The sequence below is a fragment of the Hemiscyllium ocellatum genome, chromosome 29, assembly GCF_020745735.1.
Source record: "Hemiscyllium ocellatum isolate sHemOce1 chromosome 29, sHemOce1.pat.X.cur, whole genome shotgun sequence".
NCBI classification, from domain to species: domain Eukaryota; kingdom Metazoa; phylum Chordata; class Chondrichthyes; order Orectolobiformes; family Hemiscylliidae; genus Hemiscyllium; species Hemiscyllium ocellatum.
The window spans coordinates 45,983,558-46,055,646 of NC_083429.1; the positions used below are offsets into that span (position 1 = coordinate 45,983,558).

The 72,089-nt window shown below is 41.2% G+C and overlaps 1 protein-coding gene across 1 annotated transcript; it reads left to right on the forward strand.

Moving 5' to 3' along the window:
• The first annotated feature begins 292 nt into the window (after positions 1 to 292).
• pou2af2 (POU class 2 homeobox associating factor 2) lies at positions 293 to 51,350 on the forward strand. The gene is made up of 5 exons (XM_060846852.1): positions 293 to 368; positions 20,807 to 20,919; positions 36,856 to 36,901; positions 41,780 to 42,087; positions 48,379 to 51,350. Exons 1-5 carry the CDS (start codon positions 359 to 361, stop codon positions 48,802 to 48,804), a joined length of 903 nt encoding a protein of 300 aa, XP_060702835.1. The 5' UTR covers positions 293 to 358; the 3' UTR covers positions 48,805 to 51,350.
• The last annotated feature ends 20,739 nt before the right edge of the window (positions 51,351 to 72,089 follow it).

Here is a 72,089-nt window from a genome sequence, read left to right on the forward strand (position 1 = left end):
TAGAGGGAAACATATATTTCTTAAATACAGGTACATATTAGTTTTTTGAAACAGACACCAAGGCACTAATTGTACGTTTGACTACCATCCAACCAGCTATAATGTTAATGCAAATTCCAGAAAATCAACTGCTGGCAAGACTATTTGCATTTAAACAAATTGCAGAAGGTCAAACTATTCGCTGTATTGTATCGATGTATCCGAGAATAGGTTTCAGCAGATTCACAACACATTCTGCAGTGGTACAATGTTCTAATGTGTTTGCTGTAAATCTTGCTAATCAAAGTTGCTTATTTTTGAAAATATTAAAAAAAGCCCAGAAGAGCTTTTGAACTAATTCCATCAATTCTGCTGCAACATGGAAACTAGTAAGTATTACTCCTTACCAAATATTCTTTCATTTATTGAATATGGTTAGTAAGGTCTGCAAAAAAGTTTTGTGATCCAATCCCTGCTTGACATGACAACAATGGGAGTGGCTATTTTTAAATTTCTAGTGTTTAATTTTAGAATTTATTCAATTTTAATAATCGATAAGTTTTAAAAGAAAAGTTTCCCTTTTGGATTTCACTCATAGTTTGACGTATTGAGATGCTTTTCTTCCACTAATTTGGAACTAAGACAAAATGGTCATGAGTAAATCATTAAATTCTGACTCTAAACTGACAAAAGCTTCCTAGTGGACATGCAGGGACTGTGGACCCTGGAGTGACAATGAGTTGCTCTCAACAGCTGAATTGACTGCTTAAGCTGTTAAAATGATGCTCCAAAATGATGCTGACAGGCACCTAACATTCTTAGAACCTTCGGGTAAAAAATGAGGTCTGCAGATGCTGGAGATTACAGCTGAAAATGTGTTGCTGGTTAAAGCACAGCAGGTCAGGCAGCATCCAAGGAATAGGAAATTCGACGTTTCGGGCATAAGCCTGATGAAGGGCATATGCCCGAAACGTCGAATTTCCTATTCCTTGGATGCTGCCTGACCTGCTGTGCTTTAACCAGCAACACATTTTCAGCTCTTCTTAGAACCTTGTCCAGTAAGGAGTTAACAGTAGTGGGAATGGTGACGGAGCAGAAAATTGGCAAGGAAAATACTGTAAACAACCATAAAATAGCATTTCATAGAGAATAATTGAAAGTATATTAATATGTAATAAATTTCAATGACAAGAAGAAATTACATAGGGAAAGTAATTTAGTTTTGTAATTTAACTACAGCAGTCTGATTATCTCCATTAAAACCCACTGGTATACATTTAAAATAATGCTACCACAAAAAAATGTTGTTTTATTGATGAAGACAATTAAGTCAGAGGCATAGTTGATACATTAATAATTATTCGTATAAGTACAATTTCCAGTAACTGTTATGAAGAGAAAAGAAGAAACCATGTGTGTCTGGCATGGGATTTGTGTTCCATGACATGTTGAACTGGTGGATGGTCCTGCATGATTATAGTTGCAATATACAGACTGTACTTAAGTAATGTGGAAATAAACTGATTAAACTTGTCAGAAGCTAAAACAAAAATTGTGAGAAAATTTCAGCAGGCCTGGCAACATCTGTGGAGAGACATCAGAGTTAACATTTCAGGTCGAGTGACCCTACCTCAGAACTCAGTTGAGGTGTTGAGCATTTCCAGCAACTTTATGTTTTGTTTCTGATTCATAGCATGCACTGTTCTTCTGGTTTTTAAAACTTGTTGGAAAGCTGGAAGGAATGTTATGATATGGAATCTGGACAGTTTTAAAATATTCTCAAATAAGGAAAACAATGAACTGTGGATGCTGGAGATTGGAAATAAACAAAAATAGAAATTGCTGAAGAAACTCAGCAGGTCTGGCAACATCTGTGGAGGAAGAACAGAGTTAAATTTTGTGTTCAGTGACCCTTAATGAGAACCACTCACAGAATTGCTCTCAATATGCCCTGGATTTATTCAAATCATCTAATCGTTCCATTTTTAGCACCGACTTCCACGCGTCCACTTTTACAGTCCTTATTTTTTTAAATGGGAGATTCTCGTTTAAAGCACAACAGCAAAAAAAGTTAGCAACGTTTAGTAAAGAGAAGATTTTTGCTGGGGATCTTACATTCATAGTTAAATGCCATGAAGAATTATTAACCATTTATTAAAGTTTGGTTTTTTTTTGGATGTGTGAATGCCCTGTATCCAATTCAATATTTTGTAACCATTCAGTAGGAAATGCTCACTGTGTTGTAGAATTCTTTAAATATAACTTAATTCTTAAATATCGTCCCCTGCCCAGTTTCATCCCTGTCTGCAAGGTCATTCCTTATCTAGTGCATATTATTTACCCTGTTTTCATTCTGATTGTAAAAAATGAACCCGCCTTCTATCCTCATGTATTGCTAGTCTTGTAAATTTGTAAAAATGCTAAATAAACAATAACACGGATAAAGGTGTTTTTTTTTATTTCCCGACTCAGCTTCTGCAATGGACCCATTCTCAGTCCTTGTCAAGCTAAGAATTCATCTTGTTTTTTTAAAAAAAATAATTAATTTCTCTACCTGCACCTGAAAAAAAACCCTCCAGATCAGACCCACTAAATTTTCAAACAATCTAAGACGCGAGTGCACAGTTTCAACTCATACCGAGGCGTTCTACAATGTTGTTACGAAAAGGGTAGCGAGTAGTTCGCTCCCGTGGCACAAGTGAATCTTCCCTGTGGCACAAGTGACTCTGCAATTCAGATATGTGCACCGTTAAATTATCTCAACAGGAGATTATGTTGCAAAGACCTGGTCTCAGAATTCCTTTACATAATCTACCGGACAAAAAAAATCTTGCTTTTCGGTTCTTATTTATTTTTAAAGAAGTGACAGGTGATGATGCAACACTGAAGGTAAATACCTTCACTGGTTAAAAAGAAGTTAATCATAGACACAAAGAAACGAGTACGCTCCTATAAAAATAATTGCAATCGCCCCTCTCATGTTCCTTATGCTCAAAGTATTATTCCTGATGAAGGGCTTATGCCCGAAACGTCGAATTTCCTATTCCTTGGATGCTGCCTAACCTGCTGTGCTTTAACCAGCAACACATTTTCAACTGTATTATTCTTTATATCAGTCAGTGAGCAGATTGACTCTGTCTTAGTCCCTAAGAAATCCGAGTACAATGAAATAAAAGAGTTGCAGAAATGTGTATTAAAATCAATTTGCTGTGCTCATTGAAGCACAGAATTAAACACTGTGTAAAAGTTGCATTGAGTTTGTACAGACAAAAACTATCAGAAAGGAATTCTTGATGAAGGGCTCCTGCCCGAAACGTCGATTTTCCTGCTCCTCAGATGCTGCCTGACCTGCTGTGCTTTTCCAGCACCACTCTAATCTTGACTCTAATCTCCAGCAACTGCAGTCCTCACTTTCAACAAAAGTATCAGAAAGGCGACCAGATGCTCTGGTCAAATGACTTTGCAACACCCATTCCGACACCTATTTAACAGTGACAACTCTGGAAGCACAAATTCAGGAGTAATTTTTACATTTAAAAAAAGGATTTGAATTTGGAAAAGATTAGAGACATCTAGCGACTGATTTTAAGAGCTAAATATTACGGGACTCAGCTTGGCAGGAGAAATAGAATTAGAAGAGTTGAACAAACCATGGACCCACAAATTTTCTCTCAAATCTCTATTATTCTTGGACAGAATTTTAAAATAAGTTCAAATAACAGAAAATAGAAATGTTAATGACTTGTAGTTTTATAACAAAAGAGTGTTGAAATCAATAAAGTTTTTGAGGGATTTTATGGTCTCTCAGTCATTAAAATCTTCATCTAAAGTTCTGATCCCAGCTGATATAATCAAAGTCACTCATCAACCAGAAGAAGAATGCCTCATCTTCTGTCTGCGGATCTTATGACCACAGGCATTAACATTGACTTCACCAGTTTCCAAATCTCCCCCTCCCCTGCTTTATCACAGATCCAACCCTCCAACTGGACTGCCCTCTCGACCTGTCCTACCTGTCCATCTTTCTTCTCACCTATCTGCACCACCCTCCTCACTGACCTATCACAATCATCTCCCACCTGCGTCACCATTCCACCTACCTTTCCCCCCACCCCAACCATTCACGCCCCCACCCCATTTATCTCTCAGCCCCCTTCCCCCTCCATATTCCTGATGAAGGGCTTATGCCTAAATGTAGATTCTCCTGCTCCTCGGATGCTGCCTGACCTGCTGTGCTTTTCCAGCAACACACTTTTTGACTCTGACTCTCCAGCATCTACAGTCCTCACTTTCTCCTCGACATAATTACTGGACAAGTCAGATCCCAGACACAAATAAATCAAAGAACTGCAGACGCTGGAGATCTGGCACAAAATGAGAAATTACTGGAGAAACACAGCAAGTCTGTCAGCATTTGTGGAAAGAAAGCAGAGTCAATGTTTTTACAGGACTTGGGTCAGGTGACTTTTGGAATACAGCGTTCAGTTCTGGTCTCCCTGCTACAGGAACAATACTGTCAAACTTAAGAGAGTGCAGAAAAGATGTACAAGGACGTTGTCAGAATTGGAAAGGTTGAGCTGGAGACAGAGGCTGAATAGGCTGGGGTTATTTTCCATGGAGTGTAGGAGATTGAGGGGAGACCTCATAGAGATTTGCAAAATCATGGATAGGGTGAATTGCGAGGGTCTTTTTCCCAAGGTAGGGAAACTATAGAGCATAGGAGAAAGAGGAAAGATTTAAGAGGGACCTAAAGGGCAATCTTTTCACACAAAGGGTGGTGCATGTAGGGAATGAGGTTCCAGAGGAAGTAATGGAGGCTGGTACAATTACAACATTTAAAAAGCATCTGGATGGGTACATGAATAGGAAGGATTTAGAGGGATATCGACCAAATGCTGGCAAATGGGACTGGATATCTGGTCGAACATGTGTTGCTGGTTAAAGCACAGCAGGTCAGGCAGCATCCAAGGAATAGGAAATTCGACGTTTCGGGCATAAGCCCTTCATCAGGAATGAATGGGCTGATGAAGGGCTTATGCCCGAAACGTCGAATTTCCTATTCCTTGGATGCTGCCTGACCTGCTGTGCTTTAACCAGCAACACATGTTCAACTGTGATCTCCAGCATCTGCAGACCTCATTTTTTACCTGGATATCTGGTCGGCATGGACAAGTTGGACTGAAGGATCTGTTTCTGTGCCGTACAACATGATGGCTGTAAGACTCTAAATTAATGGATTATCATAATCATGAGGTATCAAGACAATGTAAGAGGAGAGAATCTGCTCCATGTATCAGAAGGGTCAAGAACTAAAGGGCACTCACCTGAGGTGATCGCAATGTGTGTTCCTACTGCAGGAGATAGGGCACCACTATTAAATATGGCTACCAGGAACCATCTGTGCACACACAATTGCATCCAGGATATCACACCATACGTGTTAAAGCTCATGATGGTCACAGCCAATGTCATAGACTCATACAGCACAGAAGATGCTCTTCAGCCCATCGAATCAGTGCTGGCCTATCTGCACTAATCCCACTTTCCAGCACTTGGCCAGTAGCTTTGATTGTTATGTCATTGGTATTTGAAACAATCCAAAGAAGTAATTGTTATGGTAATTGCAAACTCATTCAAATCGAACATTCAATGCTTTATCCTTTCCAAAGCAAATGAAGGATCTTTGCGTGTTTAAAAACAAGCATTTTGACTCCAAATTTGGATTAAACTGATTAATATTACAGAAACATCCTGTATCATCAGGTTGTAAATGCATGAAAGGAGAATTTCTGACAGAAAAATTGACTTTTGCATTAGATTTTCATTTTGGAATAATTCCTCCCAAAATGACTGAATTCCCTTATTTACATTAATTTATAAAATGTGGTGCTTTGTTGTTGAAAACGGTAACCTGATCGTACACATGGTACTGGCCGTAACTAAGGAGCAAGGAAACCATTTTTGGCCTGGGAGCAGATAGGGTCCAAAATGACTGAGTGTGACAGAGATTAATTCAATTGTAGTTTTCAAAACACAATTAGAAAATTATCTGAATAGGAAAGATTTGTAGGGTCATGGGGAAAGGTAAGTAGAAAATTTGCAGATCTGGTATGAATGTAATGGACCAAAATACATTTACTAGATTAGATTCCCTACAGTGTGGAAACAGGCCCTTCGGCCCAACCAGTCCACACCGACCCTCCAAAGAGTAACCCACCCACACCCATTTCCCCTTTGATTAATGCAGATAACTATGGGCAATTTAGCACGGCCAATTCACCTGACTTGCACATCTTTGAATTGTGGGAAGAAACCAGAGCAAACCCACGCAGACACGGGGAGAAGGTACAAACTCCACACAGATAGCTGCCCAAGGCTGGAATTGAACCTGGGACCCTGGTGCTGTGAGGCAGCAGTGCGAACCAATGAGCCGTTGTGTTGCCCTATGCTGGGACTATTCTATAATTATTGCTGCAGAAAGTTTTTTGTCTTGTACTCATCAGAACATTTTGCAGGAAGTACCAAATTTAAGTGAAATTAACATTAATACTGAAAGAAGAATTTTGATTGGTCGGCAGAGTCTTACATGCTTTACAGGCAGATCATACTACAGAAGTGTGTCAGGGTAGCAGAACAGAGTGCAGGATACATTGTTACAGCTGATGAGAAGGTGCAGAAAGAGGTCAACATTAACATTTAAAAGGTCCATTCCAAATATAAAGAATCTATTCTTGAATCTGTTCATACGTGTATTCAAATGGAAGAGGGTGGAAGAGAGTATAACCAGGGTGAAAGGGGTCTTTGATTATATTGCTTTCCCAATGCAGCTGGAAGTATAGATGTGGTCAATGAATGGCAGGTTGGTTATGTCATCATGTGGGCTGTGTTCATAACTGTCTGTAGTTTCTTGCAGTCTTGAGAAAAGCAGTTGCCATTCCACGCTGTGATGCATCCAGATAAGATGTTTTCGGTGGTGAGTCTATAAAAATTCGCAAGAGTCTTTATGGACATGCTGAATTTCCTTAGTCCCCTGATGAGGTAGGGTGTTGTTGTGCTTCCTTGATGGTAGCGTTAATGTGGATGGACCAGGGCAGATTATCGGTGATTGTCACTCCCAGGAACTTGATGCTCTCAACCAGTTCCACCTCAAATACCATTGCTGATCAAACAACTGTGTTTAGATTAGATGTGGAAGCAGGCCATTCAGCCCAACAAGTCCACACCGACCCTCCAAAGAGTAACCCACCCAGACTCATTTCCCTCTGACTAATGCACCTAACACTATGGGCAATTTAGCATGGCCAATTCACCTGATCTGCACATCTTTGTGACTGGGGGAGGAAACCAGAGTACCCAAAGGAAACCCACGCAGACACGGGGAGAATGTGCAAACTCCATATAGACAGTCGTCTGAGGTGGAATCGAACCCGGGTCCCTGGCACTGTGAGGCAGAAGTGCTAACCACCATGCCACCCCTGTGTTATTCCATGATTCTTTGAAAACCTGAACTGGTTCACCAATGTCTTTCACAGAAAACTCCATGTTTATCTGGAATGGGTCTGAACATGACATCAGTTTACTACAATATAGCTGATTCTTCATATCCCCAGACAATTGTGAGCAGGCAATAAATATGATATTGGAAGCCTACCCGTGATCTAAGAAAGGAATAAAAATGTCTTTTGATTTTCTTTGAAAAAGATATCCTCTTTCGTATTTTCTTCAAAATTTAGGAGAGATGTTTTCATGTTTTTCTTATGGACAATAGAAATCCAATGAGTTGGGCAATTTTTGTGCCATATTAGTCTACATGTAATTCACAGCTTAGTAAGGCCTTGAGCCAAGTTGACGCAGATGGCTCCAGGGTCTATCTTTGGTTCTGCACAGCTGATGGACAATAGATGGTGAGAGTAGATTTGATTGGGACTTGCAGTAGGAAGTTGGATAAATAATTGAAGATAAAATATTGTATGTGAGGAAAGATCAATAAGATCCAATAAGGGTATTAATGGATGACCGTTTGAAAGAGCTCACATAAGCAAGATGGACTCTTTGACCTCCTTCTCTGTTTTAAGATTCTTTGACGCAGGCCATTATTTTCATTGGTGTTGAAGGTAGAAATGGCAAGCATCTTTCATATTTTACACTTGGCAAAGATCAGGCAGGCTTTCACTCACTGTACCTTTGACACTCAATGTTTCAGTTCACATCAAAGGCTAGGTACTGAGGAGGCTCCTAGAGAACTTGTTATATTGATAGATTCTTATTCAAGAAAGGGTGGCGTTTCACCTGATTACAATTCCCAGAAGTGCCAGAAAACATGTACAATGAATAATTTTCAATTGCAGTTATATGTTAACATCGGCTAACAAGGTAACACTCATGTGAAGATTGGAAAGCAAAAGGAAATTTTCAGAATTTATTGACTGTAATTTCACTGAGAATCCTGGACAATAGTGGAATTCCTGATTAGAAACGGACAATGCAGGCCAATATTTTATATGGTTAGAAAATCAGGTGTTGATTTTTGGCTATTGAAGAATCTTACTGTCGATGACTTCAATGTGGACTTGGAAGGAGACAGAGAGATGCAAAAGTGATCAACATGTGCAAATAACTGATATGAAAGTGTTTTTCATTTCATTAAATTGCTGATATATCATGCATTGTGACAATTTTAGCAACTTTATGTACTCAGTGATGCAGAGGTCCCAGTAAATTGCAGGATTCAGTCCAGCTGACTATGATTTATTATAGCAAAGATTGTGATATTAGAAGAAATGTCAGACCATTTAGGCATTCATATTGAGTGTAAAGTAGTCTCATCCTCTTAAAAAGTCACAACAGGGTTTCTTCGGTCTTATGATTCAATTAAAAATTCCAGAAATTCAGGCCGTTTTGAAACTTCTTGTAATGCAATGACAGGATTTTCATTCTGAGCTGTTACTTTGCAAAGTTAATGGGGTTTTAGTGTTCATCATCTTGGCTCAATGGTGGCAATTTTGGATCAGAATTTGGTGAATAAATAACAGCATGTGATTGAAACACACATGTATTAATTTTAAAATCAGCTAACAACTTGTAGTGAGGAAGAGCTATCTCAAACGTTGTGAGTGTCTACAAGGTGCTGGCTAATTTATGCTGCTCTGCCTTTAGCTTTATGAAAATGGCACCTCATCATCAACTGACCGGTGAGTTTCATTAAGTTGCTATATTTGCAATTAATTGCTGATTAAACTTGTGACAGAATGCGGTTATGTATGCAATGATATGACATCCTTTAAATGATGTGGCAAATATTAATGATTGTTAATTCACTTCTCTTGGCCAAATAACATTTTTAATTCTCAATACTTGAGGTGATGAATTGTTTTTGAAGAAGTAAAAAATGTCAAATTTTCAGACCTTGATTTTCTTTTTATTTTCCCTATACCTTCTTTCCACCCTTTTAATCCAGCCATCATTCATTCTCTTTATTTCACTTTCTATATCTGATTTGACATTCAATAAAAGTCACGATCTCCCAATAGAGAGTCAACTGGTGTTAGTTTAACCTCAGGGTTACCATGTCTCAGATGAGAGGTGTGCTCAAGAAAGTGGGGCTTTCATGTTGACCACAACAACAATTGAACAAATGCTGTTGGCATCACTGTACATTATAAAGCAGCAATCAGTCAACTGAGCTAACCAGCTCCTAACGTTTCAGGTCTGGCAGCATCGGTGGACAGAAAACAGAGTTAATGTTTCAGGTCCAAAGATCCTTCTTCAGAACTCTCACCTGATCCATCTCTGATTCCACCCTTCACTTCCTTCACATCTCTGTTTCCATTTCTGGGGATAATGGAACCAACTAGATCCACTACAAACCCACTGTCTCCCACAGTTTTTGAGTATACATCCTCACATCTTGCATCCTGTAAAGTATCAGTTTCTCCATCACATCTATTCTGATGACACCAGTTTCTACTAGAGAGCTTCAGAAATATCCACCTTCTTCCTCAACTGAGGATTGCCAGTACAATGGGTGACAGGGCCGTCAATTGTGTGTGACCTATCTCCCTTACTTCAGCCTTAACCCTTTCTTTTCCTTCCCACAACCAACAATAGGATCCTCTGGTCCTCACTTCCTACTCTCCAGTAGCATCTACATCCAAAGGATCATTAGCCGTCATTTCTGCCATTGCTAGACATATATTCCCCTCCCCTTCCTTGTCAGCCTTCCACAGTGACCATTTCCTCTGACACCCTGTTTCACTTGTTCTTCACTCCCAACACCTCTACGGCATTTTCCCATGCAACTGCAGAAGATGTACACCTGTCTGTTTGCTTCTTCCCAATCTAAAGCTCCAGATATACCTTACAGGTGATACAGCAATTTACCAGCACTTCATTCAATCTAGTCTACTGTATTATCCAGTTCTGAAGAATGGTCGCTGGACTCAAACATTAACTCTGCTTTCTCTATATAGATGCTGTCACACTTGCTGAGTTTTCCTTCACCCACAACAGTTTAGCTAGTCATTTATGCTTTCACTCTGTGGGATCCTGCTTGGAGAGATAACAAAGTGACTTCACTTTATTAAAAAAATCAATAGTTATGAAGCGCTTTGTAATATGCTGAGGATGCAAATGACATTATATAAATGCAAACTTTGTTTTTGGTGAGTTTCATGCACTCAACAGTACAGATTATGCTCGACAGCAGAACTTTGGACTTGTTAGGGCTCAGTCTGTTAATAGCTAATTTTGTTTGTGAAAATAAGATAGAAATTAATTCCTTGAAAGTGAGCACTGTGCAAATTTTCTGTTTTCAAAAAATAAGTGAATGAAGATTAACCTTCAGAATGTAGTGCTGGAAAAGCACAGTAGGTCAGGAATGATGAAGGGCTTATGCCCGAAATGTCAATTCTCCTGCTCCTTGGATGCAGCCTGACCTGCTGTGCTTTTCCAGCACTACACTCTTGACTCTGATCTTCAGCATCTGCAGTCCGCACTTTCTCCTAACCTTCAGAATGCACAAACTATTGAATTTACTCTTTTTTGTGGAACATGAGACAATGTTAGTTCCTTTTTGTAACAAATGGCATATCAATAAAATTTGGTGATGCCACTTGATTTGGGGAAATGAAACATTTTCAGCAAATGTAATTCAATCAGCAGGTTAGAAAGGATCGAGAAAACACCCCTTGTTCTCATCACTAAAGATGTCAATGGTTCTGGAGAATGTGGCCTTATGGTAGTTGATCAACCACAATCCAGAATGATGGAGTAATCTCGAGAGGCTGAACAGCCAACACCTGCTTCTATATTCCTATAGTTCCCATTAAGAAAGAATGAAGTCTGAAATACTTCAAAATGTTGGGAATTTCAAGACTAGGAGGCACGTTTTAAAGGTGAGAGGAGAGAGATTTTAAAACAGATGTGAAGGACAGATTTTTTTTACACAGTGGGTGGTTCAATGAACTTCCAGCAGAAGAGATGGATGTGGATGTAATTACAATGTTTAAAAGACATCTGGATAAGTACATTAAAAGGAACGGTTTGGAGGGATATGGGCCAGGAGTAGGCAGCTAGGCAGCAAACTAGTTTATTTTGGGATTATGGTTGGCATGGACCAAACAGTCTGTGTTTCTGGGCTGTATGGCTCTATGATTCTATGAACTCGTTGAGTGTGATAACTGTGAAACTGTGGCTCCACAGATGGTCTGCTGAAATATAAAGATGATGGGAAAGTGAGGGCTGAGGATCTTTGATATCAAGCTCAGGATTCCCAATGAGTCCCAACTGAAAACGTAGGTTATTGTATCATCCTGTATGGCCATCAGGGAAATAATCCATGTTTGAGAAAACAAAGGAAAATTGAGTACAAAACAATAAAAGCACACACACACACGCTCATTAAGGGAACAGGGAAGGTATAGATAATGAAGCAACAAATTTGTGGTATGGCTGTATTCGGACAGAGCTTGCTTTGTATTTGCTGTTTACTTTCCTCCTACCAACACAAGCAAATCTCATTCTCGGTCAACGCGATTCCCCGGAAACACTCTTCCTTTTGTTCCTCTGATCCATTTAACAGCAGCCATCAGGTTTACCTGATATTTGAATAGAGATCTTTACAAATAACCCCCAGGTGCAGGTGGTGGTTAACTGCAACAGGTTCACTGCACACTGGCTTTAAAGGCTGCTTTGTGCAAGAGTGAGTGGTTACATTGCACAATTGGCAGATTCAAAATTCATATAATAACACTTCCAAACATATGCTTCCTTGATCTGTCCCCTCTTTGAGACTCCTTTCTTTGATATATATCAACATCACAATACAATGTTTCAGAAACCTCAGTAAAATTACGTGGTGCTATAGGCTATAACATTATTTCCAAAGCAGATGTGGAAATATATTATTTGTGTTTGATTCACTGGTGATTCCTTTAATCTTCAGGTATAATGGTTGCAGTACTTAATGACATTCAGCAGTAACTGATCATAAATTTAAACATGACTGAGTGCAATGCAGTGCTGACTACCACACTGTCATAAGCACTGTCAGAGTTGTATTTTGGATGAAATGTTAAATCAAGGTCTGATCTGCCTGCTTGGGTGAATGTATATGACCTCATGGTACAATTTGGAAGTATTGCAGGGGTGCTATTCTTGGTGTCCTGGACAATACTTATCCCTCACTCAGCAACTTCAAAATGGTTGGTTCAGTCATTAAAAAGTAAAGGCAGACGTGGATACTGCAGATGCTGGAGATTAGAGTCAAGATTAGAGTGGTGCTGGAAAAGCAGGTCAGGCAGCATCCGAGAAGCAGGGAAATCGATGTTTTGGGTCGGAGCCATTCATCAGGAATGAGGCTGGGAGCCTTGAGAGTGAAGAGATAAATTGGAGGGGGTGGGGCTGGGGAGAAGGTAGCTGAGAGTGCAATAGGTGGTTGGAGGTGGGTGTAAAGGTGATAGGTCAGAGAGGAGGATGGAGCGGATAGGTGAGAAGGAAGATTGACCTATGAGGATGGTGCTGAGCTGGGAGGTAGGAACTGGGGTAAGGTGGGGTGAGGGGAAATGAGGAAACTGGTGAAGTGCAAATTGATGCCATGGGGTTGGAGGTTCCCGAGGTGGAAGATGAGGTATTCTTTCTCCAGGCATCGGGTGGTAAAGGAGTGGCGGTGGAGGAGGCCCAGGAGCTGCATATCCTCAGCAGAGTGGGAGGGGGAGTTGAAATGTTCGGACCTTTACCCCATGTTAGAATTACATATAGGCCAGACAAGATAAGAATGACAGTTTACTTCCCTGATGGACATGAGTGGACTAAGTGGGTTTTTTCTGATAATTAACAATGGTGTCACAGTCATTATGAGACTCCTAATTCCAAATTTTTATTGAATTCAAATTCCACCATCTGGTGGGATTTGAATCTGAGCCCCACAACATTATACATGGGTCTCTAGATTAACAGCCCAGTGATAATACTATTAGGCCATTGCCTCTTCCATTGCCTGCACTACAGAGCAATTTAGCATGGCTAATCCACTTAACCTGCACATGTTTGGACTGTGGGAGGCAATTGGAGCACCTGGCAGAAACCCATGCAGACACAAGGAGAATGTGCAAACTCCACATAGACAGTCACTCAAGACTAGAATCGAACCTAGGCCCTTGGGTGCTGTGAGACACTGTGCTGTCACTAATGAATGATGAGGTATTATGAACTATGCTGAACACTGTGACATTCCTACGTGTGACCTTATGATATAGGGAAGGTTATTAATGAAGCAGCTGAAGATGGTTGGGCCTATGGCCTCATCCTGCAAAATTCTTGCAGAGATGCCCTGGAGCTGAAATGACTGACGTCTAACAATTACAGAGTGTTTCTTAGTCCTGGGAGATTCTGTTCCTCTGATTTTCAGTGACTCTAGTTTTGCTAGCACCCAAGATACCACACTTGGTCAAATGCTGCTTTGACAACAAGGGCAGTACTGTTATTATCCTTCACCTCTGGAGTTCAGTTCTTTTATTCTTGTTTGAAACAAGACTGTAATGAGGTCAGGACCTGACAGAACCCAAACTGAGCTGTAGTGAGCAGCTAATTGCTGAGCATATGCTGCCTGATAGCACTGTATTACTGATAGGGCCATTCGTGCCTTTACTATTTCCTGACTTTATCCAGTCCTATTCCAATTGGTCTCTTCCCTTTCACAGCTTACATATTCTGACCAAAGTCACAATGCTGGTATGTACGTTTGTAAAGGCAGAAGATACAGAAGCTCGATATGCATGCACCAACAGGTTCAAGAACATCTTCTTCCCTGCTGTTATTAGATTGTTGAATGGACCTCTCTAATTTCAAATCTAATGTTGACCTTGCTTTTGTGCACCTCGTGTGCAGTTGTAACCTTGTCTGCCTCACTCAGTCTAAGCACCCACTGATCTGTATGTTCTTGTTTGTTATGATCTGGCCGTACTCCTCATAAACCAAAATGTTCACCGTGCTGAGATACATGTGACAACTACAAATCAAATCAACTAAAGGGCTCTTAAAGGTCCAAGTGAATCAGTTCTACTATTTTAACTTTGTATGGATTTTCTATTTCAAAGAACTCAATAGTGTTGGCCAAACAAAACCTTTTCTTTTGAAATCCGTGATGACTTTTTTGTGACTGTTTTGTGATCTTGCTTTTCAAAAATAAGAGATACTTGCAAATATAAAGGACTACTCACAATCTCGGGATGTCCAAAAGTACTTTGTATGCAATGAAATACTTTGAATGTACAGTTTTAGAATACTTTAGGCATTAAGAAGGCAACATACTCCCACAAATAGCATTTAAATAAAAGACCAACCTCACCTGTTTTAGTGCATAAATACTGGTCAGGACATAGAGAGAACCTACTGCTGTCTGTCAAAACAGTGTCATGGACTCTTCCTTATCCACCTGGAAGACAATCAGGATCTCAGTTTGATGTCAAATCCAATGGGCAGCACTTCCAGCTGTTATGAAGTATTTTTCATTGTGAGTGTGTATTGTTACTATGTGGAAGGAGGCCAGTCAGCCCATTAAACCTGAATTGGTTTTATTATCTAAGGCCAATCACCTGCTTTCTCCCCATACGTTATTTCTAGAATTATAGAATCCCTATGATGTGGAAAGAGGCCATCTAGCCTGTCGAGTCTGCATCAATCATCTGAAGAGTAACCAATTTAGACCCTACTGTATCCCCGTAACCCCGCATTTACTTTGGCTAGTTCATCTAGCCTGCACATACTTGGATGCTATGGGCAATTTCCCTTTCCCTAACCTATACATCTTTGGACTATTTCTATTTAAATAATTGTCCAATGCTTTCTTGTATGCCTCAACTGAACCCAACTCCACCACTTCTCAAGGTAGTGCATTCTGCATCCTACACTGTGTGAAAAAGTCTTTTCTTGCATCACCCTTCCTTATTTTGAACAATACATTAGGTCCATACCCTCTCGTTCTCATTTCTTTTCTGACCAGGAACTCTTTCGCCATATCTACTCAGTCTAGCCCCCTCATGATTTCGAAAGTCTCGATCAGATCTCCTCTCAGCTTTCTTCTGTCCAAGAAGAACAGTTCCAACTTCACTGAAGTTTCTCATTCCTGGAACCATTCCTGTAAATTGAGTGGTTAGTGGGGTAATTGGATGCTCATGGAGTATGGGGGCCATAATTGTGGAACGGGGGTTGATGGAGCTAGGGGTTGATTTAAGGATTTAGTTATTTATTTATCCAGGAGTTAGACAGATTAAATCTTAGCTGAAAATGTGTTGCTGGAAAAGCGCAGCAGGTCAGGCAGCATCCAAGGAGCAGGAGAATCGACGTTTTGGGCATGATCGAAACATCGATTCTCCTGCTCCTTGGATGCTGTCTGACCTGCTGCGCTTTTCCAGCAACACATTTTCAGCTCAGATTAAATCTTAGCCCAAGTGTCATCCCAGTCAGTATCCCAGAGCTGTTTAAGACTTCCAACTCTACACAGAATCAAAGACATTATGAATTTCCCATGAGTTGGGTCATTGCCATTTGAAGTTTAAATTTTCCAGGCAATGCCAAGTAGGTCCCTGTATTACAACTCACATAGGGTTGTATCTCTGGTCTTTGAATCATCAGAGACTGAAGGATATGGCCATTATATAAATTGCTTTCCAATTTAAGTCTAATTGATAGCTTTTGGACAATAGACTATAGCCATCCTTTGTGTTTCAGGGTAGACCTTTTTGACAATTGATGATGGAATAGTGAATCAGTCTTCCTTTGAGAAAGTTTTATTTCCTGAACTATCTAGCTCAGCAATCTTTTGGATTGATAATTGATTTTGTACTATTAATACTTAGTTCAGAGTGGTGTAGGATTCTGAGTTAGCTGGCAATGACAACTATCTGGTAATCTTCTGCCATTTAAAATATAAATACACCTATTAAAAGGTACTGTCAATCCCAAAGCTTAGCGATTATCTTCACAATATCTCACCTACGCTTTGCTTTAAGTGCTAACAGATTGTGGTATGATGGCATAGTGGTTATGTTGCTAGCAATTCAGAGGTCTAGGCATAAACCGAACAAAGATGAGTTAAAATTCCACTACTGTCAATGAATTTCAAAGTCAGCTCATTAAACATATCTATAATTAAATAACAGCTGTCAGAAATGATGATTGTGGAAATGCTGACTTGTTGGAAAACTTATCTTGTCCCTTAACACCTTTTATGAGTGGAAATCACTTGTCCTTCCCCTGGCCTGTATATGACTCCAGATCCACACCAATGCAATTCACTTGGCCCAGCATGCCATTCCATTTTATTCAGGAAAATGGTTCACCTTCACCTTCTCAAAAGGAATGTTGAATGAGCAATGACAGACAGTGAGTGAATAAAGAATGTTACAGTTTAAGTATTCAAGATGTAAGATAAACACGGATGAGGAAGGCTATCATTAGAGGAAATCACTGACAGCAGTCAACTTGTTCCTGTAGAATTGCTTGTGTGAAGAATCCTTCCTAACAACAAATCTAAGTTTAATTTAAATTAGTGCTCTAACTGAGAAGTAGTGCTTTCACTGCACATTCACTATATTACTTACAATCTTGCATATTTATTTAGATTTCTCCCTACATCAGTAGGACTCCAATTTTACCAAATAACCTGATTGTTTTCAGTAATCCCCAATTGTTGTTCATTCAGGGCAGTAATATGTCAAATATAATCATTTGATCATTGGCCTTTGATCAAGTTTTATTTGCATTCCCTTCATCTCTTTACAATGACATTTCAATTACTGTATCATAGTATTAAACTTTTATTATCCTGTGTAATTACAATATAGCTAGTACACGATTCTCACTATTCGCTGAAACTTGCATTGCCTTTAGCAAGTTCACTACTTGGGTTGTGCTGTCAGTTAAAATTATTCTCTTTAATTGTCTCTGTTAAAATGAATTGTGACTCCAGTATCTTAAACAGCTAAGAGCTGTCTCCACAATCAAAATAGGTTCCTTATTATATGTATAATTGTCAGTCAGTTAACATCCACCGGCCTGACTTGCAACCATATCAACTTTCTTTCACTGTGACTGGGTCAAAGACTTAAACATCCCTCTGGGCACTGTGGATGTACCTAAGTCATGAAGTCTGTGATGTGAGCAGCTCATCACCCCTTTCTCAAGGCAAATTATTAGGATTAGAATTAGACTTAGGTTTACTGTCACAGGTACTCAAGTACAAAAATGCAGTTTACAATGTTGCTTCACATGGCACCATCTTAGGGACCTAGGTACAAATCTTAGATACACACTGGAGAAATAAAGAAAAAGAAATGAGAGATGAGCAATAAATGCTGACTTTGCCAATGATGCCCACAGCCCAAGAATGGGTAAAAATTGAAAATAAAAGGTACATCGTACCTATCTAATTATCTGCAGGTATTATCTTAATGGAAAGGCCATTTATTTCAGCTTATTTATTTCCCCGCTTTGTACAACTGGATGGGCCACTAGATTGTTTCAGAAAGCAATTAACAGTTGATCATGTACAGGTCAGACTAACTAAGGATGTTCAATTTCCTTCCTAAAAAAACACCAGTGAATCAGACTTTCAGCCCAGTATTTAACTAATGTCATAACTATCAAAAAACAAATGTGTCAGATAAAGCCTTGCATTTATATAGAACTATAAATGTCTTCAAGGTGTCTCAAGCACTTTGTATTGTTTTAAGTAAATTTGAAGTCCAATCGCTTATTGTAATAGAAGAACTTTAATTGCCAACTTGCAAGCTCCAAATAGCGATGTGATAATTCTGTTTGTTCATTGTGATGACTGTGGTATAAATATCAACCAGCACAGTAGCCCTGCTTTTTTTAAAAAACATAATGACATTGAATCTTCTGCATTCACCTGAGAGTAGATAACTGGGGCCTCAGTTTAAAGTCACTTTCAAATATTCTCCAAATCAGAGAACGTGTCAACGTTTTTGAACTCAAGTCTTGACAATGGGCCTTCAAACAACAACCTTCTGATTTTCAGGTGAAGGAATCACAATCTGAGCCATAACTGGAAATGAAATTGGACCTCTCTGATGGGACATTCTCTCACACACAAAAAACTCCCACTTCAAAAGTTTTTTCCTTGTGGTCAGGATTTTAATCCCCTCAAAACCCTTCTCCTTGCACAGTTAAAGTTGGACCCTACATATTTCGTAGTGCCCAAACGCTAAGTCACAAGAAGTTAGTATGATGGTACAAGAAGTGATTAGTAAGGTTAATGGAATGCTATCCTTCATTAGGAGAGGAATTAAACATCAAAGTAAGCTATAATGCTTCAGCTTTATTGAGCATAGGTAAGAACACATCTTGAAAACTGTGGGTAGTTTTGGGTTCCTTTTTGAGGAAGGCTATGAATACATTAAACACAGTTCAGAGGAGGTTTTGTAGATTGACACCTGGAATGGCATCTGGACTTTTGAGGATAGATTGGACAAGTTGGACTACTTTCCACTGGACCTTAGAAGAGTGAGGAATGATTTGATGGAAGTCCATAAGACCCTGAATGGTCTTGAATAGATGAAAAGATGTTTGCTCTTGTGGGTGAGCCATAAAGTAAGGACAGAATTTTAAAACTGGGGGATGCCATTTTAGGATAGAAATGAGGGGATTTTTTCTTTCTTTCAAAGGGTTATGCAACTTTAGGCGTCTCTTTCTCAGAGGCAGGGCCATTGATTGGCTTCAGTGCGGAGATTGATAGATTCTTTCTTGGTAGCTAATCAAATGTTATCAGGAAATGTGGAAGTTGGAACACAAGCAGATCAGCCATGAACTTACTGAATGGCAGAACAGTTCAGAGTAGATGAATGGCCTATTTTTTATAGCTAATTCCTACATTAGTATGTTCATAATATATAAATCATACAAGCTAACTTCATCAAAAGTTAGTAAATAACTTTAGTCATTCATTTTCACTTAAGTTGGTTCTGCTAAATTTTTGATTTTTCATTATTTCTGCAAGTAATTCCTTTTAGGAATGTATCACTCCATTACTAATGTATGGGAGAACTATTTCACATTTTATGTTAGCCTAGAAACTCTCTCTGGTGACTGTTATATCTGAAGATATATAAATAGGATATTACACAAATTATTACTCACTGATTATATCTGTACTGAAACGGATAATATTTCTACTTACTGTTGCAATGGTATCATGACAGGTGACTCAGGAAATCTCTTTTAATCTGATATAGAAACAAAAACAAAACCACAGACTTAAATAAATGGAACTTTCAAAACAGTAAGCAGTCTTTTCTGGAGAGAATTGAGCTAATTTTTTATGTTTGTTCACGGGATGTGAGGATTTGTGGGCATTGAATGTCAGTGGGAAGGAGATTAGATTTATATAACATGAATTACTGAAAGTCCATATTATTGTGCCATTATAATAACATACAAACAGATAAGTAAATGTAAACAGAAGGCTCGAAAAGAAATTGACAAACCTTAAAATATAGCTCATCCAACCTCCCTTGTTACTATCTATTGTCTCATTTATAGCAAATGAAAGATGCTTTTGAATATGACATTTTACAGTCAAGTAACTGGAGCCTAGAGTTCTTGATCCAGCAATTGAAAGTTTAAATGTTTGTAGACGCAGAAGGGCTAATCCTATCTTAATGTTGACATGCTAGTACCTGGCATATCCACAGGATTTTCCAAAGATTTTGTAATGCAATCTGCCTTCTTACCAACCTGATGTGGATTGAGACTTGGGAGCCTCTGTTCAGCATCATTCAGATTTTGTCAGATTCAGACAGCAAGTCTGGAATTGGTCTGAAATTGAAGTCTATTTTATTGGTAAAAATCTCTCTCATAGGTCTATACATTTACCTATGTAAAGGTAGACAGCAATTACCCACAAACATGTAAATTTCCTACTTCAGTGTTGAATATCATTGCTATAGTCTGTGCAATGCTTGGGACATTATAACTGGCCTTGGTAAGGATAAAGAAGCATTGTCCAGCTTTTCCACAGCTGATTGCTCTTTTGTGACCCTTTTCTGGAAACAGCAGTTGGATGAGAAACAATCTGGTATGGAGCTGTGCTGATCAGCACTATTAAATGGTTCCTTCAACAAATTCCTTGAACCTACATTTGGATATGTGCATTACATTTGTTTATTTTTTTGTTAATGTTTAAATGTTAGATGCCATTCACTTTGAATGTCATTCGCTGCAAGATGCTTGGGCAGACTGGGGTCTCAGGTTAATGCTGCGTTCCTCCATAAGTAATTTTTCCTCTTCAGTTCTATTTTTATTTTAACAGTTCACTCGGAACATTCTAAACGTGTGTATCAAGGAGTCCGCGTCAAGCACACTGTCAAAGATCTCCTAGCAGAGAAAAGATCCCGACAGACAAATGTGTCCTTCAAGTATAATGTGAGTAAACTAAGTTTTGTTCTTCATTCAAATAGGAATCTGGATAAGACAAGAACATGGAACAAGCCATATTGTAATTTCCCATCACAGTCCCAGAACCTAGACCACAGATCTAGTTTTTTACTTGTAATGGGGTGGGGAGAGAGGTTTAGGAGATAAACTTGCCTTTAAAAACTGGAATAATAATAAAAACAACTTTTAAATAGCTTTACTGTCTGTTTGATGTCTACTTGAGTTTTAGTCTTCATTAGATGCCAAATGCTTTACCTTAATCATGAATGGTTGAATTAGGGAGGAATATATTTGAATTATACTCTACTACATTCTCATGTTTGAGACTATTGTCTGGAATTTTCCATTCATTTTTCATGTGAATAATTAATTTATTGGTAGAGGAAATGGGAACATTTTATAAATTTGAATTAAAAACAAAAGTACAATTTTACAGCCAAGTTGCAACAACAATCCTTTGGGTAAAATGCATATTGACGTTATGTTATCCATGAAATAAGCAGCTCGTTGTGTTCTCAAGCCTATTTCGAAGAATTAATCTATAAACCACAATAACCAACAGATAGATTATTAACGTAAATGGAACAGGGAACACATAAATCATTGTTTCATTCTATAAACTGGGCTACAGGAGGAACAAGGTGATGAATAAATGTGTAGACAAAAAGCCTCTGATTTAGGATAATTCAAGCTGGTGGATTCTTGTAATCATGTCGAACCATCAGGATATTTTGTGTCCATATGAGAATTTTATATCTTTTAATCAGCTTTCAGCATGTTTGTGAATTGGAACAAATTTATTTTCATGTACGTAGGCTGTGATAATATGAACAGTGCAGTTCCAGTACCAGGAAATCTAGTCACTCGCAAATGAGATTCAAATCTCTTTCAGAAATTTGGATGCCCTCCCTAAGGCCAGTTCACCAGATCCAGATATTGGGACTGATATGCAAACTATCAAATGATTTCACAGGCAAGACGGTCAAAATGTCTCCCGAAGAAAAACTGAGAATTGAACTTGACCAAAGGTCAGCTGCTAAGCCAATTTCAGGGAGTTTCATGGAGGGTTTTTCTGTCGGCTTAGCAAAGTATCTCAAAAAATTCTCCACTCTTCATCTCATTATGTATGCACCCACCTCTGTGGAGCCAATTTCTGTCTGTCTGCATTTGGGTGTGTACAAGTTTAGGAAGGTAACAGGGTTTAAACCAGTAAGATTATAAGAAGGTAATTCATATTTTATTTTCCTGTCTTCAGAATAGACAGTAATAGCTTATCAAGTGCAGAAACCTGATCAGTATTTTCAGTTAATCTGAGATGATCAGACAGTAAAATTGGAGAACTTTGCTCAAGCTGGTTAAACTTTTGTGATGATGTGGGGCTGAGGTATCAGTGAAATTTCCTAGTGAGTCATGACATCTGAGGGAGCCCAGCTGTAATGACAAAGCCTACTGCCTAGACCACATTGCTGACCTTATCACTCAGAAACAAGATGGTGTGATCTGATACAAATTTATACTGCTAACTGCCATGCTACATTTGTTGGCTGAGGATTAAGAGATCTCACACGGGTTCCCAATGGATCTTTGGAAGCAGCTATTTGCGTGAAGTTGTCGCTTGACAGCCACTGGGATAGGATGGCCACCTAGCCCGTCAGGTCCCATATCCTGCCCCAGCAGCTGGCACAGTTCTGTGGCACACCCTGGGATGTCCTCAGTTGGCAAGGTGCCTTGCTCAGCTGGGAGAAATAGCATTGAGGGTAGGCTATTCCGAGAGGGCCTTCAGCTACAATCCACCAAAAAAATTTATTAAAAGCCACAGAATACTTCATTCCATTCCTTCCCTAATCTCCTTTAATCACCTTACTCCAGCACTCTTTCGTAACTAGTGCTTAGGAACATAAAAAACTAGCCAACTTGGAGTTACTTAGTACTTAATCCAGAAGGCCGATATGACTCACTCAATGAGGGTCTAGTTTCAGCTGGCACTGTGCCTCAGTGGTTAGCACTGCTGCCTCACAGCACCAGGAACCTGGGTTCAAATCCAGCCTCAGGCGATTGACTGTGTGGAGTTTGCACATTCTCCCTGTGTCTGTGTGGGTTTCCTCCGGGTGGTCTGGTTTCCTCCTTTAGTCCAAAGATGTGCAGGTCAGGTGAATTGGTCATGCTAAATTGCCCATAGTGTTAGGTGCATTGATCAGAGAGAAATGGGTTTGGGTGGGTTACTCTTCGGAGGGTGGGTGTGGACTGGTTGGGCCGAAGGGCCTGTTTCCACACTGTAGGGAATCTAATCTAATCATAATTAAACTCAATTGCTTTTTCACAGGAGGCCTTGTTAAAACCTTACTTATGGCTGGGAATAGGTCTTACATTGTAGTTTTCAAATAAATGCCAACTATAAAATATGAAACAAAATTAGATTCGTACAAAGTAAGAAATTGATTTTCTTCCCAACAAGTACAAGCACTGAGTCCTTTGTTATGTCTGTGTTAAAATGGCAGTGCATCCATCCAGTACATCCAGTAAAGCCACTAATGTCCAATGCAAAGGTAAAAAAAAGACTTGTATTTAAATAGAACCTTTCAAGCTTCTTAAAGCCCCACCTTAGCCAATGCGTTTCTTTGACATGCCACTGTTATGACCACAGTACTAGTTTTCTTTGGAAAGAGGAGGACTTCAGGATCCATTTGCATTTGACTTGGTTCTCGGATAATGGAAATATGATGGGAGATTGGAACAGATTCAGTATCTGTGGCTGACCAGGTCATTCAATTCTAAACCTACTTAACCTGTATAATCTTTCAGGGCACTTGTGATTAATAATTAATCAGCTTGGCTCATTGGTTAGATATGTTTCATTGATGAGGGGTGTTCCTACCTCTGATCCAGGAGGCCTGAGTTCTGTCCTGTCTGCTTCAAAGATGTGCAACATTTGGAAGTACTAACATTCAGAGTGCTGCTCCTTCATCAGAACAGGATCATAAGACACAGAGTTTATTGTAAAATATCACAGTGCCATGAAATTGAAACAATATATTGAATAAACCTAGACTGTTGTTAAGTCTTTCATAACTCAGTGTCTAATGATCTTGCCCCACCAGTTACCTGATAAAGGAGCAGCATTCTGAAAACTAGTACTTCCAAATAAATGCTGTTGGACTATAACCTGTTGTGTGATTTTTAACCTTGTCAACCCCAGTCCAACACCAGCACCCCCACATCACAGAAAATATCTAGACCTATCTCTGACAGAGGAATGCTGGAGAAACTCAGCAGGTCTGGCAGCATCTGTCAAGAGAGAAACAGAGTTAATGTTTCAAGTCCGGTATGGCTCACCTTCAGACGTTTGTTCAGACTTGAAATGTTAACTTGGTTTTAATCTTCACAGATGCTGCCACACATGTTCAATTTCAGCATTATTTCTGTGCTTCTTTCAGATTTCCAGCATCCACTGTATTTTGCTTTCATCCAGCAGATGAATGCCTCCCAAGAAGCTCCAAGTAATCTTGCAACTCAATGGGCAATCTGGAATAAGAGTGACATGCTTACCTTTGCCCTACGCAGATAAGGTGTGCAGAATTTCTATGAGGATGTAACTCTCCATGCACTTGGGAATATCTGAATCTTGACTGTAATCAAATTACACTGGGACACCCGGACCAACCAACCCAACCACCCCGTGGCTCAACACTTTAACTCCCCCTCCCACTCCACCAAGGACATGCAGGTCCTTGGACTCCTCCATCGCCAGACCATAACAACACGACGGTTGGAGGAAGAGCGCCTCATCTTCCGCCTGGGAACCCTCCAACCACAAGGGATGAACTCAGATTTCTCCAGTTTCCTCATTTCCCCTCCCCCCACCTTGTCTCAGTCGAATCCCTCGAACTCAGCACCGCCCTCCTAACCTGCAATCTTCTTCCTAACCTCTCCGCCCCCACCCCACTCCGGCCTATCACCCTCACCTTGACCTCCTTCCACCTATCACATCTCCATCGCTCCTCCCCAAGTCCCTCCTCCCTACCTTTTACCTTAGCCTGCTGGACGCACTTTCCTCATTCCTGATGAAGAGCTTATGCCCGAAACATCGAATCTCCTGCTCCTTGGATGCTGCCTGACATGCTGCGCTTTTCCAGCAACACATTTTCAGCTCTGATACTCCAGCATCTGCAGACCTCACTTTCTCCTGTAATCAAATTGCATCAACATTCTTTGACTCTAAGCAATTGAGGAGAATTCTTGCTCTATACGCAGAATAGAAACAAAACACTACAAAGGCTGAAACTTTGATTTGGAGAATCAAAAATGGGACAATTGGTTTCCATGTTTGTCAACAACCAGACAGAGAAATCTTTAGTAAGTGACCTTGCTGGAATTTTTAATAATGAAATATATTTGCTATAGTGATTGGAATTAGATTACTTACAGTGTGGAAGCAGGCCCTTCGGCCCACCAAGTCCACACCGACCTGCCGAAGCGCAACCCACCCATACCCCTACATTTACCCCTTACCTAACACTACGGGCAATTTAGCATGGCCAATTCACCTGACCCGCACATCTTTGGACTGTGGGAGGAAACCGGAGCACCCGGAGGAAACCCACGCAGACACGGGGAGAACGTGCAAACTCCACACAGTCAGTCACCTGAGTCGGGAATTGAACCCGGGTCTCAGGCGCTGTAAGGCAGCAGTGCTAACCCCCCACTGTGCCACCGTATCGCCCACAATGAGGGTCAGGTAGATTTCATTGAGACTGAGATCCCTGACTGGGGCTGTTAACCTAGGCCAATCAGGGAGTCCTGGCTGACAGGTAGAAACAGGAGTCTCAGAGATTCTCAATCCTCCAGGGACTGGCTCTGAGATAGCTGGTCAGAGTCCATGTACTGGGCATGTGTAAATAAAGAGTGACTTGCTGACCGAATATGGGACCGCATATAGTTATTTCAATTGCTTTCTTATATATTGTTACAATCTTATGCAGATCTTCAGGGCAATGGAAAAACAGTCAATATTAGTACTAGCCATAACTTAATGACAAAGTTGAAATTTTAGGACAATGGCTTTTATGGTACTTTCTCTGAACTTTGGGAATTCATTAGAGGATCCTATGGAACCAGTGGGGTTACAATGAGGTCAATAGATTTCAATTAATATGTCACGACAATTGTTTATCCATGTGTTATCTCTGTTAAACCTGCAATCGATGGGTGCTCAGGTCTTATTATCAATGTCAATAAGACATTCAGTGTGACCAAAGGGAGATGGAACTCTATCAATATTTGTGTGGGGTCCACACACAGAAGGGTTATGAACTATTAATTTTTCCAGCGTTGTGGTGCTATGTCTTCAGCAGTTTGGCAGTGGAATTCTTTCTCTAACCTTTGCTATTCTTTATCACATGCATCCTTTAAGGCCCTCATGGAAACTGTTTGGCGAAGCTATTGGTTAGTTGTCCTAATTTATCATGGTGTTATTGTCTGAAGCAGGGTCACTAGTTCCAAAGTGTTAACTCTGTTTCTCTCTCCGCTGATGCTGTCAGACACACTGAGTCTCTCCAGCAATTCTATTTATATTTCAGATTTCTAACATTAGCAGTTCTTTGCTTTATATCAATAGTTGTTTGGAATCATTTTTTTTCGGCAATGCTCCTTGTGAATTCAGCAGTTTACTTCATTAAAGGCACTATTTTAAACGTGGAGTTACACATCCCCGTAAAGATCGACTGAAATCAATTTCCAAAAATGCTTATCTGCATAATTTAGTTATCATTTAAAATTAATTTATAAAGAAAGAAAATTATAAAATTAATTTTTTTAAAAAATGTTCACCTTTGAAAATTTGCCTTAAAAAATTCACCTTAGTTTGCAACTTCAACAAACGATAAAGTTTAAGCTTACTTTTAGTTGTTGGAGTGTTTTAGGATTGTATTTGAGAAGTTAACTCATTAAGAGGTGATAAATCTTGATTAGATTCTCTACGGTGTGGAAACAGGCCCTTCGGCCCAACCAGTCCACCCCCGAAGAGTAACCCACCCAAACCCATTTCCCTCTGACTAATGCACTATGGGCAATGTAGCATGGCCAATTCACCTAGCCTGCACATCTTTGGACTGTGGGAGGAAACCCGTGCATTCATGGGGAGAATGTGCAAACTCCACACAGACAGTCACCCAAGGCTGGAATTGAACCTGGGATCCTAGTGCTGTGAGGTTGCAGTGCTAACCAGTGCGCCACCATGCCACCCGTAGTATCTAGCTCAAGCTCCACAAAAAAAGATTTAAGGCAGACTTTTGAATGAGCTGTGGGAGAACAAATTAAATAGCAACCTCTACCTAATTTCCTATCACTAAAATTGAGAAAGACCAGAGGAAAAATTAAGAATAGGAAAATGCCATCATTACTGTAAATCATGTTTATATAGTATCATATGTTTGATGGCAAGATTTTACTGGATTTTTTTTAGATCTTGGATACTTACAATATTGGAGAGCCATGGGGTGATATTGTTTGTAAACTTGGTCTTTGGGAAAATGCAAACAGGACAAATAATTCAGCACACGAGTTATGAAGGAAACATAGATTAGACAGATAAAGATCAGAGTAGTCAAGTTGAATCTCGGAACAACATTCAATACTAATGCAAACTCAAGGTTAAGCAAATCAGAAAAGGTGGTAACCCTGTTTTATTGATGTTTTAATGATTAATGTAAAGAATTGACTCCCCTGGGAGCTGGTGGAAGTGAGTCGCATTGACAAAAGTTGTTTATAGATACAATATCAGCAGAGAAGATGTGGGAAATAATCTGGAAAGCAAAGTCCTTTGGGACCATCTGACGGATGGAGATCATTATGTTTCGTTCTGTAAAATCAACAACAAACATTTGCATTTAAGCAGTGCCTTTAATATGGTAGAACATCTAAAATCATTTTACAGGAGCTTTATCAGACAAAATTTGACAACAAGCCACATGCAGAAATATCCAAACAAGTGATTAAAAGTCAATGGGGCAGTTTTAGAAAGTGATTGAAGGAAGAAAGGTGAAGTTGTTCAGGAAGAGAACGAAAAATGACAAGGGCATAGCTGGAAAGCTAAGGTTATAAAAATCCCAAATGTACAAATGTCTAGAAATATCAGAGCATGAGATCTTGGAGAGTTCCTCAGCTGGGGGAGGCTATATTATAGGCAAGTGTGAAACTGTATTGGTTAGTTTACATGCATCTGACGATCTACCATGGCAGCCCAATGTCTTCTGAAGCTTAGAAAGCATCTGCCGCTTTCACCAAGCCTTCAATCATCTGCCCTATAATATCCTTAATGTGGGTCAGTGTCAAACTCTCTTTGATAATACCTCATGAAGCATTTTGGAATCGTTTACTACATTGCAGTTGCTATCTAAATGCAAATTGTGGATTGCCTCAGGAAGTTGTAGAATTAAATCCCAAAGTGTTTAGAATTTTCTTTCACCACTTTTTTCTCCACAGAGGTTGCTACAAAGGAGAATGGTGCATGTGATTGCACAGCTTGAAGGACATGTTGAACATTGCTTAGCCCGATAGCCTCTCCACTTTATGTTACTTGCTCTTCTGAAAGTGTGTTTGGATGATTAAGCGTGTACTTTGATGCAGTTTATAGTTTGCTATATGTTAAAACAGAACCTGTGTGTTTGTTGAGTCAGATATCTTGAAATGTATTTACAACACTGGTTACAATCTTACAGACTGATACAGATAGTCAGGGGTCTATGATGGATAACTAACTGATTCCATCACAACTGGAGCAAATGACTGTAGGTGAAATGGGTGTCTTTATGAGGGAATGTCTCATGTCATGATGTCATGTCACAGACCTATCTGGCCTTGGATTGATGCTCCGCTACTGATGGCACTGAATGGACGATGGACTGAATACCTGTTCAATTTTCACCAAAACATTATGAAGTCTATTCTGACATCTCAACGTATCTGAATGTTAATGAATTTTTCTGATGCACTTCATAATAGCTAAATACATCTTTTCAATGTAAGATTTCCATTAACTGCTCTCAGGGGGAAAGTCAACACCATTTTCCAATAATATTCTGCCAGAAGTTAAATAAAGAACTCTTTAAATAAATTTAATAAGACATTCCATTCACCAACAGGATTGTGTATAACAGGACTCCCCAAACTGGTGGTCAGGATCCTGAGTGGGGTCGTGAGCTGTTATTTGAAGTTATGAGTTCTGATGCAGCAATGGCTACCATGGTGTTGTGCAGAGTTATAAATGTTGTCCTCTCTCCTCTACCAGAGCACATACAATTCTTACTAAATGATCACAACCATTTTCAAGTCTCGAAATGGTATCAGAGTGGGAAAGCTATTGGTTGTAAGTAAGCGAAATTCCAATTTGGAACATGCATCACTAAGGAAATGGGAGTTTGTTGTTACACTAAAATTTACATAATAAATTACAGAATGACTTGAGTTATCTGAATGACTGAATTAGCGACTGTTGAGTTTGCAGTGACCATGCCTGGCTAATGATTAACCAAAATAATTTTCCATATGATCATTGCCTCCAACAGAAAAAATAAATCTTTTCTGTCAGCTTGGGCAGGGTTCAAACTTAGATCTTAGAACTAAAATTGATTACTTTTGTAGATAAGCTATTGAAGAGTACTTCTTTTCTTGGTACTGAAATGTAGCATATGTTTGTTTAAAACCTTGTAGATATCAATAGGTAATTTTAATTCAGAGTGATGCTTTTTAAATGGGATTTGTTGAATTGAGTAAAAAGTGAGGTCTGCAGATGCTGGAGATCAGAGCTGAAAATGTGTTGCTGGTTAAAGCACAGCAGGTCAGGCAGCATCCAAGGAACAGGAAATTCGACGTTTCGGGCAAAAGCCCTTCATCAGGAATAAGGAAAATGTGTCCAGCAGGCTAAGATAAAAGGTAGGGAGGAGGGACTTGGGGGAGGGGCGATGGAGATGTGATAGGTGGAAGGAGGTCAAGGTGAGAGTGATAGGCCGGAGTGGGGTGGGGGCGGAGAGGTCAGGAAGAAAATTGCAGGTTAGGAGGGTGGTGCTGAGTTCGGAGGAATCGACTGAGACAAGGTGGGGGGAGGGGAAATGAGGAAACTGGAGAAATCTGAGTTCATCCCTTGTGGTTGGAGGGTTCCCAGGCGGAAGATGAGGCGCTCTTCCTCCAACCATCGTGTTGTTATGTTCTGGCGATGGAGGAGTCCAAGGACCTGCGTGTCCTTGGTGGAGTGTTCTTGTAAATTTTCACCTCCATTAACTTATGCAGAGAATGGTGACTAAAGAACCAGATCGGCGTATAAAGCAGTGCCGAATACCCATATGGTCTCAGCATGCATTGAAAAGAGAATACTACCTGAATTGTAGGTAGGACAAGCATGGTGTTATATGGACTGAACCAGGATGCTACGTGCTTTGAAATAAGAATATTGTTGCTACATTATGTCATTAAGTGTGAAACTGGTTTCTATTGATGTTAAAATCAGGCAAGGTTTAACAGGAGTTGCCCATTCACTCTCATCTGTTTTGTGCTGTTGACAAGCTTCAGGTTCCCCAAGTTGCTTTCCACTGGACAGTGAGCTGAGACATCAGGCTTGGAATGGGATTGGATTTACAGGAGTCCTGACAGAGACCCTCCTTTTGTCGCTACTGGACATTGAAACACTGAGGCAGCAAGTTGTATGGATCAAATAAATGTTGATTTCTTGAAGTTGTTTGCATCAGAATAAAATGTCACATGTATAGAGACAAGAGGGTTTTGTATATCCAGACATTGCGATTGCATGGCAGTATCTAGAATAGGAGGAAAGGCGGTGTTGTAGTGGTAATGTCACTGGTCGAGTAATCCAGACCCTCAGGGTAACGTCGGAGGACTGTGAGTTTGAATCCCACCATTGCAGATGGTGAATTTGAATTCAGTAAAATAACTGGAATCAACAGTTAGTCAAATGGTAACTACTGTTGAAAACAATCCCATCTGGCTCACTAATGTCCTTTGGAGAAGGAAATCATCCAGCACCTTGACTGGTTTGCATGACACTCTCAGGCCCACAGAAATGTGGTTGACTCCTAATTGTCAGCCAGCCATCAATACTCACATCTCATGACAAACAGAGAAAGATGCTGATGCTATCTACACTCAATTAAGGACTACTTTTTCAGCCAGATGTAGTGGGAGCCCATTAATCCTGTTGAACCACCATCTCTAAGTCACCACTACACTGGCCAAAGGCAACAAGCATCTTATCATTGTCCAGGAGGGAAACAATGGGACAGTTCCAAAGAAGAACTTCTTTGACTGCCAACAAAAGAGAAGATAGACAAAACAAAATAGAGGCTGCCATTTATGCCACAATGCCAACCAGATTCTAGATAACTCAGCTATACCTTTACATTCCGTGCTTGCCTGCTTTCAGTTCTCATTCATTGGAACTAGGTGTTAATCAGGTTCTGGTAAAAAATGAGGTCTGCAGATGCTGGAGATTACAGCTGAAAATGCGTTGCTGGTTAAAGCACAGCAGGTCAGGCAGCATCCAAGGAATAGGAAATTCGACGTTTCGGGCATTCCTGATGAAGGGCTTATGCCCTAAACGTCGAATTTCATATTCCTTGGATGCTGTCTAACCTGCTGTGCTTTAACCAGCAACACATTTTCAGCTGTTAATCAGGTTCTGTCTGGCTGCTGGTGCCCGCTGCAGCTGAACTCTGTCATGCACAGGGCCAGCTTTGTCCTCCCCACAAAACCTCATCCACCTCCCATTTCCCCAGTTCCTCAGGGTCTATTGCATTGCCTCGTTGTCTGCTTCAATAGAGCAGAGCATGGCACATGAGGATGGTGTGCACTATACTGGAGGTTTCCACTTCCCAGCCACCCACACACACCCCCACCCACCCCCACCCCTCCATCCCACCCCAGTCTGGTTCAAGCATGAAACCACATCTTCAACAACTCCATCATCTGCTCTACCATGGCCCTGGTCAAAGCACAGGCAGCATTGAACCTACACTCCTTAATCACTCATAGGGTTGTGCAGGTGTCATTTGAGTGTTTGTGTGGTCTGGCTCAGTTTCTTTCAGCATTGAAGAGACTAAAACCTGTCCAACTCTTAAGAATAATATGTATTCCTCATTTTATCCCTTATTCCCCCATTAACCAGCCTTGTAAGGCACCAGGAGCCTCAAACACAACAGGAAGCCAAGAGTGCTCCAAGTATCACAGCAGCTGCGAGGATAGTGAGCACAATCTACCAAGAAGTGGAAACAGTGACCACCTGGACATTCATGGAATATTCCCCCACTTATCAAGGAGTGATAGTGTCCCTAACCCTGGATCAAAAGATCTGAGTTCAAGTCTCACTTACTCCAAAAGTATGTAATAGCATCTCTGAACAGATTGATTAGATAAATAGGTTAAATTAAAAAAAAACCCTTCCTTTTGATGAATTCCTCAGCACTGTAGTACAGAACTCTCAGTGCCATATCTGGGCAGTAAATGTTCCTGAATCCCACTGCCCGCTGTAGCACTCTCTACAACGTCAGGAAATAAAATGTACAGGTGCCTTTGGTTGCTGTCCTGTTGCATTTGAACGATCCCACACAAATCACCCCTTGCTCCCTGGAAGGAGTCAGTTGCATGGAGGTTTAAAGTCCTTTCATAACCACTGGGAGACGACAGATTCCCACTCAGGTCCCACTCCAGCATCCAGCATAGTTCCACCACAAAGTCCCGAAAGATAAGGATCCTGCACCCGCATTGTACCTCACCCACTCCCAAGAAGTCGAGTCTGAGTCAAAAAGACTCAGGCCCTGCTGTCAACTCCTGTGTATCCTGAAGGGCTATGCGATGGTGACTTCTCCCTGAGCTGGGTGCTTCTCATTCTCCATAGCAGCATGCTCACCATCAGTCCTGGAGCCCTACATCCCCCTTCGCTTTCTTCGGGAGCAGCTTCAGTGATCCACATCCAACTAGTGGCTGGGTGCCTGACTCTTGCTGGCAATGACCTATGTTGGGAACTGAAGCAGAAAAGACAAAATCTGAGTTCTGAGAGCAGTCAGTGATGCCATAACCTGCAGGTGAAGGCTGCTCATAATCCTCCAGTCAGTGAGGTATACTGCACCCTGATAATGAGGGCCATGTCTCCAACTTCCATTCAGCTTCAGTCTCAGTGTGTGCACCAACTCGGGGAAGCTGCTGCCTCAGCTGAATGTCCAACATGTTGCATCAAAAATGGCTACTGTGTTCTGAACCTCTTCCTGTCCCAGACCCACACCGATGTCAGATGGTGAAGTATTCACCTCCATCTCTCTGGGCAGCCTTTCTTGTTTCACAAGTGATGGTCGGTTTTGACCAGCATTTGCCTCTTTTTATATCATTGTTGTTAATGTCTGCATCACTGAGATGCCAATGTTCAGTTTACATGAAGCGATGTCATGGAGTAAACTGCCTTTGACCAGCAATTGAAGCTGAATCACATTCACTCTGCTTGCATTGTAAATGGCCGACAAAATGCAGGGGTTTTCAACTGCATGCTTCATGGATTTCCCCTACGATGTCCTAGGGTCCAGAAGATGTGGATCCCCCATTTTCATCCATCAATTGGACACTGACTTCACCCATTGTGATATTGTTGTCCCAGCTGTTTTCCTATTGCAGTTAGCATCTAGTGAATGGTCAGGACAGTAGAGAATGCAGCTCAAGGTGGACGCTGTCAGTGGCTAGTTCCGATTGGTCATCAGGTACCTAGGTACTAGTACCTCCATGTCCCATTCAACCTCAATAACCCATTTCTACACACGTCCCTTCCCCACACCAGCCCCCCCCCTCCCCCACCCCATGTGGATACCCAACACATTGAACTTTGCCTCCTTACCCTTGAACCCTGACTTTGTACCTTAATGGTGCCTACAGTGGTCTTCCAGAATCTCCCTGTCAAAACACAACCCCCCCCCCCCCCCCCACCCCGTACCCTACCATGCCATCAAGTGCTGTTCTGCATACTGCTCTTAAATCTTAAGTTTCTTCCTATCACTGTCACTCAACTTCACTCTTGACTGCCTCACTCCTTTTGTCAATGAGCCCCCTGTACCTCTACAGTGTTCCCCTGCACCATCTCAACAACCAATGTACAGGCTCCCCAGGGCAGTTCCCACTTGGATCTCTCATTGATTTCGACTGGTAGTCTCTAGACATTACTGACCAAGCCTCTGACCGGTACTTTGGCGTTCTTCAAGTAATGATACATGATTCCTCTGACCACATGTGATGCCACTTCAGGACAGCCCATTGGCCATTCCCTGGGCCGTAATTGAACAGCATAGAGTACCTACATTGTGGAATCAGGCCATTCTGCCCAAAAGATCCACACCGACCTTCCGAAGAAGAACACAACCAGACCCATTCTCCTACCCTGTTATCCTATATTTATCCCTGGCTAATGTGCCTAACCTACACATCCCTGAACACTATGGGCAATTTAGCATGGCCAGTTCACCTAACCTGCACATCTTTGGACTGTGGGAGGAAACTGGAACACCTAAAAGAAACCCATGCAGACATGGGGAAAATGTGCAAACTCCACACAGATAGTCGCTTGAGGCTGGAATTGAACTCGGATCCCTGGCATTGTGAGGCAGCAGTGCTAACCACTGAGTGACTGTGTCCAGCCCAAGTGGAACTGACCATGGTTAAGCCATTGGACTGTGCCTATGAGTGATTGTACTGGGAACTCCAGATAAACTACGGCTACCCCTCGATTGCACCAGACCCCACCCACCTTCTGACATGACCATCCTGTTGAATAAATGAGCAATGTGTTTGCCACACAGGCAGTTGGCATGTGTTTTTGGTGTTAGGCTGATATATTGGTGCACTGTACAACAATACGTCCCGTAGTTTCCTCTCCACCCGACACCTTCCTGGACAGACAAATACTCTGTGCAAAATAGCCTGTCAATATGACAGTACTGATAGCATCAATACGCTAACAGCTATAGCAAGGAAACTGTGAGCATGCAGGTAGATGTTAAGTTAGCAGCCTCTAAGAAAGCAAGCAGCAGTGTTGAGATGTAGCAATCCTTTCAATACAATTGCTAATGTACTCTACAATGCAGCTCTGTACTTCCTCAGTGTCCTGCAGAGAGGTGTCCTGACAAATTGGCTATTACTAGATGCCAATGTCTGTGGATGAGATGGGCGTGTAGCTGGTGGCCTTGTATCATGCCCTCTTGAATGTGGAGACTCAGCAGATACCTTTGCTGAATTCCATTTCGAGAAGGCTTGGCATCTCGTTTGCTTGCAGTGAGAAGTAGGATATTAATGGGTTGGGTATACTCAATAATCTGATATGACAGGCAACTTGCAGCTGCCTACCTAGAATCAAATCACCAATTCTCAGGTTTATTTAAAAGGTGCAATGAGATGCTCCCAAATTCAAGGTAGACCTCGTTGGACTTATTGAGTGGTTCTGCACATTTCCTGCCATAGCCCACATTATTCAGGTCCCTTTAAGATTCCACCCATTGTATTTTTGGTACCATTTTCATAAATTACATCAAGTCTTAATCGTATGTTTTAATCTGGATTTTACAATAAAACAAAACATCCTTCTCCACATGAATTTGGATGTTCAGTCACACAATTTAAGTGCAAAAAGTAGGGGTCCAGTGAAAGGTTGTGACTTATCATGTAGCAATGTGTTTCTGACATTCCCCCCTCCCCCACCATCCCCACCCCCCGTGACTATTCCTGCTTTCTCCTACATTGTTGTTCATGACAGAGCTAATAGCTGTCTTTCTCAATGACTGGTTGCAGTCAAAGATTTACTTAGTTTGATAATGGTTTATTTCTTTAAACAGATCAGAATGCTTATGGTGAATAACCGGCCGCAGCTCCCCGAGCTCTACCTGCAACATCCAAATACAATAACTGCTGCAGTATGCAAATTAATCTGGTTACATATTTGCATCAAAATTATTCTGGGAGAGGGGGAGGGTTAGTATTAGTTTAGTGGGCAGTTGTACAACAACGGTCTGTCATGTCAACTGATACTGTACTTCATTCCTCAATTTGGGGAGAATTATGGCCATTGTCCCAAGAATTAATCTCTGGCTTTGTACCATACCTGCATGATTTTCTTGGTACAGCAATGTGGAGATATAGTTGGTTCAGCTTATCTCAATTAGTGCTTTTCTTTTTTTGATAACTGGCATTTTATTTTTGAAGATTTCCTTGTTTATTTTCTCACAAGGCCAAGGCTATGCTCCACAATATTTTTCATAGAAACCAAAACATATATTGGCTACCACATAGAAAGAGGCCATTTGGCCCGTTGAGTCCATGCCCACTCTCTTCAAGAACAATTTAGCTAGTTCCACTCTTCTACACTTTCACTGTAATTCTTTTTTCCTTTCAGGTACTTATCCCTCTTTAAAACCATAATTTCCTGCACCAACTTTTCAAACAATGCACTTAATTCAGTGTGTAAAAGTGCTTTTCTTCATTTTAAGTTTGATTTTTTGGATGAGCACCTTGAATATGTCCCTTTGGATATTGCCCCTTCCATCAACAGAAACAGCATCTCTCCATCTTCTTTCTCATGATCTCTCAAGATTTTCAACAAGTTTATCAAAACTTTCTTCAACCTTCTGTTTTTGAAGGAGAACAATCCCATTTTCTCCAATCTATCCAAGTAACTGAAATTCCTCATCCCTGGAACTATTCTAGTAAATCCTTTTCACCTTCATATGCCTCTGAAAGTCTGATATCCAAAATTGGACACAATATTCCAACTGAGGTTTAATCATAGTTTATAAGTGTCCATCACCTTGCCTTTGTAGTCTATGGATTTACTGATTGTACTGAAAACACCAGCAATTGCATTTAAAAGTACCTTTTCTCATTTTTCTCTTGTAGGCTGGAACTAACTCTTCTCAAACACCGGCTTACGTCCAGATGTCTGGTAAGTACAATTTTTTTGCCAAAATACTTCCAAAATACCAAAAACAAAAGAAAGGATACTAATAAACTCAAAAGATTTTATTATCCGTTGGACTCATGGTGTGATTCATGCGAACATGCTAGTAATTTCAAATATTCACATATACACCCAGTTATAGAGTCATAGAATCCTACATAATGGAGATAGGCCCTTAGGCCCAAATGGGTCCATGCCGACCAAATATCACTTCTCATCCTTCTAGTCTCAAATGAGTTTTGGACTAACTTGCTTGACCTTTCCTCTTGTGACAACCACTTCATCCCATGAATTGGCCCAACTGAATCTTCTCTGAACTACTTCCTAAATAAGTATATGTAGGGACAAATGGCTTGTTTCCACACTGTAGGGAATCTAATCTATATTCATCTTGAAGAGATCAAGACTGTGCAGTCTCATCAATGCCCTGTACAGTTGTTGCAAGAGTTATGACTAAGGAATTTGTCCATGCAGTGTATTGTCATTTTTGAGGAAAAGTTTATGGAACCAGTCAGTTCTTACTGTTTGCTGAAGGTGTTGCCCTGACCAATCACAATCTTTCTGTCTAGTCTGAGTTTAATCAGCAAAAATTAATCTGCACCCTTATCTCATAGTGTTTAAATCGATGACCCCTTTATAGGATTGTTTTCTTGCATCCCAATCCCATGTGTTATAGAGTCATAGAGTCCTACAGAACAGAAAAAAGGCCCATCAATTCTGTGCCAGTCAAAATCAACCACTTAACTACTCTAATCCTATTTTCCAGTACTTGGCCCATAGCCTTGTATACCTTGGCATTGCAAGTGCACATCTAAATATTTCTTAAATGTTATGAGGTTTCTGTCTCTACCATCCTTGCCCTTTCACTTCATGTCTCATTTTAGCATGAAGGTCTTACTTCTGTGCTTGCTCTTGTCATGGAGATGGCTAAATATTGATGGAAATTAAACATCTTAATCAGGTACTAAAAGGGAATGTCAGCTGATTAATAGGTCAGTATTCAGTCACACCTTATTTGAATACCAACATATTTTTGGTTACTTGGTGTCAGTGAAATACTGAAAGACTTAAAGGATGAAACCTGGTGACACCACAAAGGTGCTTTGAAACCACATTAGTTTCGGCCCCAGATATTGAATAAGGATGCACACAAACTTTTGGTGAATGCATCCAAGTGTGGAAAAGGAATAAATAAAACATTTGTCGGGTGTTACTGAGATGCTTGACTGTAAAACAGAAGTCTTGGTGCAATTAATCTTGCCTTTCTGATGAGTACCTGTCTTCAGTTACCACTCAAACATCTTCTAATGCCGTGTTTAGCTAAGAGGAGCTGAAGGTGTTTTCCAATAGGAAATGGTTTTATCAATGAAAATCTAGGAATCCTGAACTTTAGGATTATCATTATTGACACATGAATTTTATATAGTATTATTTTCAACTTAGGTATGGGAAGGATGTGAAAGCTTTAGAGAGGGTGCTGACTGGACTGAGGGGCATGGCTTATGAAGAAAGATTGAATGAATTAGGGTTTTTCTGATTGGTGTGAAGAAGGATGACAGGTGCACAAGATGTTGAGAGGCGTAGATAGAATGGATAGCCAGAGAATTTTTCCCAGAGTGGAAATGGCTATCACAAGAGGGCATAATTTTCAGGTGATTGAAAGAAGGTTTAGGGGAGGTTCTTGTCACAGAGAGTGGTGGGTGCATGGAACGCACTACCAGCAGAGGCAGTAGAGTCAGATACATTAGGTACATTTAAGCGACTCTTGGATACGCACATGGATGATAGTAAAATGTAGGGTGTGTAGGTTAGTTTGACCTTAGAGTAGGATAAAAGGTCAGCACAACACCGTGAGCCGAAGGGATGTAGTGTGCTGTACTGCTCTATGTGCTATGTAATAGTACAAATACTATGATCAATTCTACTGGAGAGAGGGAGACCTCTAAATAGAATACTAAGTTATTTTAATTCTCAAATAATTTTTCAGTGCATTTAATACACATTAAAAAGAACATTTGACACACTTGTGATGAAATCTCTCATTATTTGGTAGTTAGAGGTTGAGGGGTGACTTTATAGAGGCTTATATAACCATGAGGGTTGTGGATAAAGTGAATAGCCAAGATTGTTTCCTCAGGAGAGTTCAAAACTGGAGAGCGTAGGTTTAAGGTGAGAGGGGAAAGACTTAAAAGGGACCAAAGGGGCAACCTTTTCACCCAGAGGGTGGTGCATGTGTGTAGCGAGCTGCCAGAGGAAGTGGTAGAGACTGGTACAATTACACCATTTAAAAGGCATCTGGATGGGTATATGTATAGGTAGGGTTTGGAGGAATATGAATCCTAGCGCTGGCAAATGGGACTAGATTAACTTAGGATATCTGGTTGGCATGGACAAGTTAGATCAAAGGGTATGTCTCTTTGACAATTGATTTGTGAAACAACGTTTTCTTCAGTGTAACAACAAATCTTGTTTCTTTAATTAAAAGGGTATCACCGATTGCTAGAACAGTATTGAAATGCATTTTTAAAAAATCAGAACATTGTTTGAAAAGGATTGTATCCATATTTCTAAGTATTTCCCTAAATATTTAATGCTGGCCAATCAATATGCACGGACCAAAGATCTCACACTGAATTGGTGTAGATTTCACAACAAAATCTTTCCATAATAGTTATTAGATGCCCTGGGCTGATTCTTTTTAAAACATTTTAATACAAAAAGGGGCAATGTCTCTGGGGAGAAATAATACACAGCCGTTCAATTAATTTGGATACTTTTCTCTGGAGCACAGATTAGGAGCAGCATTCTCAGAGGTTCGGAATAAAATTACTATCACGACCTCACACACCTCACAGAGAATGCTGTCTGCTCCAGAAAGTGTTCAAGGCATAAATGATGACAAATGTTATTTGTCTTCCCTACCTATTGCATCCATCTGACCTGGATGCAATAGGTAGGGAAGACAAATAACAAAACATGGTGAAGAGTAACAACACAGAATGAGGCCACACCAGAAACTAATTTCTGTCAGGTGTTGTGGGATTAAAATTATTACGTGCTGTCTCAGTGTCTGTCAGGAGTAAAATGGGTGCCAAGCAGGCTAACTTAAAAGTGGGATAGATGGCATCTGATTTGCCTCGGCATTGGTTTTACTGCCTACATTGTGGGGTCCCTGGAAAAAAGACCCTTGAATATAAAGCATAAGCAACAGGAGCAGGAGTCAATGTTTCAGCTGCTTGAGCCTATTCCATCCATCGGTAAGGTCCTGGTCACATTTTTACAGTAACTGTACATTCCAACCCGACACCCAGAATGTTTGATTTCCTTACAGTGCTAAATTCTCTTGATTCCGGTTTTCAATATATTCAAAGAGCAGTCACAGTCACAGGAGGGAGAATTATAAAACTTCACAGCCCGTTGAGTGAACAAGTATTATCAGTTGCATATGTCATAGTCATAATTGTAAAGAGATTTTAATCAGTAAGGGAATTAAGGGGATAAGGCAGGATAGTGAAGTTGTGGATTATCAGATCAGCTGTGACCTCATTGAATGGTGGAATGCTGTTGTCCTAAGGGCTTATGTCCTAGTTCCACTTGTATGTGATATGGCCTTATGATAAATGGCTCACTCTGTATCCTGAGACTGTAACCCCTGGACCTATACTGTCTGGCCTCAATCATCTACCTATCCAGCACTGTAGGCATTTGGTATATTTTGATGCGAATGTTAATGTCTGTTGAACATTGCTTTTTAAAAATGAGACCCCAGTGTAAACAAAGACACTGGACTCATTCATCAGCTACCTCTGCAGGAGAATGCTTTGAAAACCAAACAAAACATATTCCTTTCGAGGCAGCATGGCCTGCAGAATCCATTAGAATCACAAACAATCCTCTCTCCCCACTTTCTGTAGCCACCTCAAAGACCCCCATTTCTTGGGATTTACCTTAAGATTTCAGTTGGTGAGGCAGGAGATCTGTTATTATTCTTCCCCGTTCTGGTGGTCTGGCTATGGAGATATGACCAGTATCAGTCACCCACCCTAAGTACTCAGTTGAAACCAGTGATGACCAATTTTGTTTGATTGTGGGGTTCATTGTTTCAGACACTACTACTTGTGCAGCAACTGATATTAGTACAGAACAATCCCATTTGCCCTTTCACTGACTCCCAGTAGTGGCAGTATGCACCATCTACAAGATATACGGTAGGAATTCACCAAACATGCTTAGGTATCATCTTCCAAACCCACTACCACTTGCATCTAGAAGAACAACAGATACATGTGAAGACCACCAGCTGAAACGTCCTCTCCAAACCATTTAGCATCCAGACTTGGAAATGTATCTCCATTCCTTCAGCGTCACTGGGTAAAATTCTTGAAGTTCCCTTCCTAACAGCACTTTGCGTCTACCTACAGTGGGACTATAATGGTTCAAGAAGTAGCTCATTACCACCTTCTCAAGAGCAACCAGGGACAGGCAATAAATGCTGGCTCAGCCAATGATGCCCACATTCCAAGAATGAATAAAAAATGTCACAACCAATATTTATTCCAGGGTCTGCTCACATCACATCTAGTAACAATAGCTATTTTGTGCTTTTAGTTTGACTAATGAGCGCTAACAGAAATTTTAATTTCCTAAATGGCTAAAATCAAAAGAAAAATATGAATTTGAACCTCATTGGAGAGAAATCAGTGTTTTGATTCCTTTCCGTAATCATTTGCATCAATGATTCCCTGAACAGTTGATGCTCTTAAAACTCTCATTTCCTTATTCAGGTTTTCTGGTGATTATTAATTGTAAATTTCATAGCTAAGCTGAAATAGATAATAACATATGTCTTTTCTTTTTGAATAGGCTCCCATGTAATACCTGGCTATTATGGTGTAAGAAGGCCTTATCTATCAGATTCTGAGCTATCTCATTGTCATCCATCTAAGCAGTACACTGCAGATGTATACTCATCTTCTCTCAGTGGGAAGTCCCTTGGATGTGATCCACCGGGTGTCTCAGGGTATCAACCCCTGTTTGACCCGTACTTCACTGAAACATTTGGAGATTACCGCACATCAACGTTCCCATCCATGGCAAATTCCATTTTCACGCCACAGGCACCCCCACCTCTCATTCCACCTTTTCCCAATGAGTCATCACATTTTCTGCTGGTATGTAATCATTTACTTTTGCCTGGTATTGTTGGCTGACCTAATCTGATTGGCAATGGGGTTTGACAAAATCCTCTGGACATGTAGTTGAACTGAATGGTTTCTAGCTGGGGAATCCAGACTTGAAGCTGCCATGACACTTTGTGACTCATACACATTGCATGAATGATGGATTTTAAGGAAGGGTCACTCGACCCGAAACATTAACTCCGATTTCTCTCCACAGATGCTGCCAGACCTGCTGAGCTTCTCTCGCAATTTCTGTTTTTGTTTCTGATTTACATCCACAGTTTTTTCATTGACTTATGGATTCTTGTTTCTGAAACTAAACTGGTATTTTAACTCAGTCAAAATCTACCCATTTGTACAAGAGGCCCTACAATGCCATGCAAGCTTTCTTCCTGAATTTTAAAAGATCCAAACAATTAAAGTTAAAAATCAACACTTTTGATTTACACAGTGTGTTTAATGTAATCAATCAGTGCCTCATGGAAGTGTTATAAAGCAAAGTATGACACAACGTCAAGTAAGGACATATTGGCTCAGATCTTTGCAGAGTCAGCCAACTCTGGATTACTTTAGAAAGTGGGATCTGTTTCTAGAATTCCCATCCCTGTTCCCAGGTGCTGCTAATTTTCACTGGAATGACATAAGGCTGTAGGTAATTTGCCAGCTCTTTGCATCCACCACCAGATGGCTCCATTGCAACGGTCGGTATCATGTGCACTGTTGCAGTTATCAGGGATTCTGACAACCTCTCAAGGACTCATAGTTCATGCTGCCTCAGAGGAGTCGTGAACCATAGACTGGATTCAGGATCTTTTGAAAGGTAAGTTTAAAAACCTTTACCCAAGCTCCTCACCCCCATATCTCTCATTCCTGCTTCATGTTCCCAAAGCCAACTCATCCAGTATGTAAGATGAACAGAGCTGTTTAATGGCAATAATAAGACTTGAAATACCGATGTAAGTCAAACCAATTCAGCAATCTGTTCTGTAAAGCCTGCTGCTTTTATAACTCTATAAAATATCAGACATTTGTAATAATAAGCTGGCAACCATGTCAGCAAACAAAAACAAGAAGGCCTCATTATGAATGCTTGGCTGAGCTTCAAAAACTCATTAGTGGATCAGCTCATCTAGGGTCTGTTTACAATAGCAGAAATGAAATGTTAGACATGATTGATAGACATCTTGTGAGGTTCTAACATGTTGTTATTTCTTTATTTTGTTTTCCTTGATGTCTGCATGTTTATTTGTAAAATGATAAGAGGAGTAAAGTGGGGCAAAACTTTGGTGATTTAAATTATGCATGGCAAGTTCTGTTTGATACTTTAATGATTTTGTAAGAGCAGTAATTTGTTTAAAACCATATTTTTAGTGGCATTTCAAAATTTGTCATTGTTAGTAAGTGGGTGATTGGTTCTGTCCATAGTGTACACTGAGTGATTAATTATGAAGAATGCAATGGGGCATGAAGGAGCATGAGAAAAGTCAAAGGAATTGGAGGGGACTCGAGCATGGGGGGAGGCTGAAGTTGAGGCTTAGAATGCCTAACAACCTATTATACAAACTTGGTCAGAACCCCAGACAATCGGGGAGGGCTTCCAACCAGCTGGCCTAAATACACAAACAGCCTTGTGCTATATCCCCTCCCTGCCTCACCTGAGTAAAGTTAGTGAATGTAGGGCCCAATGAAGCAGAGATGGGTTTGCTGAGTTGGAAATGTATTTGATTCAAGCTGCTTTGCTAAGTGACAGAAAACTGGTCCATGATGACTGATGACCAAAGGCTTGGGAAAAGAGGTAGGTTTTAAGGAGTGTCTCAGAGTGGCAAGCAGAGAGTGCAGACATTTAGGAAAGATATCCCAGCTTCTAGGCATGAACAACTAACTTGATGGAGCAATTCAAATCACAACATGCAAGAAGCTGGAATGAGAGGAGTGCAAATATCTCAGAGGGTCTTTGATCTGAAGAATATTTCTTCAGAGGCCCATCCAACCTACACTATTCCATTTTCATCCATATGTTGATCCAATGACCATTTAAATGGCCTTAAAGTTGATGAGTCTACTACTGTTGCAGGCAGAGTCAAGAATGTAGTGCTGGAAAAGCACAGCAGGTCAGGCAGCATTCTATTGCAGGCAGACCGTTCCACACCCCTACTACTCTCTGAATGAAGAAACTACGTCTGACATCTGCCCTATATCTATCACCCCTCAATTTAAAGCTATGTCCCCTCATATTTGCCATCACCATCTGAGGAAAAAGGCTCTCACTTTCCAACCTATCTAACCCACTGATTGGCTGAAGAAGGGCTCATGCCTGAAATGTCGAATCTCCTGCTCCTTGGATGCTTCCTGACCTGGTGCGCTTTTCCAGCAACACATTTTTAGCTCTGATCTCCAGCACCTGCAGTCCTCACTTTCTCCTAACCCTCTGATTATCTTATATCTCTCAATTACATCACCTCTCAGCCTTCTTCTCTCTCACAAAAACTTCCTCAAGTCCCTCAGCTTTTCCTCAGAAGACCTTCCCTCCATACCAGGCAACATTCTAGTCCATCACCTCTCAACCCTTTCGCTAATTACCAGGGTTGTCTCTACTCCCCTTCTTGAACAAGGGAACATACTTGCTATCCTCCAGTCTTCTGGCACTATTCCTGTAGACAATAATGACATAAAGATCAAAGCCAAAGGCTATACAATCTCCTCCTTGGCTTCCTAGACAATCCTAGGATAAATCCCATCTGGCCCAGGGGACACATCTATTTTCACACTTTCCAGAATTTCTAACACCTCCTCCTTGTGAACCTCAATCCCATCTGGTCTAGTAGCCTGTATCTCAGTATTCTCCTTGATAATGTTGTTTTTTTTCCAGTGTGAATACTGATGAGAAATATTCATTTAGTGCTTCCTCTATCTCTTCAGACTCCACACGCAACTTCCCACTACTATCCTTGATTGGCGCAAATCCCACTCTAATCATTCCTTTATTCCTGATATACCTATAGAAAGCTTTGATTTCAAGTAACATGTTAGAGACTATAACCTGGTTTCATCTGACTTCTGACATAATTAACTTAAGTGACGCATGCTTTTGAATCTGCAATTAGAACCTGGAGCACTGCATTAATTTCTGTTTAAAAAAAAGCCTGTTATGGAGCTAAAATCTATTTGAAAGAAACATGACAGTCCACGCTTCCACACTGTCTGCATTGAAATGAATTCAATTGATGCAAATACCTGACTGACCTTCATTCGAATTACTGCCAGAGCATGCGGTATTGTCAGTTATAGCAGAGATGTTAGTACAGAACATCTGATAGTGGGGGCTGAGACCCCAAGGGATGTTTGGAAGAGAACAAAGAACAAAGAAATTTTACAGCCCAGGTACAGGGCCTTCGATCCTTGATCTAAAACTTTGGGGTCCCGAGCTCTGAGATGGTAATAGCTGCCATGGATCTCTGACCAAAGTTAATACTAGTGTGCTCGCATGGTCCCCATACCTAACAATGTGTTTGGCAGTGTGTGTGAGATTCTTGCATCAACCCCTTCCTGCCCTCTAACTTAATCAGGTACAATTTTCTCTACTTCGGGAATCTGATGTGGTTATCAGCCCAATTTTTCTGAGGACTCCCTCTCTCGCACATCACACCTGCACATAATTCCCACTCCATTAAATTCAGCTTGAAGTTTCTTATTGTAGCAGAAATTAAGAACAGTTGTTGTAATCCTTTTCTAAATGTGAGGAAGGAGCTACATATAGCAAAATTAACAACCCAGGGCCAAATTGTTTGTTAGGTATACAGATCCTCTTTCAATCTACAAAGCTGCAAGCTTTAACATATTTGAGAGGTATAAATCAGCTCTGAGCGTATTTGTATATACAACGCAATATGTTGGTCATTCTGTAGCTGAATGTCCACAGCACTTGCAGAGAGCTACGCACCTGTTCCTATTACAACAGCAGCAGCAGCTGAGCTATTCAAATCCTTACCTGAAAAATATTATTTGCTGCCAAGATAATCTTGCTTATCCTGTCATGAATCATCTGGTAAATAGCTATTGGTGCACAGTCACGGGTGCAGCTACATCAAGGGAAGAATTGAGCCTACATCATTGTCATTAGGAAAAACTTAAACAACTAGATTTACATAGAATTTAGAAGCAAGAAAGAGGTCATCTGGCTCAACTGACTTATTTTGTGTTTGTTTTTCACATGTTCCATCAGCTATAAAACCCATTCACTTATCTATGACTTACACATTTTTTTATATATCTGCGATCAGCACTGAATATGAATAACCTGCGCTGTTGTATCTATGATCTACACAGTATTTATATAGTTATAATCAACACTATGTATCTTTTACACAGGCACACACACACACACATACGCATGCAGAGTTTATGACCCCCTACAGATTGTTTACATATCCATAATAAATACTATGTATCTTTAATCCACAAGGATATTGCCTATGATCTACATAATATTTAATATCTGTAATCAACACTATGTACCTATAAGCCATACCTATGTATTAATGATTTATAGGGTTTTATAGTTCTGTAATCTACCATAAATCTATCACACTTGGTGCAACATAATGCAGATATCTCCACATTGACTCAGCTATGCAGCCTTTCGTGTTTCTACTCAATTTGTCAGGGCCCTGGTTATTTCTGGTATGAATGACTGTTTCTTTTGTAGTTGTGGGTAAGAGTGGTGTAAAGTCAGTAAAGGATATATGACTGATACCCACTGACATTTCCTTTTGAGTAACTATACCTCCTGGTCCTTTGCTGCCTTTCTCCCTCTTGCTTCCTGTTAAAGACATAGCCAATATTTGTCTCAACTCAGTCCATGTGAGAGTAAATTCCACATTCTCACCACTCTTTGAATCAAGATGTCTCCTCACTTCCTTACTGGATTTTGTGACCCCTAATTTTAGTGTGCACTATAGCACCAAAATTTAATTACTCTATTTCTTCCTCATCTCTCTATCATTTGTAGTCCCTCCACCCCACCTCTTGCAAGACAGCATGCTCAGGAGCTCATATTCCAGGAGCTATCTCATTGACCATTTTCCACATGTCACCCCAAATAATAAAACAACATTCAGCACAGACACAAAGATCCTGTCCTGAGATGGTATCTACACACAGACACATAACTTCCAGCAATGCTGGATAGGAAGTGTTTTTATTAATAATTCGTAGGGTGTGAGCATTACTGACTCGGGCAGCATTTATTGTCCAGAGGGCAGTTAGGAGTCATTTCGATGTAGGTCTTTAGTAACATGCATGCCAGTCCAGATAATGATGGCCAATTTCCGTCCTCAAATGGCATTAATGAACCAGATGGGTTTTTAAACAATTGATAGTAGGTACATGATTGATATTAGATGACTTTGTGTCTTTTAAACTTCAGAATGTTTATTGGCTTCATATTTTACCATCTGCCCTGGTGGAGTTCAAACCCGTGTCCCCAGAACATTAGTTCCTGGATTACTAGTTCAGTGACATTCCCATTATGCCTCCCCACAGAATTAGGAGCAGGAGTCCTCAACAACTTTTCTTTTTTTAGTATCCTTCCTCTGCTCAGCCAGACTTCTCTAACCCTTATGTCAGATCTGAATGAAATTGGATGAACTTTTGATTGCTGAAAGATAAACCTCTAGGACCTTAGAGCTCTCTTAGCACTGTCTATCTATTGTATGTAACCAACTCAGCTTCTGAAGACCGATTGATCAAAATCTTTGCTACTGAATATTGATGAGTATTTTTTATTGAGATGATAACTAGCACATTGTTAAAATAATTAGATAAAGAAAGGCTCTCGTTCATTTTTCTGACTAAATACATCCAGATGCTCAATGCATTTTTGGGTAGTCATTTTGCAATTTAATGTAGTCTCATTTAATGTAGTCTCATTTAATGGAACATTAATAGTTTCATATTTCATTGACAAAATATGATGTTTCCATCTGACTCTCACCTCGCATTCCTGGCAATGTTTGTTCCTGAACTAAACAATTAATACTTTGACATGTTGACGTTTTATTAGCATTCAGAAATTAGCAATGTTGTCCATTTATCTATCTCATCTGATTTTTGAATGTGAATTATTTATCCCTTAACTGCAGCAGCAGTCAGGGGCTCATATGTATGAACTTTCATAGTGACTCTTAACATTTGAAGATGGGTTTTATGGCCTTCATGAAGTTGTTTGTGGCTCATTGCAGTATATGAGATGTGTATTAAAATGTGTCTTTCTTTCAAACGTAGAGAGATTCATGGGAAAGTGTTCCAGACAGTGTCACACAGGGCGAAGGGCTTTGTGACTCCCTCCAGCAAATGCAGGCAACTGTGAGTAATTGTCAATCTTCACACGACCATGGCCACTCTCTGCCTTGTCTTGACTCCAGCTCTCCAACTCAGTACAGGAGTACCAACCGGAGCAACAACATGTCTCAGCCGTATCCACTTCACCCACTAGAGGAGATGCACTTTGCCTCCAGTTACCAGGCCGCCTCAGCATACGGATGTGCTCCTTTTATGACTGTACCATCGGAACTAGCTGCCAAGGTGGTCCATCTCTCACCTGAAGAATCTTCTGACATAACAACCACTTCAATGCATGATGTCTCCTCTTGGGGAAAGGAAGACACCAGCAATACCTGGCCTTTGTATGAAGTCAGACGGACTTATTAAAATATCTCATGTGGCAATTACATTGTATATTTAGCTGGAGGAAGGGCCGTGTATGTGCTTTTTCACGCTGTTGTGTGCTTATCATAGGATGAAACTATCAAAATAATTCATTTCTAATTTTGCAATGGCAAAGGATTGTCAGACAATTGCTATCTATTTCACTTAGTTGTAGTGTGTACTATCTATATTTAATTGGAAATGAGGAAATGCAACTCAAGCATTCATTTCAACTTTGTTAAAGCTGGCCATTGACAGAATATAAGTTAGTGAGCTGTGGTTTGTGACAAGGTAAAAAGATAAAAATTGCCCGAAACGTCGATTTCGCTGCACCTTGGATGCTGCCTGAACTGCTGTGCTCTTCCAGCACCACTAATCCAGAATGTGGTTTGTGACAGTTAGCCAACTGAGTAACATCTGGGTGAATGCACTTGGTAAATGAGAATGTTTAGAATTAAGAGAGATTCGTGGGAAAGGAGTAGATCATAAACTCCTCGAATCTGTTCTACCATTCAAAATGGCTAATCTTCCTATTAATTCTTCTCTCTCCATATATTTCCTTGAGACATCAAACATCTCAATTTTGGACAAGAGCAATCACAAGCCTATCAGGTAGAAAATGTTGATTTATAACTCTGAGTGGTGACCTTTCTCTTTGGCTCAGATCCCCTACCCTAAACTTTTGCTTCCATGCTCTAGATTCACAGGAAACAACCCATCTGTCTGCATTATCCAGCCTTTCAGAATCTTAAATGCTTCAATGAGATCACCTCACTTACTTGGCCTCATGTCACAGAGTTTATTTAGAGGGAGAGAAGATTGGTTCAAGCCGGTTTCTATCCAACATACCAAGAAAAGGGGTGACAGTTCCCAAGTCCCCTCCCACTGCTTCTCATTCAAGCCTCTGCCAGATACTGATAATATGGACCCCACAAAGAAAACAAAGAAATCTCATTGGAGTGATTGACAGTTTCAAAATTTGAACTTAACAATCATAATGGTGCCAAAAGTCTAATCTCTTTGGTAGCACTCAGAGACATTCTTCTATGAGTATATACATAGAAAATCTTATAATAAAGTTGGAAAACTGTTATAACTCCAAGTCTCTTTAATACTGTGGCTCTTAGTAAGACCAGTGCAGAAAGTAAAGATTGAAGCAAGTACAGCTGATATTTAATTATGTCCCATGCTTCTTTACACAAGTGAACATACTGTGACCATACACGCTGCACATAGAGGGTTCTCAGTGCTTAATGAATTATATTTGTGAACACAAAGCATGCACATAGCTGTATTCAGATACCATGACAGACACTGACCATGATGCCCAGGTGACTTATAACCATTTCCAGGCTATTATGAGGTTGTAGTCTTGACATTTGTCAACATGTTGCTATATATTTTCATAAAGATACTGTAGGTAATCTTGTTTAATTGCTAGCTTTATTTTGATGTTGGAGTGTAGGAGGGTAGATGCCAGTTAATTGAACCTTGTAAAATGTTGACTTTTACGCAGAAGTGCTATTGACATTGATATGGTCACTACAAGCATCCACAGTAGTTGATACCAATGAGTAACATATTAGTAATTTAGAGATGCCGGCTAGGTGAATATATGGAATATATATCCAATGACACATTATTTTCTGTTTTTTTTTAAGTAAATGTTTTAACTGTATGTTTTATGTATAATTATTATTGCTAAAACAGTTCAACACTGGGTCTGTAATTGTAGGGAGACCATGGATATGGGAAATGGTAAATGTTTCATTAGTGAAATAATTGGTGACCTTCTGTGGTTATGGCAAGGAGAATGGAACTTGAGCTACCACATAACCATGTTATAGCTAATTTGAAAGTGCTTGTTGCTGACATTGGTTGTAAATGTAGGAACACAGGGGTAGGAGTGGCTCATTTAGCACCATGAGTCTGCTGTATCATTCCAGATCATGCTGATTGTTCATCTGGGGTGGTGAAGGTATATGCAAAATATTATGTGGAACTGAATTATAAACATAACATTTTGTGTGCATTCACATGTAATTGTCCAGAATGATAGTTTTTACATCCACAAAAAGATTGGGATGAGATTAAATCACTAGCAAATTGTACATTTTAGCCAATTTTAGGTGTAATTTTGCTGTAACATAGGTTCCCACTTTTCTATTTTCTGGTTTATATTGGATTTTCAGCATCTGCACTAATTTGCTCATTGGTGAAGCTCTCAACCACCCATTTTGACCAACGACAATTGTTAATTTGATCGATTCGCCATGGCCACAGTCATTCTCCATTAAACTACCCAAAATGTCACTAGCTGAACGTAAGATTTCACTCCCAAGCTAGAGAACTAAGCCATGCCATCTGTAATAATAAGCTCTAAATTGAGGGTATGACTAATGATGAATCAAATCTCTCTTGTACCTGTTGGAATCTGAATGGTCACTTTCAGATGTTCCCTGCCTATTGTCTGGCTGGAATTACTTTGAAGGTTCACCACTAGTTTTAATTCCTCACTCCTGTTTGTTTACTGCAGTTATGAATTAGAATGTGCTGTTGAATCTAAGATTTAGATCTTGTGTAATAATATTCAAGTGTATGTGTGGTTTAATGAAGGAGAATAAACATATTCCCAAAGGAAATGCTGAACTAACATGAGAAATATATTTCATTAATAAAGTAACAGGTTATATTGGAATTCTAAGTGTTACTTTTCATCAGAGATGTCACTCCTAGCTGGTATCTTCTTGTGCCATGAGTTTTGCGTCACCCGTGGAGGTTGGTTAGCTCATTTGGCAGAGTGATAGGTTGAATTCTGAAGGGGTCTCAACTTCTCCCCTCATCTCAGGTGTGGTGACCCTCAGGTCAATCTCACCACTCACTCCCTCTCTCCAAGTGGCAGCCCTATGGCCTGTTAGGCTGTGCTGACCACTAGATCTGAACTTGGTGTGTGTGTGTGTGGGTGAGCTTAACATGAATCCACCTGTGTACATAATCAAAAAAATCACTCTGTGCACAAAGTGAATGTATTTGTGCACAAATGCACTGTGAATGTAGCATTTTACAATCAAATATCTAAACTTCCTTGGGTGTTAGTAATCAAACTTATGGGGTAAAACCTCCTTGAAACTAAGTGGTATTAACTCTAGCCAAAGTAACAACATGTCAATGTCATAAAGTCATAGAGTCATAGAGATGTACTGCATGGAAACAGACGCTTCAATCCAACTCATCCATGCCGACCAGATATCTAAACCCAATCTAGTCCCACCTGCCAGCACCCAGCCCATATCCCTCCAAACCCTTCCTATTCATATACCTGTAAAAAATGAGGTCTGCAGATGCTGGAGATCACAGCTGCAAATGTGTTGCTGGTCAAAGCACAGCAGGTCTATTCCTGAGATGCTGCCTGACCTGCTGTGCTTTGACCAGCAACACATTTGCAGCTATTCATATACCTACCCAGATGCCTTTTAAATGTTTGCAATTGTACCAGCCCCCACCACTTCCTCTAGCAGCTCATTCCATACACATACCACCCACTGCGTGAAAAAGTTGCCCCTTCGGTCTTTTTTTTAATCTTTCCCCTCTCATCCTAAAGCCATGCCCCCTAATTCTGGACTCCCCCACCCCCGGGAAGAGACTTTGTCTGTTTATCCTATCCATACCCCTCATGATTTTATAAACCTCTTTAAGGTCACCCTTCAGCCTCCGACACCCCAGAAAAGAAAGCCCCAGCCTATTCAACCTCTCCCTATAGCTTAAATCCTCCAACCCTGGCACCATGCTTATAAATCTTTTCTGACCCCTTTCAAGTTTCATAATCTGAGGTTTCTCACATAGAACATAGAACATAGAAAAGTACAGCACAGAACAGACCCTTTGGCCCACGGTGTTGTGCTGAGGATTATTTCTAATCTAAAGTAAAATAAACTAACCTACGCACCCCTCAACTCACTGCTGTCCATGTGCATGTCCAGCTGTTGCTTAAGTATCTCTCATGACTCTGCTTCCATCATCACTGTTGGCAACACATTCCATGCATTCCAAACTCTCTGCATAAAGAACCTACTTCTGATGTCTCCTCTATACCTTGCTCCTAATATCTTAAAACAATGACCCCTCGTCCATCCTGCCCTGGGGAAAAGTCTCTGGCTATTGACTCTATCTATTCCTCTCATTACCTTGTATACCTTGATCAGGTCACCTCTCTTCCTCCTTCTCTCCTGAGAGAGAAGTCCGAGCTTAGTCAACTTCTTTTCATAAGGCAAGCCCTCCAGTCCAGGCAGCATCCTGGTAAACCTTCTTTGCACCCTCTCCAAAGGCTCCGTATCTTTCCTATAAAAGGGCAACCAGAACTGGACACAATATTCCAAGTGTGATCTCACCAGGGTCTTGTAGAGCTGCAGCAAAACCTCGCGGCTCTTAAACTCGACCTCCCTGTTAATGAAAGCCAAAACACTAAATGCTTTCTTATCAACCCTATCCACTTGGGTGGCAACTTTGAGGGATCTATGCACTTGAACGTCAAGATCCCTCTGTTCCTCCACACTGCCAAGAATCCTATCTTTAATCCTATATTCAGCATTCAAATTCAACCTTCAAAATGCATCACTTCGCATTTATCAAGGTTGAACTCCATCTGCTATTTCTCAGCCCAACTCTGCATCCTGTCTATGTCGTGCTACAGCCTGCAGTAGCTTTCGATACTATCAATGGCACCTCCAACCTTTGTATCATCGGCAAATTTACTAACCCACCCCTCAACCTCCTCATCCAGGGCATTTATAAAAATTACAAAGAGCAGAGGCACAAGAACAGAGCCCTGTGAGACACCACTCACCACTGACCTCCAGGCAGAATTCTTTCCATCTACAACCTATCTCTCCCTTTATGTCAGCCAACCAATTCTGAATCCAGACAGCCAAATACCCCCTGTATCCCATTCCTCCTGACTTTATGAATAAGCCTACCAAGAGGAACCTTATCAAATACCTTGGTGAAGTTCATATACACCGCATCCACTGCTCGACCTTCATCAAACTGTCTCGTCACCTCCTCAAAGAATTCAATAAGATTTGTGAGGCATGACCTGCCTCTCACAAAGCCATGCTGGCTGCCTTTAATCATGCTATGCTTTTCCAAAAAGTCATAGATCCTATCCCTCAGAATTATTTCCAAAACCTTGCTGACCACAAACTTAAGACTGACTGGTCTGCAATTACCAGGGATTTCCCAATCCCCTTCTTGAAAAGAGGAACAACATTCGCCTCCCTCCAATCCTCTGGTATGATTCCCGTGGAGGGTGAGGAAGCAAAGATCTTCACCAGAGGTTGAGCAACCTCCTTTCCTGCTTCCCAGAGCAACGTAGGATAAATGTGGCCTGTCCTTGAGGACTTATCAATCTTTATGTTTGCCAAAATTTCCAACACATCAACTCATCAATCTTGATCCTGTCAAGCCTATTTCTCCTCAAGGTTCTCATTCATGACAAGGTCCCTTTCCTTCATGAAAACCGAAGTAAAAAACCCATTTTGGGCTTCCCTCCTCACATATTAGCTCATTTCAAAACACATTTACTCCAAGTGTCAGCAGTTATCACCAGTTATTTTCCCACCTATTTTTTGATCCATTCTGATTCAGACCTAATTCTGAATTCAAGGTACTAATTTTACTAAAATACAGATAGTTGAAAGATATTATTAAAAGTTAAGATAAGGCACAACTTGATCTGCATCAAATTTTCCTGTTCATCATTCCCTGACCATTGAAGATCCAACCCTCCAACTCGGCATCGCCATCTTGAACTATCTTACCTATCCATTTTCCTTTCCACCTATCTGCTTCACCCATCGCTTCAACCTGTCACCATCACCCTCACCTTCATCTACCTATCACCTTCCAGTCACCTTTCCCCACACACACCCGTCCCAATTCTGCATCAGCTCTCTGGCATGCCGCCACCAACCCCACTCCGCCCCCCCCCCCCCGCCCCGCACCTTCACCCGCCACCATTCCTGATGAAGAGCTTATGCTCAAAATGTCAACTCTCCTGCTCCTCGGATACTGCCTGACAGGCTTGTGCTTTTCCAGCACCAAGTGGTTGGCACTGATCTCCAGCATCTGCAGTCCTCACTTTCTCCGTTGAAAATGTCAGCTGAAAACAGTTGGGAGTTTGCCAGGTCTTGGCACAACTTTGATGCACACAGAATTTCAAAATTGGCAAAACACTGAGAAAATGTACTGAAAGATAATGCAGCCATGAATTATAGTGGGTGGCACAGTGGCACAGTGGTTAGCACTGCTGCCTCACAGCGCCAGAGACCTGGGTTCAATTCCCGCCTCAGGCAACTGACTGTGTGGAGTTTGCACGTTCTCCCTGTGTCTGCGTGGGTTTCCTCCGGGTGCTCCGGTTTCCTCCCACAGTCCAAAGATGTGCGGGTCAGGTGAATTGGCCATGCTAAATTGCCCGTAGTGTTAGGTAAGGGGTAAATGTATGGGTGTGTTGCGCTTTGGCAGGTCGGTGTGGACTTGTTGGGCCGAAGGGCCTGTTTCCACACTGTAAGTAATCTAATCGAATTAGAATGTGCTGTGGAATCTAAGATTTCGATCTTGTGTAATAGCATTCAAACATATCTATAGTTTAATGAAGGAGAATAAATACTATTCCCAAAAGAAATGCTGAATGGACTAACATGAGAAATATTTTCATTAATAAAGCAATTATTAATGAAAACTTATGGGGTAAAGCCTTCTTGGAGCTAAGTGGTTTTAACTCTAGCCAAAGTAACAGCATGTCAACATAACCTGAGGTTTCTCATATATTAGCTTATTTGAAATCACATTTACTCCAATTAACTGATAACAAAGTGTACACAGGAGAAAGAGGAAGGACTTGTGTGCTGGTTCTGTACCCAAGAGCAATCTGTGTGGTGAACTGGCTACCGGGTCGTGACCTATTAGATACTCGTGCCTCTGCCACGAGGATACCTGCAGTGAGATATGAATGTGGTGGATATTAACACTGACAACGGGGAGACCGATACTGATTACTGTGACCTTATGGTAGGGCATTGGAAGGGACAGCTAAAAATGGAATGCTAATAGTTTTGAGTGTACAGGGGACAATTTCCAAGTTTGAGATTGATATGAAATGTGAATGTTTTATAAGCTGTGATTGAACAGTGTAGAACTTCAAACTGAAATTGACAAGTTGATGGAAAAGGTGGATAGGTGGCAGATGAAGTTCAGCACAGAGAGATATGAGATAATACTTTTGGGAGAAAGGACACAGAGAGATAACGTAAAATATAAGGTATAATTCAAAAGGGAGTGCGGGAGCAGAGAGACCTGGAGGCATAATGCAGAAATCAATAAAGGTGCAGTACAGATGGAAAAAGTGATTAATAATCCACACAGCATCCTAGGCAAGGGGCTGTTGTACAATGCGCGTCTCTGTACCTCTGGTTTCATATCCCATTTGCCCTGGACACGTATGCCTGAGCGGGTTGATTAAAAATGTTCATAATATCCTACGTTATATTAACAGGGGTAAAGAGTACAAGAACAGGGAGGTTATTGTGAACTTGTATATAACACTAGTTACACCATGCTTGTGGTATTATGCACAGGTGTAGGTGCCAGACTTGAGGGAGAATGTGATCACATTAGAGAGAGTGCAGAAGAGATTTATGAGAATGGTTGCAGTCATGAGAAGCTTCTGTTATGAAGATAGATTGGCGATGTCTGCATTAGTTTCCTTGCAGAAGAGAAGGCTGAAAGGAGACTTTATTGATGTTTTCAAAATCATGAGAGGTCTGGACAGAGTGGTTGTGGAGAAACTGTTCCCACTCATAAATGAATGACAAACAAGGGGGCACAGATTTGAAGTGATTTGCAAAAGGAGCAAACGCCACGCAAGAAAAATATTTTTTCCAAACAAGTAGTTTGAGTCTGGTGGCACTGCCTGGAATTGTCAGGGAGCAAGTTCAATTGAAGCATTGAAGAGGGCATTAGATGAAAATTTAAGTAGAAGTAGTGTACAGGGTTATGGAGACAGGCTGGTGGAACTGGCACCATATCTTGAATGTCACTCGAAGAGCCAGTACATCCAGACACACTTGGCTCAATGTCTTCCATCTGCACTGTAATGGTTCTGTGATTCTGATTTGGCTGAGAAGGGGACCCAGAAAAAATGGAGGTCAGTGAATCATGAATCAGCTCTGCTGTAAATGAGGCAGGAAATGCTGTGCCAAAATGAGTCCTCTGAGTTGCATCTAGTGCTGTCAGCACAAGGCTGACCATCAAATTGTTATGATTTGGAGATGTTGGTGTTGGACTGGGGTGTACAAAGTTAAAAATCACACATCACCAGGTTATACTCCAACAGGTTTAATTGGAAGCACGCTAGCTTTCGGAGCGCCACTCTTCACCAGGTGATTGTGGAGGACACAATTCTAAGGCACAGAATTTATAGCAAAAATTTACAGTGTGATGTAACTGAAATTATACAATGAAAAATAACTTGATTGTCTGTTGAGTCTTTCATCTGTTCGAATACCATGGTAATTTCACTTCTTTCATGTGTAAATCACAAAACATTTTTTTAAAAGTTGCATTCTCAGGTTAGCTGTAACAATGGGTGTTAGCTAGACAATACGTTAATGGTGTTAGCCCCTTGTGTTCTCTGTCTATGACGTGATGTTTAGATTCATTCTAATCTAAAAAGTGAGAAAACAGAGTTTTACATGAACTCATGCAGTCTTTGAGCAAAGTATAATGTAGCTCTGCAAGTACAAATTCACCCCACAAAATATATGTCCGCATGTGGGTCTTTGTCTGTCTGTGTGTGCATGTCAGGGGTGGCGGGGTTGTGAGTGTCTGTGAGAGAGAGTGTATATGTGTGTGTGCATGAGTATAGAGTGTTCTAAGTCTCTGAGAAGATGCCTGTGTGGATGTGGGAGTGTGTGTGTCTGTAAGGGTGTGTGTGAGTGTCTGTGTGCATGTCTGTGTATATGTGTTTACGTATCTATGTGTGTGTATAGGAGTGCCTGTGTGTGTGTTTGTGTGTGTGTGAGAGTGTGTGTGTGTGTGTGTGTGTGTGTGTATATATAGTGCAATGGAGGTCACCTGTAATGTGACATGAACCCAAGGTCCCGGTTGAGGCCCTCCCTATAGTTACCGAACTTAGCTATCAGCCTCTGCTTGGCCACTTTTCGCTGCTGCCTTGGAGGATGGCCACCTGAAAGTCTGAGGTCGAATATCCTGGACTACCAAAGTGTTCCCCAACTGGGAGGGAACACTCCCGTCTGTTGATTGTTGTGCGGTGCCCATTCATCTGTTGTTGTAGCCTTTGCTCGGTTTCCCCAATGTACCATGCCTCAGGGCATCCTTGCCTGCAACGTATAAGATAGACAACGTTGGCTGAGTCACATGAGTACCTGCCATGTACAAATTGTTGTCTTACAAGACAGAAAGCTGCTAAAGGGATTTCACTTAGCAAGAAGGTTCATAACGAGGGAATATAGTTTTAAAACAATTGATGGAAGGATTACAGGGGAGTTGAAGGGAATTTTAATTGAGCAATAGGTGCTGGGGAATGGGAATGCTTTGCCTCAAAGGGTGATCGAAGCTGATTTGTAAAACACTTGGATTTTCACTTGAAGTGTTGGAACTTACAGGGCTATGAACTAAGCACTGGAAAGTGGAATCAAACAGGAATCAGCCTTTTTAAAGTACACATATGATGGGCTGAATAGGCTCCTATAGTGCCACACATTTCTGATGTTCTTGATGGTATCTCCAATTGGTGTTTTGTTATTCATTTAGTTCCAATCTTGCTGCCCAGCTTGCCACCTAGTGGCCATGATGAGAAAAGCACATTTTGAGCTGTGAAGGGAAGGGATGTAACAATTGATGTTTCAGTTTTGAACTCATCTGCCTGAGGTGTTAATAGTATCATATTGGATCCACTGAACTGGAAAACACAATGTTGGCACATGTATGGATTGAGCTGCCAGAGGAAGTGGTGGAGGCTAGTACAATTACAACATTTAAGAGGCATTTGGATGGGTATATGAATAGGAAGGGTTTGGAGAGATATGGGCCAGGTGCTGGCAGGTGGGACTAGATTGGGTTGGGATATCTGGTCTGCATAGACAGGTTGGACCAAAGGGTCTGTTTCCGTGCTGTAGTCTATGACTCTATATTTCTTTTTCTCCTCAGTGGGAAAAGCTCTTTTACAGTGTAATATCATTAATTCACACAAATTTCATTATTCAAAGCCACACAGTAATGTCTCAATTCCTTTGACGATATTGTGGAATTCAGTTATCCCAAGATATAAATTATTTAATTTTCAGGGAACTTATCAAGATGATAGCATTCAAGATTTTCTTTCTTGATAATCATAAGCACAAAATCAAAACATTTTCAGAAAGACTTCTCAATGCTAGGATGGGCTAACAGGACAGCTTATTATCAGACTGTAAATCCAATGTAAGATAACAAATAAATCAATGATACTGGGGATTTGAAAACCCTACCACTAGAGGGAATATTACTTCTGCTTTCTCTTCCTAATGAAATGCACTTCCTACACTCATGTTTACAGTATTTGTAAGGTTGCTCCCAGAAGATGATTGGAGGTAGTGTCAAATAGTATGACCAAAGCTTTTCGAGTGAAATTTCATCCCAACTCAATCAACAGTAAAACTATAGCTACAATTCCTTTTTGTGTGGCAGCAATAAGGGGCAGGGGTAGGCCATTTTCCCCTTGAGAGTCTGCTTTCACTGTGCTTACCAAAGACTCGCGTGATGAGTGCAGCTCCAACAACGTTCAAGAAGCCTGACACCATCCAGGACAAAGCAGACCCCTTGATTGGCACTACATCCATTCCCTTCACCACTGACACTCAGTAGCAGCAGTGTGTCTACAAAGTGCATGGCAGAAGTACACCAAAGATCCTTGGCCAGCACATTTCAAACCCATGGCCACTTCCATCTAGAAGGCCAAGGGCAGCAGATACAAGGAAAACACACGATCTTTAAGATTCTCTTCAAGCCACTCACCATCCTGGCTTGGAAATTTATCACCATTCCTTCAGTATCACTGGGTCAAAATCTTGAAATTCCCTCAGTAAAGGCTTTGAGGGTATACTAATGATTTAAGAAGGCTACTTGCCACCACTTTCTGAAGAGAATTAAATGGTAGGCCAGCCCTGGCTTCCCATGTCCCACAAGTGAATTTAAAAAAGCCATAAACCTCTCCTTACATTGCATCTCATGATAATTGCTAGTTTATGTATGACTAATAAACTTTTTCCTCAACTCACTAACTTCAAAAGATAAAAATAGGCATTTGAACCTCATTGGAATGGATTGGTGCTTGATTCTGTTAATTATTCGATTACTCAAGGGAAATAAATGCAAGCCCAGCTTGCAAACTCCATCTCCCATCAGTGAATATAAAAATGCTGCTTAGATGGATCAACGCTTTGAATGCTGAGACTGTGAAAGGCAATATATAAATACACGTCTTTGGTTTCATCTTCCAATGCATAAAAGGAACAAATAAAGCTTAATACTATGAAATTGCCTGAAAATGCATGCCATTTGTTGCATATTTATGGTGTAAGATTGGAAGGCTTTTTTTAGTACTGGGTTTCAAGTTAGGTTAGAGGTTATTCTTTATCCTCCTTACACTCTAGTTCCCATTACTTTAAATCTGTAGGGTTACAAGAAATGTGCAGAGACGTCTCACAACCCCTGGTTAAAAATAATACGATTTATGGGTTTTTGTGAGTGGTTTCTTATTTGCTAGAAAAGTTAGCAACAAAATCATAGGCAGCAAGATCTCACAATTTTGAAAAGCCAGTTCAGGTCAGCACTTATATAGTTAATGAGAGGGCCCTGGGGAGTGTTGTTGAGCAGAGACTTAGGGATGTAGATGCATAGTTCCTAGAACGTGGAGTCGCAGGTTGATCGGGTGGTGAACAAGGCATTTGACGTGCTTATCTTCATTGGTCAGTGCAGTGAGTATAAGAATTTGGATGTCATGTTGTGGCTCTAAAGGACATTTGTGAGGCCACCTTTAGAATATTGCATTCAATTCTGGTCTCCCTGTTGTCAGAAAGACATTGTTAAACTTTAAAGGATTCAGAAAAGTTTTACAAGGATGTTGTTGGGATTGAAGGGTGTGATCTATGGGGAGAGGCTGAATAGAGCAGGGTCAGTCTGCTGTCTCCTAGGTCAGTAGCATAGACACAGTTAGGTCATACTGCTCTCTCCTGGGTCAGTGACAGAGACACAGTGGGGTCAGTCTGCTCTCCTGTTGGTCAGTTGCTCGGATTTGAGGATTTGAGCTACAAGCAGAGGCTGAATAGGCTGGGGCTTTTTTGCCTGGAGTGACAGAGGCTGAGGGGTGGCTGAAAATGTGTTGCTGGTTAAAGCACAGCAGGTTAGGCAGCATCCAAGGAATAGGAAATTCGATGTTTCGGGCATAAGTCATTCCTGATGAAGGGCTTATGCCCGAAACATCGAATTTCCTATTCCTTGGATGCTGCCTAACCTGCTGTGCTTTAACCAGCAACACATTTTCAGCTGTGATCTCCAGCATCTGCAGACCTCATTTTTTACCCAGAGGCTGAGGGGTGACTTTGTGGAGGGTTATAAAATCATGAGGCACATGGATAGGGTCAAAAGCCAAGGTCTTTTTCCCAGGGTAGGGGAATCCAAAACTAAAGACATAGGTTTAGGGTGAGAAGGGAAATATTTAAAACGGACCTAAGGGGCAACCTTTTTACACAGGGGGTGGTGTGTGTATGGAATGAGCTGTCAGAGGAAGTGGCAGAGGCTGGTACAACAATTAAAAGACATTTGGATGGGTATAGGAAGGGTTTAGAGGGATATGAGCCAAATGCTGGGAAATGGGACCAGATCAGTTTAAAATAACTGGTCAGCAAGGATGAGTTGGACCAAAGGGTCTGTTACTGTGCTTTATAACAGTATAGTGTGAAAAGAAAAGGTAGACTTTCATATACAATGTATAGCTAGGCACTTAACAATCTAAAAAAAAGGTCAACTTCTGCGTGCATCCCCACGTCATTGAGTGGTGCCCTGGGACTTTGGGTCCCTAAGCTATCCCGTGGTAGCTTAGTCAGCAGGCATGACAAGGCCAAACCATAGCCACCAGCATGTGCAGTTGTCACAGGAAAGCAGCTGTAAGCCATTTAAAGATCAAAAGGCAACATCAGCAAACCATCCACCAACATATCAGCTAATCCTTGGCCCAATACCCCACAAAATTGGCATCAAACCCCCACTAACTATTCATTTGGGAGATGACTGTGTTTCTCCCATCACAGCTGTTGCCAGACCTATCAGAGTTTCTCCAGCAAATTTCTGTTTTTAATTCTCCACCAACTGGTTGCTGTGCTAACTTGATTTGACTGTGGTGGGCGGGTGAGTCAGAGTAATTACGGTATCTGTCAGCCATTCAGCCCATCAAACCTATGTTGGTTCTTTATAGAAGCTATTCAGTCAGTCCCATCCTTCCCAGTATGTGGCCTTCCAAATGCATTCATGCGAATTATCTGTACAATGTTCTGTTGAAATTATTGACCATCTCTACTTTCACCACCTTCCCAGGTAGCAAGTTCCAAATCATTGTCAATCTCTGTATAAAAAAGTTCTTCCTCACACTTTCCAAGTGTCCCTTGTCCAACATTGTGTCCCTGCTGATTATTGTACCATAAATTAATGGGAAGCTTCTGTTTGTTAAGCCTGTTATATATCTATACACCGCTCTCAAACTTATCCCTCAGCCTATTCTGCTCTGAGGAGAATAGCCTCAACTTCTCCAGTTTAATCTCATTAACCTAACATTTGCTTCAGCCTTGCAATCATTCTAGTAATTATCTTCTGCCACTCAATGACCCCCTAAGGTGTGGTGACCAGAGGTGGATGCAATGCCTTTGATGTGTTCTAAGCAAAGCTTAACAAAAGCTTCATGCTCATACCACACAGACTGCAAGGCAAAGATCCAACTGTCTCTACAGGAACTTGAGGAAGAGAAAATGTAGAATTCCCTCTTTTCAATCATAAGTCACGATGGCAGGATAACATCGACTCAATGTTGCACTGGGGTGCCAACTTGAAGTTTAATTTTTCTTTGGAGGTGAAATTTAAAAAAGCCTACTTCAAGGTTTCATTCTGAGTAATAAAAGTGGTATTCCTGACAACAGTATTGATCCATCACACTCATTTTCTTGGGTTGACATTGCTCTCACAACCGGAGTTCTATCCTTGAATGATGCTGATGTGATTAATTGCTTGAAACCCACTATTGGATCCTTCATGAGCCATGGATCTCTGGTTCAGAATGTCCTGCTCAAACCAATGAAGTTAAGATCCTCTGTTGAGCCATCCAAGCTTGAGATGGTCTCTGTGGGCACCCACTGCCATAGCTCACTAACTGGCCCATCGTCAGCTCAACTTCACCTCCGTCTCACTTCATGTAGGGGAGATGGTGGTGATGTTACTGGGCTAACCCTACATCAATGGCCTGGGAATGTGGGTTGGTATAGTACTTGATGAAATTTAAATTCAATAAAATCTAGAATAGACAGCTGCCAGCATAGTGATAGTGTGACATTTGCCATAAGAATCCATCCGGTTCACTCATGTCATAGATCCCTACAGCATGGAAAGAAATTATTCAGCTCGTCGAGTCTGTATCAACCCTTTGAAGAGCATCCCATCAGACTCAGCCTCCAACTCCTGGACACTACACGGCAATTTTTAGCATGCACCTAACCTGCATATCTTTGGTCTATGGGAGAAAACCAGAGCACCCAGAGGAAACCCATGCAGACACGGGGGAAAACTTGCAAACTCCACACAGACACAAACTTCCACAAATCTGGAATCGAATTTGATCTGTGGTGCTGTGATGGCAGCGGTGGTAACCAAAGAGCCACCACACTGCCTCATGGGTCTATGATTTTATGACCTTTAGGAAAGGAAATCTGTTATTCTTACCTGGTCTAGCCTATATGTGAATCCAGATCTACAGCAATGTAATTGACCCTTAACTGCCCTCTAGGCAATTTGAGAAAGGCAAATGGCTCCCATATCCCATGTATGAGCAAAATTAAATCTGTAGCTGTAAGCCTCATCCGTGTGGTGGATTTAAGTGAATGTTTTAATGTTTATGAGATGCTAGGAAGCAATATGCTTGTGAATTCAGTCAGCATTGCATGAGTGTCAGCCATACCTAAACAATATTAGCACGGTGTGAAGGAAGTCATATTCCTTTCTTGTACTGAACTTTTTGCAAAGAGCAAGGACAAAGGTGGAGAAAAGTTGGCTTTATCACTAAAGGTTGAACTTAACTCTTGCAAAAGTGGAAGGACAGGATATACCCTTTTAAAGGGTCATAAGGACTATATAAGCTTGCTATATTTTCTAATCACCCTAATCATTGATGTTATTACACATCTCTTGGAGCAGGTAAGACTTGACCCTGGTTTTTTAAGGTAGGGACACTACCATTGCACCACAAAGGCCCTATGCTTAAGGATGGATGGTGAAGTAACTGCAATCCAATCAAGTGGACTAAGAATTAGTTTCACCTATTGTTACTCAAGGCCACAGACAAAAAGGATTTAAAGAAAGAGCTTGTTAGACTCCACCCAAAAGAGAGCAAGATCACAGTCAAGTGATAGTACCACAGTTGATTGGAATCCCATGGATCGACAGAATCCTAAACTGACTGGACGCCACTCCCTTTGTAAAGTATCACAGGTCATATTGAAAACGTACATTGCCATATTGATTTTTTTTTTCTTATTCACTATAAGGACATATAAACTAGAGGCAGGAATAAGCAATTTAACTCGTTGAGCCTGCTTTGCTATTTAATACAATCATTACTGATCTCAGTTCAACCTCAACTCCACTTTCCTGCCCACTACCCATAACCCTTAAACTTGTTATAAATTAGGTATCTATCTCCTTCTTAAATTTACTCAATGTCCATCGCACTCTGGGATAATGAATTCCACAGATTAACAACCCTTTGAGGGAAGTAATTTCTCTCTATCTCTGTTTTAAATTCTAAAACTATGACCTCTCATTGTAGATTGCTCCACAAAAGATGAAACATCCTCTCCATGTCTACTTTATCAAGCCTCTTTAACGCCTTAACTAGATCACCTCTCATTCTTCTGAACTCCAGAGAATATAGTCCTAAAGTGCTAAATCTCCCTTCATAAGACAAACCCCTCACTCACAGGGCTTGGGTGCTGTTAGCATTGTCAGCTTTTATTGCCCATCGCTAATCGCCCTTGAGAAAATGTTGGCAAGGCACCTTCTTGGATCCCCACAATCCATGTGAACAGTAGAGACGTTGGGAAGGGAGTTCCAGGTATTGTGACCCAGCAACAGCGAAGGAGCAATGATAGAGTTGCAAGTCAGTGTGGAACCTGCTTGGAGTGGAACCTGTTGCTTTGACATTCCCATGCACCTGTCCTTCTAGGTGGTAGAGATGCTGTCAGAGGAGCTTTGATGGGATACTGCAGTTGATGCAGATGACACATGTTCTGGCCAATGTGCTTTGGTGGTGGAAGGAGTGAATGTTTAATGTGGTGGACGATTGCCAGAATATTTCGCAGAAAGGCCTGACGTGCATCTATGTAATTTTATGCAACATATCAGTCCATGATCTATCCCTTACAACAGCAAAAAGAAACCTGTTCCTTTCTCATATGCTCTGTTCATCTTCAAAGTGATGCAGAGGAGCCAGTGTTGGACTGGGGTGGACAAAGTTAAAAATCACCCCAACACTAGGTTATAGTCCAACTGGTTTATTTGGAAGCATGAGCTTTCGGAGCACAGCTCCTTCGTCAGGTAGCTATGGAGCAGGACCATAAGACACAGAATGTATAGCAAAAGATTACAGTGTCATGCAACTGAAATGATATATTGAACAAACCTAGATCGCTGTTAACTCTTTCATCTTTTAGAATGAGTTGCAGGTTTTGGTTCATTCGATACTGCTACCTGATGAAGGATCAGCTAGTGCTTCCAAATAAACCTGTTGGACTATAATCTGGTGTTCTGTGATTTTTAACTATGTCCATCTTCAAAGTATTTGATATGCATGCCACATTGTTTTGGTCAGACATCTTAGCATTGATACCTGAAGGTTTTGCTCTGTTTTTTTAAATCTCATTAGGATCCTGTTTCTTGTGAACAAATTCCTAACTGTGCTGTAAATTATAGATTAAACAATTGAACGAGCAAAAACTGATTATTAACTTTTAAAATATTTACAGCTCCAACAAACTAGCAACTTAAAAATACTCTGAATATATGTTGAACAAAATTTCACTGATGTTACAGGAAACAAATTACAAAAAAATCTTAAAAGGATACAAGTTTTGAATTTTTACATTATAAATTTGCATCCTAGTTAATTTTAAACTTTTGTTTAGCAACAATAGCTTTAGTTATAGAGCTCGACGAATGTAGGCAAAGTCCATAATACTTCACTGAAATAGGATCAATCAGGTTGTTGCTGAAGCCATTAAGATATTAGGAGTAGTGAATAAAAGCTTGAGTAAAGAGGTTGGTTTTAATCATGCTCCTTTAGGACAGGGTGAGGTGGGCTGGGTGAACTTAAGAGAAGCATTTTAAATATAGGAATGGTGAAGATATGTCAATTAATAGTGGGGTGAAAGAAGTCACCAATGCACAAGGGACAAATTTGGAAAAATACAGAGATCTTGGATGGTTGTTGAACTGAAAGAGGCTACAGAGTTAAAAGAGATGAGGCTATGGAGAGACTTGAACACAAGGGTGAGAATTTTAAACGTCAGCTAATGGTGAACTGAAAGTCTCATTGTGGCACACAATAAAGAGGGTACTCAAAGTTTCAGGAGTTATGGAAGAAGGCAGTCTGGCTGGGAGAGCACAAGTAGAATGGCTGTAGTTCAAATTGGAGTTGATAAAGATATGGAAGAAGGTTTCAGTAAAGATGGGTTGACGCAAGGACAGTGAAGGTTGATATGATGGTGCAGGGGAATTTGTAATCTTACAAAAATGGCCTAATGCTTATGTATCAATTGCTAATAAAAGCATTTTTTAAAAATCACAAGATCCCTGGGATTGTGTTAAGTGGGAGGGTTAAATATGAGGGTGACACTGGTTGGGAAGCTTTGGAAGTAATGCTGAAGTTTCATCTCCAGTGAGAATAGCCCAAACATTCCACACTTGCCTCCATGCACTAGTGCAGTGGATGTTTATTTGTGAAGGATATTGAAGATTGGAATTGCTAGACATGTTGGACAATGAGGAAAACAGGACATGTGGCAAGTGAGCAGGAAATTGCAGCTCATATAGATATTCTGTTCTGATCAGATCGAATGGCACAGCTTGTTTGAGGGGTTGTACAGTTTTCTCCTGCACCTGTCTCTAGGTTCTATGCACTGAGATAGATTTAAAGTTTCTATTCTCTTGTATGGTCAGAATCCAATCTATCTGAAAATCAACATCCACCTTACTATCTTTCAGCGAGTCTTAATGATATAAAACTAACAGAATCATCTGACTATCAACAAAGGAATGTGTCAATAGTTTATGAACACCCAAATATATAGTAACCCAATTATAACTAAACCTTAAATAGTAGGAGAACTCTCTCTCTTCCCCCAGTTGTCATGCCTCTACAGAATGTTAGCAATCATGGATTTCCATTTGGGTCATCTTGGTCCACAGTTATACATGGCAGAGTACAGCACTGGTTTGCTACTGAGCTGACTGATCCCTTTTCCCATTCAGTATCAGGACAGATTGGCTGAAGGTGCTGGGAATATAGTTCAGAGAGGCTGGGGTGTCAGCAAAATCTTGGGAGGAGTGTATCACCAAGGTAAGGCAGAAACTGGGCTCCCTCTCCATTGCAGATAAAAATCTTGTCTTCAGGCGTGAGGCACTGTCTCCTTTAATTCAGCTACTCATGAAGAAATCTCACAGATAATGAAGTACTGAAACAATAATTCAAACTTTATTGCATGCAGCAACCATGTAGAAGACTCCTCGAGTAAACAACTATAAGTCTGCAACCCAACTTAGATATTAACTGCCTAATGTCAAACTCAGGCCAGGACTTCAACCAACAGTGATCCGTCATTGGGAGGAGTCTTCAGGGTTTGGTCCTTCTGCAGTGTTGTTCTTCAAAGGTCTATTCTTGAGTGGTTCAGGTGTTTGACTCTTATCTAGATTTTCAGTCACTGAGATGATATAATGACGATTTTTTAAGAAGTCCTTTCATCCAAATTACTGCCAGTCTGGAGCTTGCCTTCTTATCAGAAGTACTTTCGTTGTTTCTTGTTACACTTGACATTAACAGTCTGTTCAAAGACATAGCTTTTCCCATAACTAACTCCTTAAATTCTTGTGCAAGGCAATCACTTTTTTTAACCTTGTCCTTTAATAGCTTATTCCAGACACAATTATTACTGTTTCTTTTGACATGTAACAGTTTGCCTTTGTTGATTATTCAATCCATGAACAGCTATTGAAGTTCTGAATGTTATAATATCACATTTCTGATGTGTGTCATCGGAAACATGGCAGTCAATTTGTTTACAGCAAGCTGCAATAACAGCAATATAATAATCAAATCATCTATTTTACTGTGATGTTGACTAAGAGGTACAATAGGAATTTTATATACTCTTCAAAGCAAAACTGGGAGATCTTTTACATTCTCCTGAGAGGACAGACTAGCTGCGATTATACATCTCTGTGAAAGATGACAACACAAAAGCTCAACACTTCTTCTGTATTGCACTGAGTGCAGTTTTGATTTACATGCCCATGTATCAGAGTCTGACTTGAACAATCTTCTGGCCTCCTTAAATATTTCTGACCCACAGTTGAAGAGTTTACTGATATGAGTCACAGCTGATGTAGTACAAGAGAGAAAAGAGAGCAACAGGTTTCAGTATTTGACATTTTGAGACGGAAATGATTTTGTAATCTGCAATTATTGCAGAAGAACCAAAACGGAGCACCAGTGTTGAAATATGTTGGTGAAACTCCGAAGAAGCTCTTGAAGATTGCAGAGTACCAATAAATTGTAGGAGAAGGAGCGAACCACTTTGTCTTTGATTCTTTGGAAAGCATGCATTGTTAGAGCAGAAGAGGAATGATTCAACACAACTCATGGAGAGGAGAGAAAAAAGGTAACAATAAGATGTCATCGATGCTTTAAACAATAAGAAAATATTTACTAGCTAACCAAACTCCAGGCACATGTAAGATTACACTGATCCCTTTATCAGTGGAAACAGAAGGGGTGTTTGTACTGAAAGGTTTGTGACTCTCTGCTGGTGGCATTATGTTTTCCTAAAGATTCTATGCTGTTGATTATATCTGGTTATTATGCAAAAAAATGGATTTTGAAGTCCAGGGTGACAGGTATGAAATTCCTGGATCTGAATAAATTAGCATTAAACAGCATGAAACTTATATGTGCAGCATGTTATTTTTTCAGTCTGAGCTCATTCTTGCATTACAACTCAATTTGCTTTGCTGCTTTCTTGCCAAAGACTGTTACAACATTTCGCACCTCCCTCAAGTGTTGACCGAGGCGGGTTGTATTAGACTAATCAACGTCGCAGGGCATCACAGTTGAGACAAATCCTGTCTTCTTCTGATGTTGACAAAAGTGTATCTTCTAGGTAGATTCACTGGATAGGAATAGGGACATCATATATTTGGCCCCTTCATTGCTCTAAACAATTGAAGTGGCCTTAGCTCAGCGAAACTAAATCTCTTGTAAACTAGACTTGTAGCAGGTCTAAAATCTTCGAGTTAAAAGTGAGGTCTGCAGATGCTGGAGATCAGAGCTGAAAATGTGTTGCTGGTTAAAGCACAGCAGGTTAGGCAGCATCCAAGGACAGGAAATTCGACGTTTCGGGCCAGAGCCCTTCATCAGGAATGAGGAGAAGGTGCCAGGCAGGCTCAGATAAAAGGTAGGAGGGAGGGACTTGGGGGAGGGGTGATGGAGATGCGATAGGTGGAAGGAGGTCAAGGTGAGGGTGATAGGCCGGAGAGGGGGTGGGGGCGGAGAGGTCAGGAAGAGGATTGCAGGTTAGGAGGGCGGTGCTGAGTCCAAGGGAGTCGACTGAGACAAGGTGGGGGGAGGGGAAATGAGGAAACTGGAGAAATCTGAGTTCATACCTATATACCGCTGAGGCCAAACGCCAGCTCGCGGACGCCTCCTCCTATTGACCCCTTGACCATGACCCCACCTCCCACCACCAAACCATCATCTCCCAGACCATCCATAACCTCATCACCTCAGGGGATCTCCCATCCACCGCCTCCAACCTCATAGTCCCACAACCCCGCACTGCCCGTTTCTACCTCCTGCCCAAAATCCACAAACCTGACTGCCCCGGCCGACCCATTGTCTCAGCCTGCTCCTGCCCCACCGAATTCATCTCCGCGTACCTCGACACGGTTTTGTCCCCTTTAGTCCAAGAACTCCCCACCTACGTTCGGGACACCACCCACGCCCTCCACCTCCTCCATGATTTTCGCTTCCCCGGTCCCCAACGCCTTATCTTCACGATGGACATCCAGTCCCTTTACACCTCCACCCCCCATCACGAAGGACTCAAAGCCCTCCGCTTCTTCCTTTCCCGCCACACCAACCAGTACCCTTCCACTGACACCCTCCTTCGACTGACTGAACTGGTCCTCACCCTGAATAACTTCTCTTTCCAATCCTCCCACTTCCTCCAAACTAAAGGAGTTGCCATGGGCACCCGTATGGGCCCCAGCTATGCCTGTCTCTTTGTAGGATATGTGGAACAGTCCATCTTCTGCAACTACACTGGCACCACCCCCCACCTTTTCCTCCGCTACATCGATGACTGTATCGGCGCTGCCTCGTGCTCCCACGAGGAGGTTGAACAGTTCATCAACTTTACCAACACCTTCCATCCTGACCTCAAATTCACCTGGACTGTCTCAGACTCCTCCCTCCCCTTCCTAGACTTTTCCATTTCTATCTCGGGCGACCGACTCAACACAGACATCTTCTATAAACCGACTGACTCCCACAGCTACCTGGACTACACCTCCTCCCACCCTGCCCCCTGTAAAAACTCCATCCCATATTCCCAATTCCTTCGTCTCCGCCGCATCTGCTCCCAGGAGGACCAGTTCCAATACCGTACAGCCCAGATGGCCTCCTTCTTCAAGGACCGCAGATTTCCCCCAGACGTGATCGACGATGCCCTCCACCGCATCTCCTCCACTTCCCTCTCCTCCGCCCTTGAGCCCCGCCCCTCCAACCGCCACCAAGACAGAACCCCACTGGTTCTCACCTACCACTCCACCAACCTCCGTATACAGCGTATCATCTGCCGTCATTTCCGCCAACTCCAAACGGACCCCACCACCAGGGATATATTTCCCTCCCCTCTCCTATCAGCATTCTGCAAAGACCACTCCCTTCGTGACTCCCTCGTCAGGTCCACACCGCCCACCAACCCAACCTCCACTCCCGGCACCTTCCCCTGCAACCGCAGGAAATGCAAAACTTGCGCCCACACCTCCTCCCTTACCTCTCTCCAAGGCCCCAAGGGATCCTTCCATATCCGCCACAAATTCACCTGCACCTCCACACACATCATCTATTGCATCCGCTGCACCCGATGTGGCCTCCTCTATATTGGGGAGACAGGCCGCCTACTTGCAGAACGCTTCAGGGAACACCTCTGGGACGCCCGAACCAACCAACCCAACCACCCCGTGGCTCAACACTTTAACTCTCCCTCCCACTCCACCGAAGACATGCAGGTCCTTGGACTCCTCCATCGCCAGAACATAACAACACGACGGTTGGAGGAAGAGCGCCTCATCTTCTGCCTGGGAACCCTCCAGCCACAAGGGATGAACTCGGATTTCTCCAGTTTCCTCATTCCCCCTCCCCCCACCTTGTCTCAGTCGACTCCCTTGGACTCAGCACCGCCCTCCTAACCTGCAATCCTCTTCCTGACCTCTCCGCCCCCACCCCCTCTCCGGCCTATCACCCTCACCTTGACCTCCTTCCACCTATCACATCTCCATCGCCCCTCCCCCAAGTCCCTCCCCCCTACCTTTTATCTGAGCCTGCCTGGCACCCTCTCCTCATTCCTGATGAAGGACTCTGGCCCGCAACGTCGAATTTCCTGTTCCTTGGATGCTGCCTAACTTGCTGTGCTTTAACCAGC

Excerpts from the sequence above, each read along its gene's own strand:
- pou2af2 (XM_060846852.1), top strand. Across the intron at positions 20,920-36,855 it reads ATGTGTCCTTCAAGTATAAT|GCTGGAACTAACTCTTCTCA; the intron begins GTGAGTAAACTA and ends TTTCTCTTGTAG. Across the intron at positions 42,088-48,378 it reads AGTCATCACATTTTCTGCTG|AGAGATTCATGGGAAAGTGT; the intron begins GTATGTAATCAT and ends TTTCAAACGTAG.